The sequence below is a fragment of the Desmodus rotundus genome, chromosome 6 (genome assembly GCF_022682495.2).
Source record: "Desmodus rotundus isolate HL8 chromosome 6, HLdesRot8A.1, whole genome shotgun sequence".
Lineage (NCBI taxonomy): Eukaryota > Metazoa > Chordata > Mammalia > Chiroptera > Phyllostomidae > Desmodus > Desmodus rotundus.
In genome coordinates this window covers 101,693,364-101,763,587 of record NC_071392.1, presented here as the reverse complement: position 1 = coordinate 101,763,587, position 70,224 = coordinate 101,693,364, and the positions used below count along the sequence as shown (strand labels likewise).

Genomic DNA, 70,224 nt, shown 5'->3' with positions numbered 1-70,224 from the left:
CCGTGTCCTCGAGCAAGCCCTCCCACCTCTCTGAGCCTCGGTCCACGCACCTGGAGACGGAGAGGGTTTGACTTCACGGGGTTCCTCGTGAGGATGAGGCACGTGAGTCTACGTCAGCGCTGGGCATGGTGCCTGGAACCCAGTAGGTGCCCGACAAGGGGTGTTGGCAGCCCCTGCCTATGGCCTAGTGGTTAAGCAGGATGGAGTGTCAGGCAGCCCTGGGTCCGGGTCCCAGCCTTGCCTCCCTGGTTTGCTCGGAGGATTAGACCATAGGTGTAAGGTGCCCAGTCTGGTGCCTGGCACATAGTGGGTGCACTGTCAGTGGGAAACATAGTGGGAGCTTTGTGTTTCTGATGACCAGTGTGGGGCCACCCCGACATCCTGAGTGGGAGATGACTCCTTCCCTCCCCTTGTGAGGTGGGGAAGTTTCTACCACTGTCACCTTGAGGAAACTGAGGCTCGGGGAAGTAAAGTCAGCAGTTAGAGGCGGGGGAGTGTCACTGGGTGTGTGCATGCTGAGAGTATGTCTTACTGTGCCCCTCAGGGCCAGCATGCATGCTGAGGGAACAGTGAGTGTTTTTTGAGAGAGGAAGCGGGGGGAGAGAGAGCGAGAGAGAGAGAGAGAAGAGGAGAGAAGAGAAAAAAGAGGAGAGGGGAGGGGAGGGGAGGGGAGGGGAAAGGAGAGGAGAGGAGAGGAGAGGAGAGGAGACATTGATTTGCTGCTCCATTTATTTATGCATTCATTGGTTGCTTCTCGTTTGTGCCCTGAATCAAACCTGCATCCTTGGCCTATCAGGACGACACTCCAACCGACTGAGCTACCTGGTCAGGGCAAAGCAGTGACTCTTGACACAAGCATCTGGGGTCCAGCATTGTGTCCCCAGAGCCCCATCCTGGGCTGGGGACCAGGGAGTGGTTTTGGGGTCTTAGGAAAGGGGGAAGCCCCTACCAGGCCTAACGTGGGCCTTTCTCTTTCTACCCAACCAGCCCCATAGCTCTTTGTGTATTTCTCTTCTCCTTTCTTTTTTTTTGTTACTAGTGGGCACTTTATTAACTGATTTAATCCTCACAATAATCTCATGAGGCAGGTGTTACTATTAACCCTAGTTTATAAATGAGGGAACCGAGGCTCCGAGAGGCCAAGACATTTGCCCAAGGCACACAGCTCCTAAGGCGCGTTGATGCCCCAGAGTCCTCAGGAGCAGCCGGGTGTCCTATTCAACATCCCCATGGCCGGTGCTGCTGCAGGTCTACGCTCCACATAGTAGGTGCTCAGGAAATTCCTGCTCTGTGAATTTATGGGGCTTTAAGTCATCACTGCCATTTGAGCTGGGAGAGCCCTCACCCTTTCAAAGGAAGAGGTCATCTGTCATTTCACAGGAAAGGAAACTGAGGTGCAAGATCACACAGCCAGGAAGGGGGGGTCAGGATTTAAACCTCAAGGGGGAAAGGATTCCACAAATAGGCAGGGCGGTCATCATTAGGGTCCTCAGCCTTTGGATGGTAATGAACCTGCGCAGTGGGCTGGGGAGAGGACCCCTCTCTCGTCCCTCCCGCCAGAGTTCTCCGCTGGTGCGGTTGCCAGCTGTGCCAAGGAAACAGTCCAGGCTTATCCTGCATCAGGCCCTGCCCCATCCGCTCCCCACTCCACCCGCCTCTGACCTCACCTCCCACAACTCTCCCCTTCTTGCTCTCTGCTCCAGCCTCCTCCAGTGCACCAGTTCCTCACCCCAGGGCCTACGTGTGGCTTCCTCTGCTTGGAACATTCTTTCCATGGAGGCTCCATCTCATCCCTCAGCTCTCAGCTCCAATGTCACCTCCTCAGAGAAGCCCTCCCTGAGCATTTGAGATCAAGTCTCCCCTAGTTGTTTCTTATCACGTCACCTTTAAAATACATATTCCCGCTCCCTCGACAGACTTTTCTTATTTGTTATCGCTTACCTCTTCTCGTGGACCGAGCTCTTGCGGGCAGGGACCTTGTCTGTTTTGCTGCCTGCTGTCCTGCCTGGCACATAGAAGGTGTTCAAATAAACATTTATGAAATGAAGGAAGGGAGGAATGAATGGAAGTTGTTCATGAATTTGGGTGCTTAGAGGAGGAATAGAAGGCTGAAGGCCCAGGCTGGGGCCCAAGACCTGCTTTCCCTGGGACCCAAGGGTCCCCTGTGGAGGGACCCCTTCCCTGAGCAGGAGGGTGGGAGTGGGGGGCAGTGGGCAGGGCTGGGCAAGGCCTTCTCCTTTCTTACTGTTTTCCTCCTCCTGGTAATTATGGGCTCAGGCACTCCTCGATGCCTTCCCAGAATAATAGCTGGGCCTGTTATCAGCAGCATCTCTGGGACCTTTTCACAAACAGTCATTAATCAAGTCCCGCCACCACCCTGCCCTCCCTCCTGGTGGAAACTAAGGCACAGAGAGGTGAGGCCACTTTCCCAGCATCACACAGCCTAGGCCGGGAGGATGGGCTGTTTTGCCCTTGACGCTCTGGTGTGGAATGGGGGTTCCTTCCCTGCTCCTCGTGGGGAGAGGCCTTGGAGCCTGCCATGGCTGGGGGGGCCCTGCCCCCAGTTCCTGGCCCCCAGCCTTTCTTGAAGCCCTGGGGGCCTTCCAAGGTGGCCTCTTAATCACTGCTGGTTAATTAAGGAGGTTAAACTACTCTGCGGGGCCCATGTGGGCCTGCCCGGGGAGAAGGTGGCAGGGCCGTCTCACAGAGAGGCCCCTGCCCCCCAGGCCCAGGCAGACATGGCCCCATCTTTGCCCCTGTTGGGGCCCGGGGGTCTCTGGGGGAGGACGCCAAAGAGCCCCATTGTTGGTGTGTGCCCCCTCCCCTTCTTCGGGTGGTGTGTGGGAGGCACTGGCATCACTTAATGAGGCCTCCACAGCTGCCAAGGAGAACTGGAGGAGTTGAAACAGGTTCTGGGTGAGGTGAGTTTCGTGGGCTGGGCAGAATCCATGGCTCTTTGCCATGTGGGCGCTCCCTGGGGCGGTGGGGGGCAGGCGTGGGACCCCCGCCTCCTCACTGTCCTCCCTCTGCCCCTGGGGGTGGGAGCAGATGAAGCTTGGGAGAGGCCAGTGAGGATGACAAAGGATGGTGGTCAGGACTGGAGGCTCACTTCCCAGCCTCCCAGCCCCCCATCCTGCCCCAAGCCTGTGGGAACCACACTAAAGAGAACCAACAGCAGCAGGGTCTGGGGTTCCAGAGACCTTGGTAATCTGAGCTCTGATAGAGACTTGGGCCTTGCCTTCTGGCCTGAGAAATGCGGTGGTTGGAGGTGATGATCCCGGGCTCAAAGCTTTGGTTTAGAATGATGCACCGCAGACAGAGCAACCTGACTTGCTGTGTGACTTGGCAAGTTACTTCCCTCCTCTGGGCCGCTGGAGCTCTGGCTGTACCTGGTGGTGGCGGCGTGGTCCTTCCTGCTGTGCTCCTGTTTCTTCTGAGACTGAGAATGCCTCGTGAGGGGCACCCAGACCCGCTTTCTTGGGGAGCACAAGGCAGGTCTTTGGCATGTCTCTCCTGGCCCTGGGGAAACCAAGGCCTTGGATTTAGGCCAATGAGCCTTGGGAGGAAGCTCCTGGCTGGTGCCCGATACTGTCCGAGGCTGGGCTGTGGGTCCCAGGCCCTGGAGGACCACCCCCTGGCACTGCTGAGCCCCTGGGGTCACTGCGGGGACAGGCTGGGGCGCACCCGGCTCAAGGCAGGGCGCACTGAGTTCTCCCAGCCCCCTGCCCATGGAGCCCTGCTGGCTCTGCCTCCCCCAACTTTTTATTCTAAAAGTCACCTTTTTGAAAGGGTAATCTATGTACAGTGACAGTCCCCCTTTTTTGGTGTGCACTTCTGTGACTTTGGGCAGACTCCCGCAGTTGCATAAGCACCAGCACGATCAAGATAGAGAATATTTCCGTCCCTCTAGAAAGTCCCCTGGTGCGTCTCTGCAGTCAGTCTCTCTCCCCAGCACTGGCAGTTCACAACCACTGGTCTCCCCTGACTTTTTTTTTTTTTTTTTTCAAATTTCAAACTTATAGGAAACCTCACAATGAACTGCTGTAGTCCCTTCAGCCGATCCCCACTGCCGCCACTTGGCCCTGTGTACCTTCTTTGTCTCTCTCTCCGCGTGAGTTTTACTGAACCGTTGGTAAGTTGCAGGCATCCTGACCCTTCACCCTAAATAGCATCTCGGAAGAACAGGAGTGTTCTCCGACACGCTGTGATGCGTTATCACACCGCGGAATCCAGCACTGATTCAGTCCTGTTGCCCAATACACAGTCCGTATCCAAATTACAGAGTTTGAGGTTGCTCCAAAGTGTCCTCGATAGCTGTTTTTTTTTTTTTTTTTTTTTTTTAACACTCTAATCAAGGATGGTTTAAATCAAGCTCCGTTTAAAAAGGAGAGGGAGGGAGGGTGAGAGACAGACTTGGGTTCATTGCTCCATTTCCAACAATGCTAAAAAATGCAAAACAAATGCAAAAAAAAAAATACAAAACATCACCCAGTTTGACGTGAGTGGGCTCCGTAGCCCTAGGGCTGTGGTTCAAATCCCAGCTCTGCCTCTTTCTGGCTGTGAGACCTAGGGCGGGAGACTTTGCCTCTTGGGCCTCAGTTTCCCCATCTGAGAAATGAAGACTATACCAGCCTATCCGCCTCCCCTCGTCGTGGTGAAGATTAAATGAATGAACACATATAGAGTGTACATAGCAGCCCCTCCAATTGTTAACGATTGGATGCCAGCCTTTCCAGACCTTTCTCTCTGTATCCACCCGCATGGGTATACAGGGATAGACAGAAGCAGGTTTGCAGTCGTTCGGATGGAAAATGATATAACAATAAATAAACAAAACAAGAATAAACTCTGTGTTCCCCTACTGGAAACCGCCTATGAATCTACTTTTGCCTACTCCCCGTATATGACCATTATGTAAACAGGGTCACCTCCTTCTTCCCTCAATAATTTATCATAGGCTTTTCCCATATCCAACGCTGTACCACTGCTCCTTCGTTTAAATTTTTAAAAAATTTTTATTGATGTTGCCAATAGTATACACACTGTATACACCGGCAGACAGGCCATACATGCTGCTTCTGTGCCTTGCTAGTTTCATGGTACCGGGGGTCGCAGACACGGCCCTCCTTTTTTGTTAACGTTGCGTGGGCCCTGATTTAACGAGCCAGCTCCTTGTTGACGGACACCGGGGTGCTTGCTGGCTTTCGCCCCTACCCACGGCAACGGACAGCCTTGTGCAAACACCTTTGTGTCCATGGGCAAGGCCGTAGGATATGTTTCTAGAAGTGGAATCGCCAGGTCAGATGCCATGTGCATTCGGAGCTTTTCTCTGCCATCATGTTTAACGGCTGAACAGACCCCAGTGTATTTAACAGTACCCTGTTTGTGGGCACTTAGGTGCTTCCAATTTGTCTTTCCTATAAACAGTGCCACAATGAGCATCTTTGTGTGGCTGCCTTTGTGTGCAGGGCCAGTCATCTTACGGGGAATTCCCAGGAATCCGAGGCCGGATCAACAGGAAGTGTTGAGAAGAGAACATTGAACCAAAGGGGCCAGCATGGCCTCAGGGCCTGCGGGCATGGACGGTGGTTGGAGTGGTTACTGAGAGGCTACTCAGAGTAACAGACTTCTCCGACCCCGCCCTACTGGAGAGCGGTCTGAGACCCAGAGCATCGGCTTGCCTGGGGGGCTGTTAGAGATGTTGAGTCTCCGCTCTGCCCCAGCCCTATGGAACCAGGACCTACATTTGGCTGGCTCCGCCAGTTCGGAGGGGAACTGCCCTGCAACAAACCCCAAGACCTGTTCCTGGAGGAAACTGTTCAGCCGGGGCTCTGGGGCAGACCTGAGGCCAAATCTGGCTTCGCTAGGTGCTGGCTGTGTGACTAGGGGTGACCTAGGTGACTCTCTGTGCCCCAGCTGCCTCATCTTTATAAGAGGGATGAGAGCAGCACTAACCTCATAGGGTGGTTGTGAGAATCAAACACGATCACTCATTGAAAAGTGTTGAGCATGTGTTTGGACATAGTAAGTGCTCGATTAACATTGTTGTTGTTATCGAGGCACATATTGTGTAAGAAGACGGCGAAGTCAGATTTCTCTGACCGCCTTTTGGTCTCGTTTTCTGTCTCAGTCATCCCCACTCACTGCGCCTCTCTCTGCCCCCATCTGCTTCTGTCTGTTCTGTCTGTCTGCGTTGGTCTCTTTCTTGCTGTCTCTCCATGTCTCTCTCTGTTTTTGTCTCTGTGCTGTGGGGCAGCTGTGGAAATGCTAGAAAGCTGGGAAAAATGCAAACTAAAAATTGACAATAACACAAAGGGCAAATCATATCATTACACAAACTCCAAAATAATAACAGCAGAACACTTATGTTTTTAGCCAAATGTGGGGGCCTTTCAGCCTGCTTGGTGGCTTGTGGTGGGGTCCCATTTTTGCCTCTCTTTCTGTCTCTTTGGACCTTGGGCCGGGGTAGGTAAAGAGAGATGATGGAGAACAAAGATTCTGGCCCCGGATGATCACCGAATCCTTTCTCTGCCATATCCTGCCTGCGCAATGCTGGGCAGGCACAGTCAGCTGGTAATCAGTGCTCTTCCAGCTGGTTTCCTGAGCACCTGCGGCCGCAGACCCTGGGATGCACCAGTGAGCAAGATGGACCAAAGCCCCGCCTGGTGGTGCTAGTATCCTGGGGGGTGTGCACGTGGCAGATTGTACAGAGGTAAATGAATAAACACACAGGACAATTTTAGATAGTGCTAAGTTATCTAATGAGTAAAATAGGGTTATATGACAGAAAGAGAGGGGTGGGGCTACTTTACATTGGAGTTAGGGCTCTGGGAAGGCTGCTGTGGCCTGAATTCAGGGGCCAGAATGATGAAAAGGCAGTTCCGGGAGAAGGGCTTTCTGGAAGAGGGAAGAGCAAGTCCCAGGACCCTGAGAGAGGAACACACTTGGGGGTCTTTCACGATTAGAAGCTTTCAGAGAGCGAGACGGTCTTTGCCGAGTGTTTTGAACAAGCTACTTGCCGTCTGAATTCAGCTTCCCCGCTGTAAAATGAGAACAGTAAAGCCCTAGCCCTTGGTGACGAATGAAGATTAAATCCGTGGTGAGCCAGAATCTCTACACTGGAGGGGCTCAGGGAGCGGTTGGGGTTTGGGAGGGTTTGTCTTGAAACTGTGAACACAGCAAGACCACTCTGTGCTTGGACTGTTTCAGGTGGCTTTGAGGGGTGACAATAGAGATTATTTGGGGCTGAAAGTCATGGCCCAATCTCCCCATGGCTCAGTCCCCGATTTCAGGAGTTAATAGCCTACAGCAGTCGGCATAATGCCTGGCACAGAGCAAGCAGAGAGGAATGGGGAGGGCATTCCAGGTGGGAGGAAAGGCGTGGAGATGGGAATGCTCAGGGCGTGTTAGGGGAAGTGTGAGGAGACCAGCTTGGCTGGTACGGAGAGGCGAGGAGGCTGGAAAGACAGGTTGAGGCCCAGGAGGAGAGGTTGCATGGCACGCAAAAGGAGGGTGGGCCTTAGCTTGTGCGCGTTCTGGAGCAGGACAGGCTGCGGGGATGGGTTTTGGTTCTGGTATGGATTTCAATAAAGTATTGTAGAGATTCGAAGATGTTCAAAGGATAATAAAATAACCTTCCATGCAGCCATCACTCAGCTTAAGAAGAAAACACCCCAGTATAAGTGACACCCCTGTATGCCCCTCCCCACTTGTATCTCGCTGAAAAGTTGCTGCAGCCTGGATTTGGTGTTTGCGTTTCCACGCACATCTTTGTCCTTCTGTTGTGTGTTTGATGGAGTATAAAGCGTACAGAGAAGTGATGCACAAACCTTAATTACACAATTTGAAAGCCCATGGGACCAACACCGAGAGCGAGTCAGAGACCATCGCTAGCCTTGGGTCGTACTGTTCTTGAACTTCATGTACATGGAATCATATCACATGTGCTCTTCTGTGTCTGGTGCCGCCGCCCACCATGATGCCCACGAGAGCTCTCCGTGCACCGTGTCGGTGGCCCATTCCTTTTCACAGCTGCGTCGCCCTCCCCTGTTTAACCCGACCGCGCTGTGCTCCATCGCCCTGCCGTCTGTGGAGAGGTACGTTATGTCCAGTTTCCAGGATGTTCAATAGCGCTGCTATAACATTCTCCTACATATTTTTTGGTGGACTTTTAGTGTAGAGAGTGAAATTGCTAGCTGATGGGATATGCGCACATTTAGTTTTTGTAGCTATGGCCAGTTTCCCTGAGGAGTTCTACCACCTGTTTATACTTTGACACACACACACGCGCGCGCAAGCATCCTGGAGGGACGGGGATTTGGGTCACTGCTTTGGTTGTGGGTGTGATTGTACAGATGGCGTCTCTTGTACCTTTGCTCCTACAACTCACTTTCGCCCCTCGAAGCTCTGTTTTGGAGACGGCGTGGCAGCTTGGGTGTACCCATTTATTCTCGATGTCGGGTCTGTGGTGTGAACAGGCCACGGCACCCTCCTCTGAGCTCCTGTGCATAGATGTTGGGCTTATTCCTGTCTGGATTTTCACGATTGTCGGTTATGTGTCGGGCGAGGCCAGTGAGGGCGAGGCAGGCGGCCTGCCGCATCCGTCTGGGTGGGGGATGAAGACCAGGGGCTGCTGGTGCAGATAGATTTGAGGGACGTTCAGGGAACTTGGCTGTGCTGGGGAGGAAGGAGACAAGACTGGGACACTCTCGGGGCCAGAAGCTCAGGGTCGAATCCCTCTTCGCACTTTCTGGCCATGTGACCTTGAGCATGTGACTGCTGCCTAGGTTCTCAGTTTCCTCATCTGTCATTTGGACCACTCACCCTGCCTTGCAAGGTGGTTGTGAGCATTGGGTAAGCAAGACATTCAGTGGACTCGCCAGGGTTTAAATTTATTTATTAGCTGGTTGACTTTAAGGCAAGTTGCCTCGTCTGAGCCTCAGTTTCCTCATCCGTAGAAATGGGGATCATAATGATAATACCTGCCGCCCAGTGATTCTGCGACAATGAAATGAGAGTCTGTATGTGAAGCACTTGGTCAACACTGTAACGGGCAGCGCCTGTTATCACTGCTGGTGGTGTTGGCTCCTCTGTCTTTCCCACCAGCAGGTGGGCGCTGGGAGAGCAGGGCCTGCTTTTCCTCCTGGGGGCCACCAAAACCCACACACCTCCGCTGTGTCCTGGGGGGGTGAACTTGGACAAGCCCAGTCCCCTCTCAGAGCCCCAGTTTTTGCGTATGAAATGGGGTCCATGGCAGCGCCTACCTGAGCAGGCTGTTTCCTGCTGGGCACGTGATCTTGAAGGAGAGCTTTAGAGCGGGTCCGGTGGGGCCCTGTGAGGGGGTGACATTTTCCTAGCCATGTTATGGCTAATGTAATCCAGGGGGCCTCCCAGAGACGGGGAGGGGGTTGGAGCTTCTGGCTGAGCCCCTTTGCAAAGGGGACGTGGGGGCAATGAGAGGAGAGAACTGGGGGGATCCTGGCCCTGCTGACCCCCTGAGGGCAGGTTTCAGCAGCAGGGGTGTCCGAGCCCCTCGCTGCAGGTTGGGAACCCTGAGGCCACAGTGGGAGGGAGGCTGCTGTCCCAGGTTGCTACCTGCCTCTGATGCACGTGTGGCCCTGGGCGCCTGGTGGACCTTCTCTGTGTCTCAGTCTCCTTGGCTCGGATGGTCTCAGGAAGGCCTTGGTCCCTTGTCTGTGGAGTTCCTGGCCCCTGTAGACCCCCTGGCCCGGCCCCCTTGCCCGTGTGGAGGCCGAGGCCAGGGCTCAGGGCCAGGGCCGCGCACCTTGACAACCCGCCCACGATGGGCACAAAGGCCCATTGTTTGGGCCCACGTTGGCGGGGGAAGCGGGCGGGGAGCAGCCGCCTTTCACCCAACCCGCTTGTGGTCGGCGGGGGACTGAGGAGCAATTCACGGAGGCCCCCGCCCCCTGCCTGGGCACCCAGCCAGGCTGCCTCCTGGGCAGGCACCCTCACCAAGCTGGGCCGGCTCCTACCATGAGCTGGGCCTCAGTTTCCCTGTCTGGGAAAAGGGCAGCAGAACAGCTCCAGTGTGGGGGCAGAGCTTGACATTTGGCCCCACTGCCCTAAGATCCTTGGTGTTGTGGTCCTTAGCCTTCCCTGCCGCACAGAAGCCGTCCCTATGCCACCTGAGGGGGCCATGGGTGCCAGGGCTCGGGGCCGGCAGGCCTGGGTTTAAATTTGGAGTGATTTTGGATGAATCTCTTCACTTCCGTGAGCCTTAGTTTCCCCACCTATTAAAGGAGACTTGAAACCCACAATAAAATGAGACAGGTGATGCCACAGGGTGGCATTCATTCATTCTTTCATTCATTCAAAAATAATCCTGGGTGTTAACTCTCAACAGCACCGGTTATAGAATTTTGGGGGTCCAGTGCAAAATCAAATGCTGTCCCCTTGTTCCAAATTAAGGATTTCAATGAGATGCTAGCATTAAATCAGGCATGGGAACTGCTGAGCCCCGCACTGGGTCCGTGTGATGGCCCGGGTGGCACTCCTGTGCAGCCTATCCTGACAGCGTGCCGGGCACTAATCCAGGCATAGGCCACAGCTAATAAAACACAGAAAAGCCTGTCCTCTTGTGGAGGTGACAGTCTGCCAGGGGACCTAGGACTCCTATTCAGAGATTTCCACATAGGTCTTTCTGAAGCCAGGTGCCCCTGGAGGCCTGCATGGTGAGTTGGGACACCCAAACGTCCCTGTGAGGCTCCAGTACCAGTGACCCCATGTTGGGCTGGGCACCCACACTAGTCCTGGCTGGCAGGTACTGAGCTCGGACTCCACTTGCGCTGGTCGGGCAGCCTTAGGAGAAGACAGGGCCATGCGGCTGCCTGCTCTACAGGTGAAGAAACTGAGGTTCAAGCCAGTGAATGGCAGAGGCAGGATTTGCACTGAGGCTGCCTGGCTCCAGAGCCTTAATCTCCCCATCCTGTCCTCCACTAAGGGGCAGCGGAAAGCCAGGTGATATGTGCCTGGGACCAAGGCCCTGCTGGGGTTCGAGCCTGGGAAGGGCATAGGTGTGCTGGTGGCCCGCCAGCTGCCACCTGGGTTGGCCCTGCTGTGTGGCCCTGAGTCACAGCCTTATGTCCTGGGAAGCTGACTGTGCCTCTGGCACCCGTGGGACCTGAGTCACGGCAGAGCACGCCCTGCCACCCTACCTACCTTTCACCTGGGCCTGAGCATAGGCAGGAACTCCAATTTCTGCCGACTTTGGGGGCAAGAGAGAAGTACCTGTTTGCTGTCCAAGAAGCACTTTCATGCCTCCTCTTGAGCCCACACCCATACTTCCAAACTACTCCAGGATGGATTAGCTGGTTGGTGAGTTACTGAGCTCCCTGTCATCGGGAGCATTCAAGGCAGGATAGCCTATCAGGGGGTGCCGAGGACTGTTCCTGCATCAGGTGGGGTCTGGTGCTGAAGGACATGACTTCCAAAGCCCTAAGCTTTACTCATGTGCATATTTTGAATAGCTATTGTGAGCAAATGGTACAAAATCCAAAAATGCAAAAGGAATGGAATACAAAGTAAGTCTCCACTCTCCCCGACCCCAGTCTCTGACTTTCCTTCCCCAGAAACAGCCACCATGAACTGATTTCCTCCCAGAGCTAATATATGTGCCCACAAACAAATACATGTATAAGTTGTTCTTTCCTCCCTGCCTCCTTCCCACACCAATGGGAGCCAATACACTTCCTACCCTGTTCTGCCCCTCGTTTCATTTTTGTTTTTCTTGATAACTTATCTTGGAGACTGTTCCAGGTCAGCACACACAGGGCCGCTTTATTCTTCTTACCTCGTCACGCGGTATTCCTTTTATTTTTGAAAAGGAATCTATAACACATTTGCTGAAAGGGCTTTGAAATTTTCTGAATTTGATTTTTTTTTTTTTTGATCTGTACTATCCTTCACTCGGTGGTGGCCAGAGGACATTTTTGAAGTTTGACGGGAGTTACATGCATTTCCCATGTCTGTGGGGACTTTGGGGGGGTCTGCTTTTGGTTGGAATTGTCCAGGAAACAGAAGAAAGAGAGGGCGTGCATCAGAGAGAAAGAGCACCTTCCACCCACATCTCTCTGTGCCAGGTGCTGGTGATCTAATGGTGAACCCCACAGGCACCAGCTCATCGGCTTGTCGTGTGGCCAGGCTCTGGCAGGAGGTGCCCATGTGCAGTGCCAGGAAACCCAGAGGAGAGGATTTCTGTGTGTGTGTGTGTGTGTGTGTGTGTGAGTGAAAGGGGCCATGCATGGCTCCGCAGAGGAGGAACTATTTAAGTGGGCCCTTAAGGGATGCATAGGTGTTCATATGGAAGGTATGGAGATGGGCCTACCTGGCAGAGGGAACAGCATGAAGACTGTAACTACTTGGTAGATGCAGACAACTACCAGCTTTGATTTACTGAGCACCTACTATGTGCCAGGTACTGTGCTCAGTTATTTTTACAAGTAATTGCTGCATGTAAACTCCCCAATAATTCTAGGTCTGGCCAGGTGTGCTGGGTGCTGCGGCTGCTCCCTAACTGTCAGGGAAGAGCCATGAACAGTAATTAGGGAGCAAGGGAGTAACTAGGGGGCACATACCCTGGCCTATCCCTGCTGGTGGGTTTTGGATGTGGTTGGAGATGCCTCCGGGCCTCAGGGCTCTGCCTCAGATGCAGCTCTGGTTGGCACTTGGGCCCAGACCCTTTGGAAAGAGTGTGAGAGGACCCTAGGCCCAGAGACCTGTCCTTCATGTGTCCTCGTGGGCACTGGGCCTGGGGCTTCTAAATCCCACTGGCCCTGCTGTTCGGGAACATCATTGCCCCATTTTACAAATGAGAAAATAGAGGTTCAGAGAGGTGAAGTGACTTGTCTAAGGCTACACAGCAAGTAAAGGGCAGAGCCAGGGCATGAATGCAGGCCCTGAGTTTGACTCTTAACCTCCCCACACTCCCGCTCCTGTTCAGGAGGGTTTCCCAGTGCATCCCTCAGTGGAAGCTGAAGCTCTCTCTCTCTCACCTGGTCTCAGGAAATGGGCAATGAACCCATTGCCTGGGGAGCTGCAATGCTGGACGCACGATCTGGGAGGACCTGTAGATAGTCTGCACTGTTCCCCCTCCCCCAGCATCAAGGCACAGGGCCCATGTTCTCTCCCTGATTCTCTCAGGAGTGAGAGAAAAATAGTCAGTTCAAATGTCAGGCCTGCTCTGCATCCTGTGGGGAGACTGGTTGAACAGGTCTGGGGGAGGGACGGAGGGAGGAAATTATTAATAATTGAGCAGCAGCCAGCCCTATGCAGGCCTTGAAATTTGTCCACATGTACCTTCGGAGGTGTGGGGTTTGGGGTGCTAATCCTAGGGACTCTGCCCTGGAGTGGGGAGCAGCTCAGGGATCAGCTGGAGCTTCCCAGGGGCCTGTGTGGGTGGGGGAGGTATTGAGGGGGGCAAAGTCAACCTCCCTGAGTTGAGACACATCTTGGCCTCCCTGCCTCCCATCAACCCAGGGAAGGAGGGATCTGTCAAAATCAAGAGGAGGAAGGAAAAAGCTGACTATATGTCTTTAGCAGGCACCTCACTATGTGCTGGATTTAATTCTCACCAGAGCCAGGTGAGGTTGGCATGGTTATCTCCAGTTGACAGTTGGGGAAACTGAGGCACAGAGGGATTAAGTCAGGGTTGAACTCAGGATGTCTGATTTCAACTGGACTGTCTTTGTTGCATCTCCGCACTCTGCTGGGGGTGGGGGGATCCCCACTCCTTAGAAAAGGCTGCCACCCACTCCCCAAACATCAGCACAGCCCCTGGGGCACACCTGGGAGGATGGGGGTTGGTGTGAAGCCTCTTTGGAACTCAGTCTCCTCATCTGTAGAATGGGAGCCAGCGTTTCTTCTTCCAGGGTCAGGGGCAGCCAACAAGGGAGAAGGCACGGAGGTAAAGGGTAGGTTTACCACCTGCCCGTCATCTCTCTCCTCCCTTCCAGCACCAGTCCCCAGGGACTGTCCCTCCACTGCCATCCTTCCTTTCTACCCACCTCCAGCCGGCCCGGCAGGCACGCGCACAGAAAACTCTCCACCAGGTCTTCCTTGACTCCTGGAATGCCTAACTGACCTGGTGCCCCAGCCGGGCTTTGGAAAATTTCACTCTGAAACGTCTTGTGAATGATCAGTTTACACTTTAGCAGGAAAATGGCTTGAAGAGTGGAATTCAAGGCAGAATATAGGGAAGGGATAGTGGGAATTCTGGGAGCCGAAAGCAAACCTCTGGGCTTGGGGTAGCTGCCACCTATGGCAAAGGCACGCCTGGATCACGTGCCACCAAGCCCCAGGACTGGCCTGCCGCGTCTGTGGGGGACCTCCAGGGCATCCCCCTCCTTGGCCTCTCTGATGGGCTGATAAGACCCAGCCCCCGAGGAGGCGGGGCCATAATTACAGGCCTTGGTGGTGGCGGGACAGGCAAGTCATGAGGTGGGGGTGACTCAGAGGATTGCTTCATGAGCAAGGCGGGGGTGGGGGCCGCCCATCTGCCCCTCACCCAGATGGCCTGAGGAGGCCCTGCAGGGCCACTGGGTGCAGCAAAGCCAGGGTCTCAGCCCTGTGTCACTTGGCATCCTTGGGGACAGGCGTTGCATTGGGAGCTGGGACAGGCTGGGTTTTCCCCTTGGTCAGTCCCGGGCATTGGCTTCTTCGAAGTGGGAATCAGCCTTGCAGATTTACTGAACCACGGGGGCAAGGGATCAGGAATCCCAAATTAGCGCTGGAGAGAGACCCTCAGTCTGGTGCCCACTCCAAGAACCAGCAGTTCACCTGACTATTTCCAGGTTGAGGACTGGTGAGCTAGTAGAGTTATAGAATAATTACAGACTTATGAGATCAGCGACTCAGTTACAATTGGTTCCAGAGAATTCATACATTCATGGAGCCAGAGATTTTTAAAACAACCACAGCAGCAGAAGAGTTTGAAAAACTCTTATTTTATTTTTGCAGTAAGAAAAAGTAAGAACATAAAAATACATTCATTTTTCTCGTTCTGCCCAGCCTGAGGGAAAACACACAAAGCACAAAGTCAAGGACTGGTGAGTTGAGGGGTTCGGTGTACTGAGTTTTGAGTTTCTATGGCTTTGAAATGAGTCACAGTAAAAAATGCTGGAAAAAGTAAAACAGAAAATGAGATATATACATGAACTGCAGTCTACTAGACTATCCAACCTGGTAATGTACAAAATTATGATGTTCTAATCTATGCACTCCTAATTCTCTTAGTGTGTTTGCCACATTTTTTTATCGGCGCACTGTGCAGAGCACGTGCCGTGGGCCAGGATCTGGTCTAAGGGCTCTACAAATATTTACTCATTTAATTCCTACAACAACCCTATGAGGTGGGTGCTATTATGATGCTTATTTCACAGATGAGGAAACTGAGGCACGGGTAGGGGGAGTAAGTTGTTCAAATGGTGTGCAATATGTACTTCTCTAGATAGAGTCTGGGACAGAGCAGTGGACAGGACAGACATTGTCCCTGGGGGAACTTGGCAGGGGAGACAAATAATAAACAGAAGAGTAAGCTTGTCGTTAAGTGCAAGGAGGAAAATAAGCTGCTTTGCTGGAGGGCAGGGGGTGAGGCTCCCTCAAAGGACGTGCTATTTGAGCTGAGACCTAAGGGGGAGAAAGAAGGAGGTTCACTGGGCAGAAGGCCTGCCGTTTGCTCCCCATGGTGCCTTCTGCCTGGAGCGCCCTTCCTTTTGCTTCTCTGTGCTGAACTCTTGCTCACTGAACAGGCAGCCAGCTCCTCTACTGGTGGGAAGCAGAAGGGGCGGTGGGGGGGGAGTGGACTGGGGGGCTTCTCAGACCCACAGAGGCACTTGTCCTTCCCTCTTGCCCCCCGCACTGTCTTCTCTTGCCTCCCTATTCCCGGAGCAGACCTTGAGTACAGGAGCCTTTCTTAGAATCAGCCGCAGTAAGTACTCCCTACTGCCAGAGGTGGAGGTCCAGGGAAGTTGAGAGACTTGCCCAAGGACACACAGCTAGACTGTCCAGGGAGGGATCTGCTCTAAGGACTTACGAGGCTCCCTTGGCAGTTGTTTACCTGCCCACCTCCCTGCCCACCTGGGGGCCTCTCAAGGGCAGGTGCCAGGAGCCCAGGTGAGTTCTGTGTCTCAAGTTGCCCAGCTCTGGGCCTGGGCTGCCTGGGGAATTGTGGAATGATTTGACCTGTGCCTGGCTGAGAGTGTGACACTGAGCAAGGGGCTGGGCCAGGGCCCCACGGGTAGCTATACCCCTGGGGAAGGCAAGTGGGGACGTAAGCCTTTGGGCTCCAAGAACCACCTGATACCCGTTCTCACCCTACATGCCTCAGCGAACATTAGGAGCCCACCTGGGACAGGTGGCCTCCATCACCTACCCTTGTACTGGTCCAGACTCTTTACTCCCCAAGCCGGTTCCTGGCACCAACTGGCACCAGCCCAGGCTGCCCGCACACCCAGCTCCCATCTGGGCCCCAGCGGCTCCACCAGGCGGTTGGGACAGGGAGGTGCTGAGGAGGTTCTGGCTTAGACAAGGGGTGGGTCAGGGTGGGGAGGCAGGGCTCAGCTCCCCTCCCCATGTCCCTCTTGCAGAGACACCCGATGGGCTGGAAGGGGCCTGAACACTAGAGTCCCCCTGGGTTCAAGGCCAGCTCTGTCCTTGGAGGCTCCGAGGCCCGGGAATCTCGGTCTTCTCATCTGCGAAACGGAGACCGGAGACCCGTAAGCCTGCCTGCCGCAGGTCTGAAACAATAGCACAGCAAGCTGCTCATGAAAGGCAGGATGTGCTAGCTGCAGGCCAGGCTGCTGCTGAGAGCTTCCGTGATACTAGTTTCATTCACCCGTTCATTTCACCAGGCTGTGCTGAGAACCTGCTGTGTGCCCAGCCCGGGACAGAAAGTTGGGTTCTCATCATGGAGCAAAACAGACACAGTCCCTGCCTTCGGACAGACAGACCGCGAACCAGTAAGGAAACAGCCTCACTTGAGCCCGCAGTAAAGGCTCAGATGGAAATGAGCAGGGAGTGTGATGGAGAGTGACCAGGGACTTCTTTAAACAGGGCGTTCGCAGAGGGCCTTCCTGAGAAGCAGCTGTGGCCTCAAAGAGGGGTGTGGAAGGTGAAGGGAAGAGCGGAGGCAAAGGCCCTGAGGTAGAAACAACCTAGGTGGGTTCAAGGAGCATCCCGGCAGCCTCTGCGGTGGGAACAGAGTGAGCCAGAGGGAGAGGGTGGCGGGAGCGTGGGGTGGGGGGATGCACGTAGTTCTGCAGGGCCTCGGTACAGCGGTGAGGAATTCAAATTTCATTCCAGTGGCGATGATGATAAACAAGGAGCAAAGTTTGTGAGTGACTACAACAAAGTGCAAACTCATGCTGATTCACTTCCCGCCCCGCACTGGGCACTTGGGACCCAGATACCTTAAAGAAAAGTGCCAGCACACCCCTCCCCCGCAGACCTTTTTACATAAAGAAATGCAGAGGTGACAGTTCACTGTGACCTGTTAGATGCAAAGGCAACATGTCAGAGGCCAAGGGGAGTTTGTGGATTGGGAATGTGGCCCTAGTCTCTGGACTTCAGGGCTCACTGGGAGAGTGAGGTGGGCTGGGGAGGGGGCCCAACACTGCCAGCCCTGATTTCGACAGCACCGTGTGGATTGGGGAAGGGCTGGGAGATCAGCTGGTGCAACCCCCTGACTCCCAGATGAGGAACCTGAGGTCCAGACAAGGGGAAGTGAGTGGCCAAAGGTGACAGTATGAGTCACAGGCAGACTCAGGACTTGAACCCAAGCCCCCTAACTTCCAACCCAGACTTTCTGAGAAATGGGTGCCCTGTCACATGCTTCCCCTTTTTTCTTTCCTCCCAGACAAAGTCAGCTGCCCTCGGGGCAAGGGAGGACAGCTGGGGCAGGGGTCCAGGGGTTTGGGGCCCCCTGCCCGCTCTACCACAGGGGTGCCCCTTGGAGTCACGACTGCCATGTTCAACCAGCCAATTATCTGTTGTGGGGGCTTCCAGTCCTGGTGGAGCTCACAGACCACCTCTGCAGGTCTAGATGGAACCCTGCCTGGAGATGGGCCCTGGGGTGCCTCTCAAAGTCATAGGATTGGAGAAGAGGGAAGGAAGAAAGACCCTGAACCCGGAGTTAGTGATGGCTCCTGAGGGTTCAACCCCACGATGGCCTTTTCTGGGTGTCGAGGTGTCTGTAGGGTGAATTCACTGGAGAAGCGCTCCCCTGTCAGACGAAGAGGTCCTTTGGCTTAAGTCACAGTTTTCCCACAGGAACGGTTTTACAAGGGCCCCCTCCCATCGACCCAGTGATGACCGTGCTGTGACCTGGAAACCTGAGGTCTGGAACTCACAGAATGGATGGCAGGACAACAAAGATTCTAATGTCAAAGACACATCAGCCAAGTTCGGAAAAAAGTCATTCCAGGCACTATAGGAGTGGGGAGGGGGGAAGCATTTTGGAAAAAGAGCCTAGTTTTTAAAAATGGAGTGGCTTTTTAGAACAGTTCTGGACTCACAGACAGGTGGAAAAGATAGCACCTTGCACCCAGTCGCCCTGTGATCGCCCCTCACCGTCAGTGCGGTCCTCCCCTGACCGCTCGCGCACCGCTGTTGGTGCGTCGTTCTGCACCAAAGTCCGAGGTGTGTCCAGTGTGCTGTGGTTTTACCTGGTGTCCTCCTCCTGTTCCAGGACCCCACTCAGGACTCCCCATCACGTTTGGTTGTCCTGTCCCCGCAGGCTCCTCTTGGCTGGGGCATTTCCGCAGGCTTTCCCTGTTTTCGGTGACTTTGACAGTTCTGAGGACTGGGAACGCGTTTCAGAGGCTGCTCCTCTATCAGGAATATGTCTGATGTTCTCATGGTTACCCTGGGGCTTTCGGTTTGGGGGAGGAAGCTCTTAGAAGTAAAATGTCATTTTTGGTCTATATCAATGGTATGTACTATCAACATGACTTAACACTGTCGATATTGGCCTTGTCTATGGCCATGCCACCCTGAATGCACCCAATCTCATCTGACGTTGACCTTGAGCACCTGGCTCAGGGAGCTGCTTGTCATGTGTCTCTGCTGTCAAGCTCCGCTCTTTTCCCCTTTCCGTTCTGTCCTGTGTGGAAGGAGGTCACTCCGTGTAGCCCCACCCTAAGGAGCGGAGAGTCGTGCCCCTACGTAAATGGTTTGGGATTCTTCTGCATGGGGAATTTGTCTGTTCTCCCCTTTTTATTTACTCAGTCTTTTACATGTATCAGTAGGGACTTGTGGGTGTTTATCTTATTTATGCTTTGGGTTGTAATTCAATTCTAGTTAATTTTGTTGCTTGAATTGTTCCAACCTTGAGCATGGGGAGAACACGCTCTTTCAGTTGGCTCCCTTGTCCCTTGATGTGCCCGCATCAATGTAGGGCTTTTTCCTCCCTTCCCCTTCTCTCCCTTCTCCTCCCCTCCCTTCGTTTCTTCCTTCCTTCCCCTCTCCCCTCCCCCTGCTCCTCTCCCTCCTCCTCCACCTCCTCTTCTTCCCCTCCTCCTTCTTTTCCTGGCATTCCTTACTTCTGGGACTACGAGATGCTTCAGGCTCATCTTGTCTATTTCCTGCCCCAGTCTGAGAATCATTTACTTCTCCATGGAGCCCTGGTTCCTTCAATGGGAGAATGGTGTTAGAAACCAAGATCTGGGTGTCAGGCATGCTCACTGCGAGTGGGGTGGCATTTCTTTCAGGCCTTCTCAGCTGACAGAACAAAGAAATATTTGTGCGTGTATGTGCAGGTATATATAACAACCCACGTATAAGCCCGTATCTATAAATATATCTATATGTAACCATCTATATCTATACTTAGCCAAACATGAGCTCATGCTGATGTCTCCAGAATCCATTACATTTTATGATGTGATTTGAAATAGTTATGTCTCTATGTTGATAGCCATTATTATCACTACCACTTACTGTTTATTTTGTGTGAAGGACTTTCTAAGTGTTTAACTATATTATCTCCTTTAAGCTGCGTGACGGGCCCAAACCCTGGTTACTCCCCTCAATCCCATTGAACAGATGGGAAAATGGAGGCACAGAGAAGTCACATATCTTGCCCAAAGTCTCCCAGCTAGTGAGTGACGAAGGTTTCAAACCCAGGCTCAATCATGTCAAACAGTAAAAGGCATCTACGTCTTGCACTAAATAGAATTTACACATAGCTAAAATCAAAACAAGCCAATGGAAAACTGCCTTACCATTCACTGGCCGACGTGGCATAGTTCAAAGGCACTTAACTCACAGGGCGTGGTTTGCTTCAAAGCCGGTGCAGTCTTGCTTTGGGTCTCAGACATTCTCTGCTCAAGGCTCCGCTGTCTCTAATGACCAGTAGCTGGCAGAGCTCAGGCATAGCTGGCACCAGTTGGTCCAGCCACCATGCTGGGCCATCCTTACTGTCATTCCTCTCCTCAGCTGTCCCCATGGGAATTTGCAGGGATACAGAGTCTTCTGGGAAACATGTCCCCGGGGGCGCAGATCCCAGGAGGCTGAAGAGGGATGGAAAGGAAGCTGGGGTGGAGGGAGGGGACAGGCAGCCTTGGTGCCCTGACCCCGTGTGCTACTGGTCTCAGTCTGGCCTGACCTGCTGGGCTTCCTCAGCGGGGCGTCTTGGACAGGAGCCCACCCTGACCTGCAGCGTAGCCTGAGGCCAGACCAAGGACCCTCCTGCTTTTTCTCTCCCAAGGCCTCTCCAACTCAGGCTGGCCTCACCTTCCTCAAGCGCCAGCCCAGCCTCATTCTACCTCCTCCAGGAAGTCTTCCCTGCCTGCCCCCAATCAATGGTGTATGTGTTTCTTGAAATCCCAAGCCTAGACTAAGGGTCTCAAACTACAGGCGCTCAGACATACTTTCTTTACCCTGCACAGTGATTTTTAAAAGTTTGATTTGGTAGCCAGCATTGAAGTAAGAGATTTCATGTAAAAAATGCGGATACCCAGTCTCAAGTATAAATGTGGAAAGCCCGACAGCCCTGGCTCACCTCCCACCAGCTGGCCCCGCCTCCGCCTGGCACACAGTAGGTGTTTGGCTGCAGCCGGCAGCAAGAATGGACCAGACATACTCAGCTTTGAGCCTGGGCTTTGGCAGCAGCCAGGCCTAACTTTCAGTGCCAGCTCCGCCCCTTCCTGCCTGTGGGACCTGGGAAAAAGCGTTTCTGCTCTCATAGCCTCAGTTTCCTCATCTAGAAAATGGGCGTGTTTTGAGGAGGAAATGCACTAATACCTGGGCTGCACCTAGGGCAGGACCTGCTCTGACCAGGCACCTGGGGAACCTGGGTAAATATTTCCTTCTCATTCTTGTGTTCCTTCTTTGTCTTCTTGGCTTTGGCACCTTGCATGTGCTGATGACCCCACTGTCCATCTGTGTGTTCCACAAATGCCTACTGTGTGCCAGACACATGTAAGACCCAGTTGCTGGCCCTGGAGAAGTCTTCTTCTTGGTCTCGCTGGGAAGAGAGACATTTCATTCACTTATTTGTTCACAAGTGTTTATCAAACACGTACTGTGTGCTGGGAGTTGTTCAGAACCCAGAGGATGCAGCACTGAGCAAACCAGACAAAAGCCCCCGCCATCAGGGAGCTGGCATTCTGAGCGTGGCAGACGAACTATACAGGGTCAGGTGGCACTCAGGTCTGTGAAGAAGAACTGCAGGCATGATGCGGGGGCTGCTGCTTGGTCGGGAAGGCCTCTCTGTGAGCAAAAAGGGAGCAGGCCTCATGGCTGGCTCCCTGCAGTCAGAACGTCCCACACAGGGGGAACAGCAAGTACAAAGGCCCTGAGGCAGACAGAGGCCTGTAGTGTGTGAGGGGCAGCACAAGGGCCAGTGTGACTGGAGGAGAGTGAGTTATACATTTCCGTAATGTTGGAATTCCTCTCCTCCCTCTCTCCTTCCTCTCCCACCTCTCTTCCTCTCACTATTATTATTATTATTATTTTTTTTTACAATGAGCCTCTTAATATTTGATCCAAATATGCAAATGACAATCTATAAAAATAGGAATAATATCTGGGAAGCCCTTGGCATGTTGTTTAACTGCAGGAGCAGTGATTGCTATTATTATTTCTTTTTCTTATTTCTGGTAGGAATGAATCACTTATTTCTAACATTTCCTAAAGAGGCAACAGACCCTTGTGCCCTTATCCCGCTGTGGAGTGCCTTTCTTCTTTAGTCCCAGCTTCTTTGAGACATGACTGACATGTGACATGTAAATTTAAGGTGTACTGCATGTTGATTTGATACACTTGTATACTGTAAAATGGTTACCCCCACAGCGTTAGCTAACACCTCCAGTGGAGTGCGTGCCTTTCTTCTATCCCACCGTTCTGATGGTGTCTGGAAGGTGGGTGTGTGTGGGGGTGTATTTGTATCTGTGGTAAGGGGAGGCTGCCCTTCCCTTCCGCTTCCCTCCCCTCCCCTCCTCTTTTTCTTCTGCAAACTCTTCAGCAGAAGGAAGCACCCAAATCTGGGAAGTCTTGTTTCAGGGACCATTGAGAATGTGTGAGCTCTCTGGGGTTTGTGATACGGAGAGGCCAGGGGGCAGCTCACTGTCAGAAAGGGGGGTGGTGGCTCCTGGAGTGCTTGAGAATGAGAGTCTTAGAACAGGGCCCCTGGTCCTACCTGCAGTCCTCTCCCTGTCTCCAGAACAGAGCTTCCAGGCTCCTTGGTGTCTCCCCACCTCCCCAGACACGGCCTGGTCCACCCCCTGGTCTCCATTGTGGTCACCTCCCCCTGGAGCTCCCTGCTTCCACCCCGGGCCCCTCAGTACTTCTCCACAGGCAACCAGAGGAGCCCTTAGAACTCAGTCAGACCATGTCGTTCCCCTGCTCAGCGCCCTCCCAGTGTCCTGGCTTGCTCAGAGGTGCTGCGAGGTCCTACAGGGCCTGGCATGATGGGACCCCATCACCGCTCTGAGGGCCTGCCTCCCCTGCTCTGCTCCTGCCGTACCCTCCCCATATACTCAGCCATTTCTCCCCTTCCTCTCATGCAGTCAGCCTGGCTCCCGGCAGCCTTCCCTGCCCAGCCTTTGGGAGTAGGGTCTCCTGAGACACCCACTCGTGGCTCCATCTGTCTCCACCCTCTGAGTCCTTTATCAGGAGAAGCACATCCTCGGGTCTGCTCACTTGAAAACACCCACGTCCCCTCAGGAGGTCAGCCCTAGGAGGGGCTGGGTCTGGGGGCTGTGTCCTCGTGCCGGAGCAGTATTGGCATGCAGTATACAGTAGGTGCTCAATGTGTGCTTGGCAAATGAATGAGCCTAAGTGATTTAAAATCAAACCTGAAGTCCCTGCAAGGTTCTTAAAATTCTGCAAATAAATAGTTCAAGACTTGGAGGCACTGAGATTCAGCAGGCTCTGGAGCCTCCCTGCCACCCAGGCCAGGCTTGTTCGCTTGCTCTCTCTCTCTCTCTCTCTCTCTGCGCCCTTCTGTCTCTGTCTCTCTTCCCTCTCATTCTCTCTCCCCCTATCTTCGTCTCTCTTTCTGTGTGTTTTTATCTCTCTCTGTATCCGTCTCTCTCTTCTATCTGCCTTTTTTCTTCTTCCCTTTCCTCTCCTCTCTTCTCTCACCTTTCTCTGTCCTTCTGTTTATCTCTGTCCTGTCTTCTCTCTCTTCTGTCTCTCTCTGTGTCCCTCCTCTCTGCCATCCCCTCCCTTCGCCTCCGTGGGCAGTGGGCCAGCTCCCTCTGTAGGATACTTTTCTGCCTCCCCCCCCTCCCCGCCCCACCACCATCTGCCCCACCAAGGGGCTCCCTCCAAGTGTGACAAAGTCAGTCCTGCGAGAAGCAAGGAGGGAGCCAGGGAGGCTGGCGCGGGGCACGGAAGTGCTCCGTAACCTTCTCATGGTGTGATAACCTTTCTGCTCTCCAGGCCCTGCTTTCCTCCTCTCTCCAAAGAGAACAACAATTTCTGGGACTTCCTTTATTTCTGTTCCAAATAGGCTTATTATTTTATTGGCTCGTGAGGAAGCTCGGAGAGGTTTCTGGGTGGAGAAACTTCACCAATGCACCCTCCTCAGCAGCAGCAGCAATCCTTGCCAGGAGCTGACCACGTGTGGGGCCAGGCTGGGCGTGTTCTCTGGCTCAGGCCATGTCTGCCCTGGGCTCGGCATGCAAGGGCTCCTTTGACCCAGCCAGGCCTCCTTTTAGAAACTTGAACTCACGAGGCTGCCTCCAGTCTCAGGGTCATGGCATGTGTTGTTCACTCTGTTTAGGATGCTTTTCCTTCTATCCTTGGCCTAGTTAAACGTCTGATTCTGGCTCAAGCACCTCCTCCAGGAAGCCCTCCCTGATGGTACCCCCACAAGTCAGGTCACCTGTTAAACACTATCACTTACCACAGTGTAATTACATTTTATTTTTTGCTCTTAGCCTCCCCACAGGGCTCTCTACCCCGTCATCTGAGCTTAGGTCTCCCCCTAAGCTCAGAGGGAAGTTGGGAGGCCCAGGCCCATGAGTCAGAAAGTTCTTCTTCCCTTCTTGGCACTTTCTCTGGGGAGGTTGGGAGCTGACTTCCTCCAAGGGGGACTAAATTCAGGGGTGCCTTAATGGAGGGGGAGGTGGGCAAGGCCTCTTCCCATCCCCCAGACCAGCCATTCAGCATAAGACAGCATCCCTCCATCTCCATGACAACCCCTCCCTGCCTGAGCTGACATACTCTCCTGGTCCCTCTGCCCAATCTGGAGAAGCCAGTGGAGGCTTCTCCAAACCAACTCTAACCCCCTGTCTGCCTTGCTTCAAACCTTTCCACGGCCCCTACTCCTCTCAGAACAAAGCCAGGCCACCTTGGTAGGGTTGCAGTCCCTCCGTGGCCTGACCTTGCTCCTTTCCTGTCATGCCCCAGCAACACCCAGCAGTTTGCAGCTCCCTGCCCCCAGGATTTCGGCTTGCTCTTCCTCTGTTCTGAACGCTGTTCCCCCAAATGGAGGGAAGCCGCAGAGCTCCGTCCCTCACCTCCTTCAGGTCATTGCCCAAATGTCACCTTCCCCGCAAGGCCTTTCCTGACTGCCCTAGTTAAAGCTTTAACCTCTCCCCACCACCCCTCCTCCCCTTCCCTCTATTATTTGTGCCAGTAACCTTGACACCCAGGAATAGGCCATGTACGTCACCAATTCACCTTGTTTCCAGCCTGTCAACACCCCCCAGAATGCCAGCTCCCCCTGTGCAGGTGCCTTGGTCAGTATGGTTTCCTACTGCATCCCTAGCAAGGAGTGGGCCCAGGGCTGCGTAGCTCCAGTGTCAGACAGGCCTGGCTTGGAGTTCTGTTCAGACACTCCCTGGCTTTCTCTTCTCTGGACCTCAGTTTTCCCATCTGAAAGATGGGAGAGAACTAGGATGAAAGTGAGAGTGAAACAAAACCCTGTGTGTAAAGTGCCTGCATATGTCTAGAAACCAAAGGAAAAGAAAACAAAGGACGAACGTGAAAATTCGTCACTCCTCATTTGAGTAAATGGGCGACTCCGCTCCCGCCTGCCGCACCACGGACTATTATGCAGCTGTTAAAAAGAATGGTGTGCAGCCATCCTGGGAGCCTTGTGTGGTTAATTTTTGTTTGTTTGTTTTATTTTTAAACATTCTCAACTACACAGGTTTTTATTGTTTCCTGGAATTTATTTTTAATTGAAAAACATTCAAGGTAAAATACAGTATATTGGTATTCTACCTTCGTTTCAAAAAGGAGGAATATTCATTTATATTTTTATAGTTTTAAAAATTGAGATGAAACTCCCAAACATAAAAGTAGCCATTTAAAAAAAAAGATTTATTTTTCGAGAGAGGGGAAGGGAAGGAGAAAGAGAGGGAGAGAAACATCGCTGTGACAGAAACATCGATCAGCTGCCTCTCGCACGCCCCCGCACACTGGGGACCGGTCTACAACCCAGGCGTGTGCCCTGACCAGGAACGGTGCGGGCGCCCTTTCGCTTTGCGGGATGATGCCCAACTTAACTGAGTCACACTGGTCAGGGCCAAAGTAGCCATTATAATTAATCATAATTCATTAACCATTTTAAAGCGTATGCTTCAATGACATTTATTGCAGTCACGATGTTGTGCAGCCATCACCTCTGTGTAGTTCCAAAACATTTTCATCACCCCCAGAAGAGACCCTGTACCCATTAAATAAGTCACCCCTCATCCCTGCCTCCCCTTTGCCCCTGGCAACCACTTATCTGCTTTCTGTCTCCATGGGTTTCTCTCTTCTGGACATTTCATATCAGTGGCATCATATAACACATGACCTTTTGTGTTGCGTTTCTTTCGACGAGCATAATATTTTGGAAGTTCATCCGGGTTGTAGCCTGTGTCAGCGCGTCACTCCTTCTGATAAACAAATAACGTCCTATTGTGTGAACAGACCGCGTTATGTGTATCCATTCGTCTGTTGATGGAAACCGAGGTGGTTTTGAGCTCTTGGCGATTGTGAATGCTGCTCTGCACTTTCGAGAACAAGTTCTTGTTTCGTGTGTTTACGCTTAAGTGAAGGAGCAAGATGCTGAAAATGGTGTGCAGTGTGATCCTGATTTGTAAGAGAAATGGCAGATAAAGGAACCCCTTGTCCAGGCGTAGTCTGTACAGGATTTTCATGGTTACAGAAAAATGGGTAAGAGCCCATTCTCCGCTGTCAACATGGAGCTGAGAAGACTTTCACAGAAAAGGAAAAGCGGGGGGGGGGGGGGGGGGGGGCGGGAAATAAAGGCCAGACGCCAAATCAAAACAGTGCACACAAAATGATTTAACTCAGGCATGTGTGACAAGTTACAGATTGAATCATTGTGGATGTAGATGGGAAAAAAAAACCCCAAACCAAACAAACGCCCCCAAACTATCCACGGGCACGGAGGGCTGGACAGGGGCCTGCTCAGAGGGAAAAACTGAGGCTGGAAGAGAAGAGGGACTGCCTGGGAGTGAGCGTTCCCCAGAATGCCCCCTACCCTGCCCCATCGTGAGGTCCCTCTGGGCTCCTCTGCAGGGATCCCCCATGTGGTTTTCATTTCCTGCAGGGAGGTGTGAGCCAAGGGGAAAGGTGGGAAGGGGCCCAAGAAGAGGAAGAAGTGGGCAAGTGTGGCTGAAGGCTGGGTGCTGGACCCTGTCATTTGTGCTGACCTCAGGACCCTCTCCCTGGATTCCCCATGGGTTGAGCCTCCTGCCGCTGTCTCCTTCTTCCTTTAGGAAATATGTCAACCTCCCAGAACATCAAGGGAGGTAGCCTTGTGAGCTCCAGGGCCCCATCACCCGCCTCTGCCAGGTCTTCAAATTTTGTCCTAGCAGTCAGGGTCTGGCAGGAAACACACCTCTCTCGCATGGGGTACTGCAGGGGCCTTGTGGAGAGCTTAATAAAGGGACTCTTTTAAAGGCGTGGGCAGGGCTAAGGGAACCAATGAGGAAGGGTGCAGAGTGGGCTGTTATCAGCGGGGAGCTGATGTTTGCAGGGATGGGGTGCGTGGAGCGGGGCCTGGCAGAAGCTGAGCCCTGTGGAAGGGGCTGCACCAGCCTGGGGGGAACAGCAGGGAGGGAGCTGTCCTGCCCTCTTCCTGCTCCCTTGACCCCCCCCCCCCTGCCCCCACTGCACTCCATTCCAGGAAGCTCTTAGGAAGCTGAGAGCGGGCTGGTGGCCTCCACACAGGGCAGCTTCCTAGGCACAGAGTAGGGCAGGGGAGGTAGAGATTTGGAGGGAGCAGAAGAGGGCGCGACACCCATTTACACCCATCTGGAGCAGCAGGGGAGCATCTACGGTGGCCCCCTGGTGTTCTTCTGTTTTCAGTTCTGGCCCCAGGGACACGGTAGCATGGCGGGGCAGTGGTGCGTGCCCTTGTGGGCTGTGTGCCTGCTGGTAAGCTTTGCCATTTTCTGGCTCTGGTTTTAAAGCACCTGTTTATTCAGCACTTACTACCTGCTAGACGTTTCACACAGCTGATGGCCTGAATCTTCGCCCTACCTGGCTTTATAGTTCAGGAAAGCAAGACCCAGAGAGGAGCAAGGCTTTGGGCAAAAGAGGAGCCAGAGCAGTTCAAGGACTTGAACCTTGAACAGTTGTGAGAGAAATCTGAGCCCTTGGCCTTGATGCCCTCTGCCCTGTGGTTTGGATTTCCTCCCATCTTTCCAATGTGGAGTTCCCAGGAGGACCTCCTGCGGATGGGACAGTAACTTTCCCAAAAGGCCCCTGATGCCCGGTTCCAGCTGAGGACCCACTCCTTGTCAGCGGTGCTGATTCAGCCTGACCCAGGCTCTGGCACTTCCACCGGTATCATCTTGGGCGGTGGTTTGACTCCCCAGGCCTCGGTTCCTCGGTCTGGAAAATGGGCACAGTGGGAGCCCCTGCACGCAGTGAAGTCGCAAGGGTTTGATGAGATAATCTGCAGGAAGCGTATGTACAGGAGGCTGACCTGCTGGGTTTCTGGTTTCCCTGGAGTTGCCTCCTGGGGGCCGGATCCCCAGCTGGAGGGAGGGTGAAGCCAGCTTTGGGGGCCCTGGGGGGCCCAGCCCCAGGACAATGCAGAGCATTGAGTTCATGCCAGCCCCGGTCTGAGGGTGGAAAAGGAGGAGAGTGATCTGGGCAGGACTCAGACAAAGACCTGGGGGCCCTGCTGGGGGAGGGGCGTCAGGTTACCCCCCACAGGCCGCAGCGACTCCCCCAGCAGCACAGCTCATGGGGGTGTTTTTCTTTCCCCAAACATAGTCAAACACGCAATCAGGGCCCCTTGCTGAGGCCTTCACAGGCGGCTTTCATTACAGGAAGAACCGCAGGTATGGGGGTTCACAGGCCTGATGGGCGTGTCGCTGTGATAGTAACAATGATTGGAGTAATAGTAACACCCAGCGGGCAGGAGCGTTTCCAGCAGGCAAGCAGTGTGTTTCCCTTGGCCTTTAAGCAGTTTGTAGCATTGCCACCCCATCCCCCACCCGCTACCTCTTTCTCCACATGGTGAGAAGTAGGATGGGGGTGGTGGTGGTGGGCAGGGACACTTCAGAGGCCTGCACACCTACTTCTGCCTAGGAGAAAAGTGCTGTAGTTATACCCATTTTGCAGATGAGGAAACCGAGGCTCTGAGAGGCAAAATGGCCTACCCACGGCTGGGCTGGACAGGCTGTGTCTGAGCAGGAGATACCTGAGGGAAGGTCCTGGCCTCTCAGGCTTGCGCCCTGCGGGATGAGTAGGAGACATCCCCCCAGCTGTCCCTTCCCTGTCAGTGTCCCTGGACAGTCCCCTGGCCTCTGTGTAGCCAGCCCAGGCACCCCAAATGCTGCCTCTTCCGCTTGCCTGCTTGCCCGGGAGTCTCTGGCGCCTTCACAATAGGATTCTCTGTCTCTGCAACTGGTTTTCATTCAAGCCCTTTGTGCTGAAAATAAAAAAATGAAAACTTGGCTCCATCCCTCCCTTTTGCTTCCTGGTGAGAGAGGAGGATCCCAGTCTCTTCTCTCCCTCACTTGGGGCCCAGAGATGTTCACAGCCTGCCTGAGGTCACACAGGAGGGTCGGAGCCAGGACTCTGGCCTTGGACTCCTCACCCAATGCTCTGCTCACATCCCACCCCCACCCTGATGATGTCAGGGCCAGCTGCCCCCTCCCCACCCCTGCATTTGCTCTCCCTAGCGCTGTCCTTTAAGCTTGGGGGGAGCAGAGGAAGTGGGACTAACGTTCCCTAAAGCTTACTGTATGCTGGGCACTCTGCCATCCCCAAACTCACTGCAGCATCCTCACTGCAGCTCTGTGAGGTCCTGTGACTCCATGTAACAAATGAGGAGACTGAGGCTCAGGGACAACTGCCTAAGGTCACACAGCTGGGAAGTGGCAGAACTGGGATTCGAACTCTTGCCCAGATGTGGGTTGATGCCACATCTGGCACCCTCTGAAGAGGCCTGTAGGGACACCTGAGCTCTAGAGGTGGTGGGGGCTCTTGGAGGGAAGTAGGAGCCTGGGCAGGGCTGAAAGCCTGGAATGGGACCAGACAGGGACAATGGGCCCTTAGAGACAGCGGTGGCCCTGGGTGAGGCATGAGCTGGAGCCAGGGGCCGCAGGGCGAGGGGGCAGGTGGGCCTGGGAAATTTAGTGCTCCCTCCCCCTCTTCCAGTTCCCGGGTCAGGACCTTGGGGATACTCCAGGCGCCTCCACTCCAAACCTGGCAGACCCAGGGCCCTGGCCGGAGGCAGGGCCAGCCCTGTGCAATAATAATGGCTAATAACTGTACTTCCTGCTGATTGAGCAGGAACCAGCCAGGCCCTGCACTGAGGGCCTTCCTGGGCGCTCACAGCCCACCTAGGAGGCAGGACTGTGATTAATGCCCTTTTCACAGATGTGCAAAGTGAGGCCCAGAGAACTCCCTGGCACTTGCCTAAGGCCACATAGGCACAAAGAACTTTGGAAAGTGTGGCCTCCAGAGACTGAGCTGCCTGTCCCAGGAGGCATGCAAGCAGAAGTGGAGGGACCTCCATGGGGTCAGAGAGGGGACACAGTGGGGAGCTAGTGCCCACCGAGGGTGCTTTTTGGAACATGGGGCCAGGGGAGACAGGAGCTGGGGATTGGATGAAGCCTCCTGGGCTGTGGGGATTTAACAAGTTAACGGATGCCCAGGCTTGGGATGTGCCTGGTATACAGTCGATGCCTAGCGAACGAGAGCCCCCTTCATGGAGCGCCTACTGCTGGCAGAAATACTAACTCCCGCTTATGGAGCTGGCACCCAGGCCCTAGGGCTGGATGATTTTGAGTGTTCCTGACCTCTCAGCCATTGGCTGAGTGCTCGTGGATCCTTGACCCTCGTGATGCCGGCTGTTCTTATTTCCATTGGCTGAGGAAGTCGAGGCTGTGTGCGCTGGGCAAGTCGGTCTTTGCTCTGTGGGCTTGGGCAGCTGGTGACCCCCTGGGCCTCTCTGCAGCCTTAGGTGCCTTTGCCCTTCTAGGCGAGGCTGTAAGCGTCTGCAGAGTGACATTCCTTTTTTCTCCCTGCAGCTTGCTGTGCCCAGTGAGATTCTCCAAGACCCCCTTTCAGCCTTCTCATCCTTCCCCATTCTGCCTTCTCCCCTGTCTCAGGGTTTATTCCTGTTTTCTTCTTGTCCCGAGGAGGCCATCTCCCATCTCCGAAACAGTAAAGACATTTAATTAACTCTTAGAACAAGGAGTCCAGATGTAGGGCTGCTGTAGGATTGGTTAGCTGGGTTCACATTTCTTTGCCTCGCGGGCTCCAGGGGCTGCTTTGGCACCAGACAGCGTGCCGCACGTGACCACATCCTAACCAGGAAGGGAAGGGGGTGGGCAGCAAAGGGACCTTTCTCCTCCAGATCTCACTATCTTATCAGGCAGGAAAATAGTTCCCAAACGTCCCGGAGACTTCCCCTGGTGTCGTGTGTGGCAGTGGGAGAGCCACACGGCCACCTTCAAACTGGAAAGGAATTCTCGTGGCTGACTTAGACTAGTCGGGGCTTAGCCTCTCTGGCTGCCCCAAAGAAATGGGCTCTGAAGGCGATGAATGGGGACACGGCTGGGCTGGCCACTGGTTCCAGGCCCACAGACATCCCACCTCCAGATCGCACGGATGGGCCTGGATTTGTTGGGCCTCCTCCAGCTTGTCCTCTTGACCTCGTTCAGGGGCCATTCTCCCCTCCTGGAGCACCCTTTTCCCAGACCTCCAGATGCTAGCTCTCTGATCCTCCTTCCCCCTCCCTGCTGCCCTCCCCAGGCCTCACAAATGGCCCTTGAGGTGGGTGGAGCCTTCTCCTGCCTTCATCTGACCTCACTCCCCTCCCCCAGCTCAGCCACAGGGTGTCCTCAGCAGAGGCAGGAGGGGCTGCCTAGTTTCTGTCTGTGTCCCTTTGTGCCCCACAAGTCATACGCCTGCCTAAGCCCAGCCTCTTCCTCCTCCCGGGTCTCCCTCTTGCTCCATTGCTCAAATCATTGTCATGGGTGTCATTTAATGCCACCACTCGCCACCTCCCGCCCATGTCCATCCCTGCTCAGAAAATGGCCTCGGAGCCCAGAGTCGTTCTCGACTCCACTCTCTGTGACCCCACATCCAATCCATCAGCCAATCCTCTGCTGGAGCTCAGCCTTCTGACTCTATCCTGAATCCCACCTGTCCCCCTCTCCCCTGCCATCACCTGGGCCCTCCTGCTCATGCCCCTCCCTGCTGCCACCCTCCCCACCTGGCTGGAGGGACCCTGTCAGAACCTCAGCCAGTTCATGCCACTGCCTCGCTCAAAGCCCTCTTGTGGCTCCCACCTTCCTGCCTGAAAGGCCAGCCCTCCCTACCCCACCGGCCTTGTTGGATTGGCCTCTACACCCTCTGCCTCCTCTCCTCTCCCCTCCTCTCCTCCCTCTCTGGCCACCTTGACTTTCACTTCTCCGTAAATAAAACACCAAGCTCCCTTCCATCCCCTATCCTCTGCCCTGCTGTCCCTCAGCCTGGAACACTGTTCTTCGGGATCTTCCCATGACTCGCTCCCTCTCCTCACTCAGGCCTGTGCTCCTCAGAGATACCTCCCCGCCCCCACAGCAGCCCCTCCATAGCTTTCTGTCCTGACCCTGATCTATTTTTCCACTGAGCACTTGTCCTCCTCTCTCTCTGTCCATTTGTTCAGTGTCTCGTGCCCACCCTGACCCCACCTTGAGTTGAGCTCCAGCAAGTGGAGGGACTGTATCTTATTCAGCACACAGTAGGCTCACAAAACCCTGTGCCTGGGGACAGTCTCAGCAGCTCCTCCCTGGGATGCAACTGATGGGGACTGATGGGTCCCTCCTATTCTAGGGACACTGCCTGGACCTCAAAGGAGAGGTCGGAGGAGGGTCCCGGCTGTGGGAGAGCCAACGACACTGGAGCGGGACCCTCGTCACCAGAGTCTGGGAGGGTGACACTGGGCAGGAGTGGAAGCCAGGAATTTTCAGTTCACCCTCGGTGCTGTCTTTGGGAACATTGTGTCCGATGGTTTTTATTTGTTTTCTCTTTAATGAGCCTTGGTACTCATTGTTCAGCAGGACACCCAGTGTGGTGGCCCACATCACCCAAGGCAAGCTCCAAGGCTGGCCTGTATGGTGGAAATCAACCACAGTCAAGTTCCCCTTTGGGGTTTCCACAGGAAGGACCGAGGCGGATGTTGGGTCTCCATAAATTCAGCCCGCCTATCCCCCCAGCGTCAGGTCCCACCCAGGGAGGGGCCTGGCTTGTGTTTTGGAGGGGGAGCATAGTGTGGGGACAGGGCTGCATTTGAGCAGATGCTAATTATGGGGAAAAGTGTGCCCACATCTCCCCCTCCTGGCATACTCACCAGGCCATTGGCTCTTCTCCTTAGGCTGTCTTTATTTGTTGCTGAGTGTGTTCAGTTGAAGCACCTAAGTTCTGACAATCCTGCGTATAACATAGATAAGAGGGGAGGGCTGTTCTGGTCGATGGTGGGAATGGGGGCCTCCTGGTGTTGACCTCTTTGCCTCTTCTCCAGGGTGACCATCCTTAGAACACCAGCTCAGGGGAACCCAGGCTGAACGCCCACAGTTGAGGTCTGTCCCTTTGATTTTCATTCGGGAAAGTAAAGCCCTGAGAGGTGAGGGAGGGAGTGCTTCGGGGACCAGGAGTGGGGTGCCCGAAGCTGCCACCTGGAGGAGGGGGTCTGGGCAGGACAGGGGTGGGGCGTGACGCAGAGCCAGAGCAGGATGTGGGAGAGAGCGCCTGCTGCTCCATTCATTCTGCATTTCCCATTCACTCACTCAACAAATACTAATGAAGCCCCTACTCTGTGCCAGCCTCTGGGGAGACAGTGATCCTGGCCCACAAGGAGCTTCGTGCGGGAGACAGACAAGAACCTAGTCACCCTCAGAAATGCCCATTTGTGACTGAGTGGTCCAGGGTGGCTTCTGTAACAGGGCCAGGGGATCGACTTGGTTGGGGAGGTTAGGAAGGCTTCCCGGAAGAAGCTAAGTTGAGAACTGAGCAGAGGCTGAGTAGATGAGAAGGGAGGGAACAAATGTTGCAGCAAGTGGGCACCGCACGTGCAAAGGCCATGTGGTGGGACAGAGCACAGTGGGTAGGTGATGCTGAAAGACTACGTGGCTGGAGCTGCGAGGTGAGGGGTGAGCAGGGAGCAAGGAAAGCTGAGGACTGGGCTGGGCAGGCTTCCCGGGGAGAGCAGCCTGGTCCAGTGCTGAGGCCAGAGGGGAGCTTGGGGGGCGCGAGTAAGGAGATAGGGTCACAAGGCACCTCTGCCTTCCCACCTGACTTAGTATCTTTCATGAAAGAGCCAGGGGTTGAGCCCACTTGTCAGAGGAGGAAACTGAGTCTCTGAACCTTCCCATGGGCCAGTCCACTTCCTCCTGAGAAAAGAGGAACGAGGAACTGACACCCCATGGTCAGCTGGGAAGAGTCTGGGCTGGGAATGGGGAGGGTGGGGCCCTTGGGGGCCCGCGCCCGGGATGGGCAGGGGCCCTGCTTCCGTTTAACCACAGCCCTGTGACATGCCCCAAAAGGGAAGCACAGGCCGCCTGTCCTCATCCCCTGGACCCTAGGGAGGGGGCTAGGGATGTCTGGGGAGGGCAGGAACCTGGGGAGGCCTCACTCTCTCCCACAGGATGTGAGACTGGGTTCTTAGAGAACTCTGGGGTTAGCTGAACCCAGCTGGGTGACCTTGGTCAAGCACCATCACCTTGGCTTTCTCCTCTCAGGATTATCACACAGGGGCCCCCACTGATTGGCTGGCTGGAGATTGTTGGCCGAATGAGCCAAAGCTGTTTCTCTTCCTGACAGCAGTAGCCAGTTAGATAAAGAACCCATGTGTTTGACATTCAACAAATATTTATTGAGCACCTACTGTGTTCCAGGCATTTTTCTGTGTTGTGGAGACAGCCGTGAACACAGCAGACACAAGTGCCTGCAGACGCCCCACGGCTATGCTTGGTCTGTGGCAGACATCACTAATCAATCATCTTGCCCACTGCAATCAGAATTCTCCCCAGCCCTGTATACCAGCTGAGGTATGTGAGGAACTAAGCTGTCATTCCCGGGGTGGGACAGTGAATGTGGGGCACTCAGAAGATCCTGGTGAGAACTCCCCAGGTGATTTAAGCTGTTTCCTCTCACTATCTTTCAACAAATACCTGTTGAGCCCCTACTGTGTGCCAAGTGCTGGGGACATAGCAGTGACCAGGGTGGACACAGTGCTTGTCCTCATGGAGCTGGTGTTTTGGTGAGGGAAACAAATAAGTAGATGCTTCCAGACACAGATATGAGCTACAGAGACATAAGCAGAGGGGTGCAGTGGAGGGCGGCAGGGGGTGTCTGGGGTGGCCCTGGGGACAGGGAGCTCTGGGGGAAGGCAGCAGTTATTGAGACTTGGCTAACGAGATGCAGCCACCGAGGGAGAGTACAGGGGAACCATGTTGTAGGTGGGAGGAACAGCATGAGCAAAGGCCTGGAGGTGGGAATCAGGTTGGCTGATTTAAGAAACAGGAAGAAGCTGGTGTTCCTGGGGAGCCCTGAGTGATGGGGCAAGAGGTAGGCGGTGGTGTTGGAGGGGCAGAGGCAGATGTCCAGGGCTGGAGGCCAGGGTCAGGCGTCTGGATTTTATCCTAAAGGTGACAGACAGTCCTGGAAGGTTGAAGCTGGAGAGTAACTTGGTTGGGGTTACATTTTTGATCCTTCCAGCTGCCACATGGAAAGAGCGTGTTGGGGACAAGGGTGAGGCAGCAAGCCAGGTTGGAAGCAACCATAGATGTCCAGGGGAGGGATGATGGAGGCTTGGACCAGGCTGATGACAGTGAATATAGGAATCAGTAGCTGGGGAGGGTGGGAGGCCCGAGGCTGTGCATTCGGTTTCATTTGTCCTTTTACACAATCTACCAGGGGCTGCAGGCTCTGGACTTTCCCTGGCACTGCTGGTGCAGCCCACAGCATGATGGCGATCTGGCCTTCATCCTCCTGGCCCCTCCCGCCCTCTCCCTGAAGCTCAGCCCTTCCCCCTGACCCCCCGCAGCAGGCCCAGCCCCAGTTTCTCTGTTACTGTCCCCCCCTAGCCCAGGCTTTGCCTGTGGTTCCCCAATATGCTGCTGTTCCAGTGCCCCCACCCTCCAGCCCTTTTGGCTCTTCACTTTGCAACCTCACTGGGCAGATGCTTGCTTGCCTTCCTCAGATCAGGTTTGTCTCCAAGGGAGGGCCCCGAGGGTCCCCGCTGGCAGGGGCAGGTATGTTCCTGGGTCTCTGATTATAGAGACGCACCCAAAGGTAGCTTGCCAGCGGGCAGCCTCTTTCATGGGAGAGTTTTCCTGTGACCCAGCCTATTGCTGGGATGGAGCAGGCCAACATCCTCTCCTACTCACTCAGGCCTCAGGTGCTCGGATTGGCAATGGCTGGAGAGCTGTGTCGAGCAGGGTTCTGAGGCTGCCTCTGGGTTCCTAGGAAGGAGAATTGTAATCGATTAGTAAGGCCTGTGGTGGGTCCAGGATTAGGGATACAGGTCATGTGGCCTCATCTTTGTGTCCCCAGCATGCAGTAGACCCTCAGCCTGCCCTCTCCCATGGTGCCCTAAATATTTCGGTATAATAGATGTTGCTTGAAAACACCCTATAGCCTTGGTTTCCTCATCTGTGCAATGGGGATGATTACAGCAATGCCCCCAAAGGGCCGGAAGGCTTGGAGGGGAGGCTACCTTGCTCCCCAGCAGCAACTGGAAACCAGCCCTGAGAGCCAGGCCGTCCAAAGTCACACAGCTGGAAGGTAGCAGAGCTTGGATTTGAACTCAGGGCCCCTGAATCAGAAAGGGCAGGCAGAACAATTGGGCTGAGGAGGGGAAGGAGCTGCTCAATCTCCCTGTGACCCTAGACCCCACTTCTCCTTTCTGCCCAGTCACTTGGTGCACAGGAAGCCTGGCTGGGGCCTCCCTTGCCCATTCTGTCTGTAGCCGGGTGGACATGGGGTCCTGGCGTCACCCGCCACCACCCCGGGCCTCCTCCTTCCTGTCTTGTGCAAGATGAGGTGTCCCCTGCGTGGAATGGGCAGGCTGCTCTGGCGGATGGGCGGGTGGGTGGATGGGTGGATGGGGGCCTCTCAGGCGGGGTCACTGCCCGCACTTACCACTAGCAGGCCTGGCCTAGGCCTCCACCCCTTCCTCCTCCTCCTCTGTTTCCCCAGAGTTCAGGCATCCTTGAGCAAGAAGCTGGGGGACCCAGGAAACTGGGGAGGTACCTAGTCAACATCTTGTCCCAAAGGGGCAGGCCTAGGCTCTGGCCATTATGCAGAGGTCCCTAAACAGTGGTAGCTCTAACCATGATGGCACCTGTGTATTGACTGACTGCTATGTGCCAGGCACTATTTCATTTAAACCCATTTGTACAAGCGCCTCCTATGTGCCATGTGCCATTCTAAACCCTTTATACCTCGTGTCCCACTGAATACCCAAAAAGCTTGTGGGGTATAGCAATTAAAACATATTTAATTTTAAAAAACTTTTAAAATGATTCCTTTCTTCAGATGAGGAAACCGAGGCTCTGAGAGGTGGAGGAACTTGCTCAAGGTCACGCAGGCCAGGCAGCTCAGCCGCATCCCACTGAAGGTCACTGTGTGTGTCCTGGGGCCAGCACTGTTCTGGAAACGGGGGGCCCAGAAGGATGGTGCATTCAGCACTCTCCGGCCGGGCAGCCCCTGGCATGTGGGTCGCCCCTCTGTGCCTCAGTTTTCCCATCTGTACCAGCTCTGCTTTCTCAGGCTTATGTTTTGGGGTCAGAAGGTGTGTCTCCTTCTGCTGGAATGCCACCCTCACCCAGGTGGGGAGTTGTGCCTGTTTTGTTCACTGCTGGGCCCCCGGCACAGTGCCGGTACAGAGCAGGTGCCCCATGAACACTTGTGAGTGAGCGACTGCATGAGTGAATGAATGCTGCTTTGGCATTGAAGGGGCTGAGACCCAGAGAAGGTCCCAGCGGACTCACAGTCCAGTGCTGCTTCTCCCGATTCACCCTGGTCTCCCGAGCAGCTTGTTGCCAGTGCAGTCGCAGAAGTGTGCCAAGTTTGGGGTTCTGGGTGTGAATTGCAGCTCGTGCATGTCTTGGCTTGTGCCATGGGGCTGTAGGCAGGTCAGCTTCCCCATCTACCAGACTGGTCACATGGAGGTCCGGTGGCACAGGGTGAGGTGCCAGCGGGACGGGGTGGCATGTGGTGAGGGCTGGGCACACGATAGGTGCTGAGTAAACGCAAGTGGGGGCTGGCTGTGGGGGAGGCTCAGGCTTGTGGTCCCCTCCCCCTCTGCTCCGGGCCTGTAATTATCACTTACCCTGGTCAGTGGGCCCGAGAAATTCCATGTGTGGGCAGAGCTGCGGCCAGGGTACCCATCCAGCCCCCAGAGGGTCCCATGGACACTGTCTGGTGGGCCTCATGGCCAACATTCCAGGCACGTTTCCCAGCCCTGGGGCAGCCACAGGCCCGCATAGGTGGGGGTGAGGGGGGTCATAAGCTTCTGGCTGGACAAACCAGTCAGCTTCCCAGGCTGGGCTGCCTGGCCACCAACTTCCTGCTGGGCCCCCTGAGGCCCAGAGGGGCCTCCAAGTCCTTCCTTCTGCTTCTACTACCGTCATCACTGCTCATCCACAGTGGCACAGAAGCCTCCATCCAGGACCTCCAGAAATGTCCTCTGTACACTCAGCCAGAGGGGTCCTTTAGGACCTCGGCCCAGCCCACACCCCTCCCTTGCTGAGTCGGATCGCCAGGGTTCTGAGAATCCATCCTCCAGTTCTCTCCTCAGCTCACAAGGCCCTGCATCATCTGACCTCCTTCCCCACCCCCTCCCCTTCACTCGCTTTTCCAGCCGGGCTGGCCTCTTCCCGTCTCTGAAACAGCCATGCTCATTCTGCCTCCGGGCATTTGCACTGGCTGTTCCTTCCGTCTGACACACTCTTCCCTCAGGTGTCCTGAGGGCCCCCTCCCTCCCTTCTTTAGGTGTCACCTGCATGTGAGCCTTCTCTGACCCCCTCACCTCCACCCCTGCTCAGGACTGCATGTTCTCTTCCCTGCTTCGTGTTCCCTGGGGTGCTCGGCACCTTCTGGCACACCATAGATCTGACTTATCCACAAGGGCAGGGATCGATCTTTGTCTGTTTTGTTCTCTGTTGCATTCCCTGTGCCCAGAACATAATAGGTGCTCAATAAACATCTGTTGACCGACTGAATGAACAACTCTTATGAGTTGTTCACAGATAAGGACACCGAGGTCCCTTGGGGTAGGTGACCAGTCTGGGACTGAGCCAGGAGAGGAATCTGGGCTCATCAGATCCTGGTGCTGGCATTTCAGAAGCTACTTCCGGAGAGTAACAGATGGGACTGAGGCCCTGTTGACTTTGCTCCCCCACCAGTCCTGGGTCGGGCAGTCCCAGGGCTGGCCCAGGAGTCCAACCTGCCTGCCCGGGGAATTCCAGGCTCCCACCCAGGTCTCGAGCTTTCTATTTTGAGCCTCCTAGTCCCGAGGACTGTGTGTTCCCAGCAGGCAGTGAGGGCCCGAGGCTGATCCTGGGTGTGGCCTCACCCTATCTGGGGCCTCGTGGTGGTGGGAGCCAGGACCGGGGGCCCTGTCGTGGACCCAAGGACCCAGATCCCTGTCTTTAACCTGTTTGGTGGCTGTGGAGGCCTCTGGTGCAAGTCTCACTTCCTGTCTGCCTGCCCCCCTTGCAGCCCCTGCCTTGCAAGGGCAGTCTTGACTCATTTCATCTTGGATTATACCCTTCCGTTTGTCCCCAGGGTTTCAGGACTCATTTAAATTCTGGCTCTGTCCTGTTACAGCTGTGTGGTCTTGGACAAGTTACTTCACCTCTCTGAGTGTATTTCCTCACCTGAAAAGGGGGGACAGGAAGAGCACCTGTGTCCCGGGGTCCCGGAGGAGATTCGGCGTGAAGAGGTTGATGAATGTGCCCTGCCCTCAGTGCCCGATTTGCTTTCCCCACTGCTTGGCGCCCCTCTGGGTACACCTGTGTGAGTTTGCCTGGGGGATGCTTGTCTGTCTCCCCCGTAGAACATCAGCCCCACCGAGGCAGGGACTTTCACCTGCCTTGTTTACTGCTGTGTCCCTTGTGCCCAGCACAGCGCCTGGCACACCGTAGGTACTTGGTCAGTGTTTGTTGGAAGAGTGAATAAATACATAAGGACCCCTCGAGGAAACAGGTCCTGAATGCAGAACACATGTTCTCACCTCCTTCCCTGGCGCAGACAGGAGAGCACAAGGGTGCCTGTTGGTGCCACAACCCTCTGCTCCCCCTTGTGCACCAGCTGACGAGGCCGTCTGAGTTAGCATCCCCTGCATCCCCTTGGTGTCGCAGATGGGGAGGAGGAAGCTCAGAGAGGGACAGCCCCCCCATCTAATGTGTGATGTCACAGAGCAGGCAGCACCTGGGCCAGGGTCCCATGCCAGGACTGTGTGGGACGTGGACCATTCTTTCCTTGCAGGGGGCCCGTGGTGACGAGAGCGTGGTGGGGCCTGTGAAGATGTCCCACAGAGGGAGGAAAGAGAGGAGATGCATCACTCCTCTTGAGTTCCACCTCTCTGTGTGTCTCTGTTTCTCTCTTTGTCTTCCTGGATCCCTCTGTCTCCATCTTTTTCCTGTCTCCCCCTCCCCACTGCACAAGACACGGTGCAGGCAGCAGACCCCTGGCTCAGGGGTTGGAGCTGAGGCTGCAGGAAGGGGGATTGGCACTGGGGACTGAGTTCAGTCTGGAGCCGGGCCCTGTAGCCAGGTCCTGGGTGGGCTCCAGGGTGCTGGCCTCAGTCTCCACAGTGTGGGGACAGCCTTGGGGCCCTGGGCAGTTTAGAGAGAGCCTCAGGCCTGGTTTCAGAAGACCCGGGTTCCAGTCTCAGCTTTGTCACATCCCAGCCCATGACCTTGAGCACTTAGTCTTGGTGTCTGTAAAATGGGACCATGACAGCCCTGTCTCGCATCGTGATGCCTGGCTCCCTGGAGCCCCGTGTGTTCCAAAACAAGGAAAGCATTTGATAAATTGCTATAGTGTTTTCTTTTTAGCAGGTGGGAGAAGTGAAACTCAGAATCCTTTCACTAATTCATTATTATTGAGTACCTACTATGTCCCAAGTGCTTTGATTGGCATTCATTATCCCACAGGTTGGCAAACTATGCCCCTCTGGCCAAATCTGACCCATAGCCTATTTTGTAAGTAAAGTTTTATTGGCACACACCTTGTCCAATTCACTTACATATCCTCTGTAAGTGCCTTCACCCTGCGACGGCAGTGTGCAGTAATCGTGAGAGAGACCATAAGGCCACAAGGTGAAAATATTCACTATCAGGCCCTTTACAGAAAAAGTGCCAACCCCTGGATAACCCATCACAACCAGGAGGATGGGCAATCATGACCCTGGTTCTACACATTAGAATCTCAAGTCTCCGCCCCAGGTTGGGTCCCGGTGAACACTCTCTGGGTCTCAATCCTCCCCTCCTGCCCCTTAGGGATCTGCCCAACCCTTGTTCCTGTCCTTCATGGATGCTGAGTGGGTAAGTCAAACCCTGCAATGGAAAGAAACCTGTCTGACGGGCAAGGAGATCTGAGTTTGAATCTTGCCTCGGCTCCTCCCTTGCTGGTGACCTTGGGTGAGAAGTCTGGCACATAGTGGGTGCTTAATCAACAAGTGCAGACAGCGGCCGCTGGGTGATGTGGCTGTGGTAAATGTTGGCATGTGAGGGGGAGAGCACTTTGGGCATCAGAGAGGTTTCTAGAGCTCCATGTCAGTGTTGGGGGTTCTTGTTGTCCCCCAAACCTGACCCAAAGTCTTAGTCCCTCTCCCTGGTTCTCGGCCTCAGCCTGGTCCTTGGTGGCCACCCCCACTGCTCCCAAGGTCCTTTCCCAGCCTTCCTCCTGCTGGCCTTGGGAGGCTCCAGGTTTGCCCTCAGCCCTTTTCCAGCAGTCCCAGAATCACCAATAGGCAATCCTCACTGCCTGGAGGAGGCAACGTGGGTGGCTCAGGAACCTCTGGCTTCTCCCAGCCCCCGTGCCCGGTATGGTGATCTGGGGCTGCTGAGAATGGAGGTGGCACTTCTCTGCAGGACTCACCTGCAGCATCTCTGTTAGAGCAGCCTTCCGGAATTAATCAACCCACTAATTTAGCTCCCCAGTGCTGGGTGACACTGTGGGCCCCTTCCTTCACTCTCAGCTCTGCAAATGGAGCTCTGGTGGGACCTTCCCCTTCAGGAAGCCGTGAGGATGAAATGAGTCAATGAGAGGAAGCCCTTGGCATGGGCCTCATCATGGTGGGCATGTGATACATGGGTTCATGGTTTCATTCGAGGGTCCCCTGAGGCACCCCTAGAGCCAGCCTGCTGCTGGATGAGGGGCAATAGGGCGACAAGTTGCCAAAGACACAGTTATTGTCCTCATCTAAACACCGGTGACTTCCAGATGCATCTCTCCAACCTGGACACCTCCCCTGACTCCAGACTAGAGTCTCCAGTCACCCCTTCCCATTATCACTGGGGCAACAAACAGGGGCCACAAACTCAGCAGGCCCACAGCCCAACTCTTGGTCTTCCCCCGAGCCTGTCCCTGTCTCCATGCATGACTCCTCCATCCTCTAGGCGCTCCCCCAAACCCTGGGGCCTTCTCAACCCTTTGTTCTCACCTGCCCCCGCTCTGATTGCTCACCACATCAGTGCGCTCCACCTTTGACCTGTGGCCAGAATCCGCCTGCGTCTTTCCACCTCCACTGCCCGTGGTCCGTGCGTCACCTGCCTGGGGACCTCACCCCTACAGTTTGTTCTCCGTGCACAGCCAGAGGGATCCCCTTAGAACCCAAGTCAGATCCTGTTTCCTTCCAACTCAGAGCCCTCCCAGGACTCCCACCCTGGTCAGAGTAAAAGCCAACGTCCTCCCAGTGGCCCCCAGGGCTTTGTGCGATGCCCCCAGGGCTTTGTGCGATGCCCCGTCCTTCAGCAAACCCTCCACCTCTCTGATGACCTCATCTCCTCCCACCTTCCCCTAGCTGACTCCCTTCCCTCTCCACGGCCTCATTGCTGTTCCTCTAAGAAACCATGGCTCTTCCTACCTCAGGGCCTCTCCCTGTCAGAGGGAACATGCTGTTCCCTCTGCCCAGATTCCTCAACCACATATTCACCTGACTCCCTACCTCACCCCCTTCAGGTCTCAGTTCAGATGTCACCCCTCAAAGCAGCCTTTTCTGAGCCCCCCCGCCCCCCTACTTTATTTTTCCTTTATGGGTCAGGGAGATGGCGCAGGGGAAAGGCACTCCTAAGAAAGGGACAGCATGTGCAGAGGCCTGGAAATGTGAACAGTGGGAGGCATGTAGAGTGGTCGATGGGTGGGATCGGCAACGGCAGCAGGGCAGGGTGAGAGGCCCGGGCGCTGAGCTCCAGGATAAAGCATCCTTCAGGCAGGAGGAAGAAGATTGCTGGGCTAACAGGCTGAGGCCGCCCTGGCTCCGTCCTTCCCTGGCTGCGTGACCTCAGGAAGAAGTCATGCCTCACTCTGGGCCCAAGAATCCTCAACTGCTGTTGGAGACCACCTTAGTGGACTCATTACTTAACAAATGGAAGAACTGAGGCTGCAGAATTGCTTCTATGATCTGTTTAAAGGTCAACCCAGGGATAGGAGTAAGCCGGGGGCAGCTGACAGTCGCTCACACCTTGGCCTGAACGAGCTCCCTGGGTTCCTGGTCACCCAGTGACTCCTAGACCCTGCAGGGTCTGGGAGGCAGGGCAAGGGCAGACGAGGCTCCCTGCAGGGCTCCAGGTTGCACAACCACAGCATCACTGCCTGCGACCAGGGCAGGTGACACATGCTCTCTGGAAGTCACCCCAGGGGCCATGCAGCCTTGTTGCGCACACTCCCCACTTCCCGCACAGCCTGACTAGCTCTCGGCCCTGGGCGCTGCCATTTCCTGGCTGTATGACTCTGACCAAGTGACTTCTCCTCTCTGAGCCTCAATTTTCTCTTCTGTGAGGGGAGATGAAAGCTGCACCCACCCCGCTAGCTTTTGGAAGGACTCGGTTTTGGAAGGTTTACTCTGCCCCTGCCACACTCCTCTTCTTGCTCTTCCTCAAACATGCCAGGCATGCTCCTACCTCAGGGCCTTTGCACTCGCTGTTTGCTCTGCCTGGAATACCTTTCCCAAACATGGCTTGCTCTCACTCCTCCTTCAGGTCTCTGCTCAAACGTTGCAGCTCAGTGAGGCCTTCGATAATCCCTCACATTCCCTTTCTTGCTTACTTTGTCTCTGGAGCTCTTACCACTTTTCTCTGCATCCTGGTTATTTCTTATTTGTCTGTCTACTCCAAAAATGGAGACGGCAGCTCCATTTTGTCTCTTGGTCATCGTTACGTTCCCAGCCTCCAACATGGCCCTGGCACAAGAAGGTGCTCGGTAAAGACTTGTAGAATGAATGAATGAAAGAAATAATGAATGAATGAATAGTGCTTAGTTAGCATCAGGCCCTGCAATCAATACCCAGTGAAATGAATGACGTTACTCTGGCAGCTGCTTTCCAGCGCCCCTTCCCTCCTGGCCCTCTCCTTCTCTCTTTAGCCTGGCCTCCTGCTTTCTCTGCCAGGCCCAGATCCCAGGCCCAGCTCCCTGCTGCCCACACAGCCCTGTCCCTGGGTCCTGGGTTCTGGGTCAGGGTGACCTCTGGGGAATTGCAGGCCTGTGGGGCGGGCACCCTCAGGCTCTGCTTCTGGCTCCTCTTCTGTCCCTGGGGCAGGCAGAGGCTGTTGGGAAACAAGCAGAGTAACGCTCTCTATGTAGCTCCATGGGTCAGACCCACTGAGCTTCTGGGCCTTTCTTCTGTACTGCCTGATGTGACCCAGTTATTGCACTAATGGGGATAGTGAGACTAGAGAGGGGCAGCTGTGGTGGGTGCCTGGGGCTCCTGAAACTTCTAGGGCACTGGCTTCTTTGCTGCTCCTGGAATAGGGCTGGGGCTCAGGTGACTGTTTCCAGGTGGGAAGGCTGAACCTCATACAGGCTCAGATATGAATCTCATCCTCCCGTTTCCCAGCTGTATGACCTGAGGCTTGTTGCCCAGTCCCACCGAGCCTCGGTTTCCTCGTCTATAGAAAGGCACGCCAGTGAAGCCCTGGCTCACGGGGGTGTTTGGGAGGACCAGACCAGCCATTCCACCAGCATCTGGGGTCTGCAGCCCCTCCCTGGGCCCCGACAGCTCCGGGCCTGGCTCCGACGCCTCATTGTCGGGGTAACTGACAGGCCCAGGAGACCGCTGCCGCCCCGGTGTTTGTTCCCTTCCCTGACTTTTCCCCTCCTCATCCTGGCCTGCCTTCTCCAGAACCAGCTTGTTTTTGTTTTCTGTTTTTACGGCTCCATAAATGAGTCACGGGCCTGATTTGATTTAATTTCGTTGTAATTGTTATCTTTTCAAGCTTGTTTTTTTCCACTCGGTTACTCACGAGACCACAAAACCTAAACAGGACGGGGCCTTCTCCGGCCCGCTGCCTGACACTCACGGCCCGACCTCCTGGTGATCCGGGGCTCAGGGCCAGGGTCTGTAGGACCAAGGTGGGGTGCATGGGGCTTCAGGGGGGCGGGGGGCGGTGCTTCGTGCCCTGAGCAGGACTGTGTGTCCTGAGTCCAGGATGGAGCCCTGTTCTGCTTGCTGTGTTGCCCTGGGAGAGCTGTTTATGCTCTCTGGGCCCGATACCCTCGTCAGTGTCCTCCTTGGCAAGCGTTAGAACAAGGAGTCAAAAGCTCAGACATCTTGGGGCCAGGAGGCAACGTGATGAGTGAGGTGGGCTGGGTGGTGACTGTGGAGAACGGGAGGGAACAGGCCCTTCCCAGGGGATGGCCGCCTCTTAGTGGGCGCACGGCCCAGATCCTCCCAAGTATCAGAAGAAGCCAGAAAGCCGAGGTCGTATGTGAGAAGTCCTAATTTTTAAACGTTGTCCAACGAGTCAAATTAAAACAACAAACAAAATTCAACTCTGTGGACACCTCTGGTTTAGAAGGTTCTAGAAAAGCTGGCCACAGTGCAGACTGAAGAATTTTGCAGAGAAAACTCTCTGTGATTATGTCGAGTTGGTCGAATGCCACGAGAAGGACATTATTGTGCTGTTACACAGTGTCGTTTAAGTATATTTAAATATATCAACACTCCACTTTGTTCATCCTAAGCAGTTGTGTAATTGTGTGATAAATGTGTTAGGTCAAAGAGAAAATCAATTTATTTTTACTTTTTTCCCCCCTCCCTCACTTCTCAAGACAGGGTCCCAGTCAAGTTTCTCAAAGGTTAATCTTTATTCCGAAGTTTTGGCCCTGGTTCTCAGTGAATTCACTCTATGTGGCTTTTTCCTAGGCCAAATCATCCACTTTTATTTTCTGAGCTCCCACCGGAGGTCTTCAGAAGTCACTTCCCTGCCACCCCAGGTTCAGCTCTTGTTCTGTGAGGGGTCCCAGAGCCTTCCAAGCAGGGGCCCGTCACCCACCACCAGCACCACCTGTGGCCTCAGCCTTCTACCCCCTACCCCCACCTCTGGCCCGCCCTCACCTCCCTTTCTCTCGTGTCCTCTGGTCTTTCTTCCTCCAAACCAGGGCCTGAGTGACCATTTCAAAGATCTTCAGCCTGGAAGGGAAGCTCGGCAGACACTTAAGACCACGGCGTCCTGGATCTGTAGATTCAGGACAGAGGAATCACCAGCTCTCAGTGGACTAGGCCTCTGCACGTCTAACGTTCTGACGCAGGAGGCCTGCCAGACCAGGTCACACACTCGCTCGGTTAACATATTGAGCACCTGCTCTGTACCCAGACTGGGGAGGCAGCAGTGAACAACAGGGACAAACTCCCGGCCTTCGTGGCACTTATGTGCCAACAGGGGAGACAGTGAGAAAACAAATGAGTGAAAGATGGAGTCGGTCTGGTAGTGAAACCAACGGCCAAAGGAAGTGAGGAGTGTGGGGGATAGTGCAATACAGGCTGTGACAGAGGGGACAGGAGGCCAGGGAAAAGTACAGGGGCTGGCCCTGAAGATGTCCGAGGCAGGGTGTCCCGATTCTGGGAAGAGCAGATGGAAACACCCTGAGGTGGGGAAAATCTTGCATTGTTGGGGGAAGATAAGGAGAGCAATCTGGTTGAGTAAGCAGGGGGAGGGTGGGGAGGGACAGGTCACCCAGGGTCCTGTGGCCTGCAGGAGAAGGAGTCTGGATTTTGTTGGAAGTGATGTGGGAGCCCCTGACTTTTGAGCACAGGCAAGACAGGGTCTGACTTAGGATCAGAGATAGAGTTTCTCCACCTTGGCCTTATCGACCCTTAGACCGTCCTGTACATCGGAGGAGATTGAGCAGCATCTCTGGCCTCTCCCCGCTGGATGCCAGTAGCAAGCTGCCACGCCGTGGCCGACAGCATGGGAAGAGTCCTATAGCGAGGAGCTGAGATCTCTTCTCAACAGCCAGTGAGAACCCCAGGCCTGCTGACAGCCATATGAGGAAGCCCAGAGAGGGGTCTTCTCCCAGGAGAGCTTTGAGATGACTGTGGCCCCAGTTGATACCTTAATTTTGAACTTGTGAGAGACCTTGAGCCAGAGATACCGAGCTAGACCATTCCCAGATTCCTAACCCACAGAAACCATGAGAAAATAAATGTTTGTTGTTTTTAGCTGCTAAGTTTGGGGGTCATTTGCTGTGCAGCAATACGCAATGAACACACACACACACAAAGTAGTTGTGACGACTAAAAATATTTCCAAATATGTCCTGGGGTGCAAAGTCACCTCCAGTTGGCAACTACGGATCTAGTAGGCTCCCTGTGGCCGTGTGGGGGGAAGACTGCAGGGATTCCAGAACTGGAGAAGGGGCGGAGGTGAGAGGAGCGGTTGGATTCTGGGTTGATTTTGAAGGTGAACGCAGCAGGATTTGGCTGGGTTGAATCTGCAGAGAGGGTCAGGGAGGGGGAGGAAGAGATGCAAGTGGAGGATGAGTCCAGGGTTTTGGCCCAGCAAGGATGGGTGAAGGTGCTGCCTTCTACTGAAAGGGACAGCTGGTTTGGGGGACCACTCAGGAGGCTTCTCCTTCCTGACTATAATTCAGTAGCTCTGGGGCAGGGTGCAGAGCCTGGTGTGGTCACAACCTGGGTCCAGGCAATGCTGAGTTTTTCGAACTGTGCTTCAAAGAATTTAAAGGTCCACAGAGGATGTACCTTGGCTGCAAAGATGGTGGTAAGGATGGGGACAGGTAGGCAGGGGTCCCTCACTTTAGCCCGATCAGGAGGTTCCACCTAAGGTGTTTCAGGAAGGTGTTCTGAGACGGAAGGAAGCCCCAGCACCTGCGCTCCAGGGTAAGGATTGCACACTCAGGTGGCCCCAGGACAAGCCAACTGGGACCCCTGGTGACGCAGCTGGTGAGAGGAGCAGGCCCATCTAACAGGTGTGCACTATTCACATTCAGCCCAGCGTCACTGCGCAGGAAGGCCCCAACTTCTGGGTTTTCATAACATGTAATCTGGATGAATTTTTAACTGTTGGGGCAAATCTATAAATATACAGGCCTGTATTGGTTTGAGGGCCATGAGTGTGACCCCTCTGTCCCACTCCAGCCCTCTCCTTCTGCAGATGAGGAGGGTCCCCAGGAGTCCTGGGTCCAGATGGGGTGGGGGCACCATGAGGGAGGTGGCTCTTGGACTCAGCTCTGAAGAAGGGCCAGATTCTGTCAAAAACGAGGAGAGAGCTGTTGCAGGAGGTGGGGTGGGGTGAGCAAGGGTGTGGAGGTGAGAAGGTGCAGGGGGTTGGAAGAGATGGCACCAGGGAGGAGAAAGACACATGGTAAATGGGGGCAGGGGAGGGGTGCTGAGGGAGAAACACAGAGACTGGGCCCAATGAAGAGCTGGCACAATCACAAAAGGATTTTAATGATATCAGTAATTTCACTTCTGAAATTGTTTGGCAATCTGCAGCTCATTTTATTTTACCACTGACTTGGGCTTCTTGGCAATTCCCATGTACACCAGGGAGTGTTTGCCCAACAAAGAACATTCTCGTTTGCAGATTATTTTCGAATGACGTGAAAGTTTTCATAAATACTAAATCGGAAATTTAATACTGAATTGTGCAGTTTAAGTGGATTAATGAAAGATCTATTAATTTCAATTTAGCAGGTTTTTAGTTTTTTGGAGACAATGCAATTTCCCCCCCCAAATCTACCTTGCAAATTTTCCACCTCAGAGCAGCCAAAATGTGAGGTGACGTGTGCAAAAATAGCTGATGTGAAATGACAGAAAAAGGTAAGTGAGGTTTAGAGGGAGTCCGGAGAGTCACTTTCAGGGGGGAGATCAGGGCAGGCACCCTGGAGGAAGTGGTTTTTGACTCCGAGTGGCAAAGGATGGGTGAATTATAGACCAGACAGATGGGTTAGAGTAAGCGGGGGCATGCCAGGAGGAGGGTCCTGTGCGTGCGTAAGAGTGAAGGTGGGAAGAGTGATGTCTCCAAGTTTGGACCAAGGGGGCTTGGGCTGGGGTTGGTTTTAATGGAGGGCATGGGTGGAACCAAAGAGGAAAGAGGAGGCCTTTCAGAGAAAGGCACAGCGAGGACTGAGCGTGGGAGTGTGAAGAAAAATGGGCCCCTGGCCTCCCCTTTTCAAATTTCTCATGAGTGTGGAAAGATGGCAAAGAATGTGCATGGCTCGTCCTCCTGTCCGTGACCCATGGGCCCTTCCCCTCGTCTCAGCGGAAACAATCTGGGTGAAATCTGAGGACAAGTTACTGGGTTGAGTGCCTACAGAAAGCCCAGCCCTACATAGAGGGCTTCTGGGGTGTCAGCTCATTCGCTCTGCTCATCAATTGTGTAAGGGATGTGTTATGATGCCCATTTTACAGGGGACACGGAGGCCCAGAGAGGTGAACTGACGTGCTGAGCTCACGCAGGAAGTGGCAGAATGTGGGTGGAACCTGGACCTGCCCAGGCCAGAAGTCTCTGCTCAACCTGCTGCTGTGCGATGGCACCCACATGCCCCACCAGGGCTGCCTTCCTGAGGCCTGAGTACCATAACCATCCCCGTTTGTCAGGAGGGGATGGAGGCTCTGAGAAGTTGCCTTACTTGCATGAGGTCATACAGCTGGAAGGGGTGAAGCCAAGGTTCAAATCCCAGGTCCAGCTGACCCTGGAGCCCATTCTTCCTTGCACCAGATGGCACCTGCCTTCGCAAGCTTCTGTTTCCTCATCTGGACGGTGGTGGTGAGGCCAGTGCCCGCCCGATGGGGCCCATGTGAGGATCAGAGGTGGTGCCTAGCAGCTGTCCCACTCTGTGCCTGGCACTTGGTGCTTTAACAATGATGGCTGTGATTATTTGTACGAAGGTGGCTGCATGTTAAATGAGTGAATCAACATAAACCACTTAGAACAGTGCCTAAGTTGCACTTATTTTGCCTGAGGACACATAGTAGGTGCTCAAGAAATGTTAGAAGGTACTGTTTTTACAGGACTAACCATGGGACAGCCCGATACCCTTCTAATCTGTTGTCCTTCCCAGAAGTGCCTTCCCAGTGGTTTCTCCCTTAATTCAATACCCAACCCGAGAGTCCAGGTGAGGATTTGGGGTGAGGAGGGTGCAGCCTCCTGCCCGTCAGTCAGTGGTGCTGAGAGCACCGGACAGTGAGCCCAGGGTTCTGGGTTTGAGCCCTGACCCTTGTGTGATCTCTGCCCTCGCTGCCCCTCATTTTCCCCTTCTGTCTCCAGAGCCTGAGTCAGGCTGAGCTAGGAGGTGCTAGCCCCTCACAGGGATGCGGGCAGTTCCTGTGTCCACTTTGGCCACCAGTTTCCATGTCCTGCCTCCCGAGCTGCAGGCCCGCCCGGCTCAGCTGTGACGACCAACCAGCCAATCTGTTTACTGAACTGGCTCACCCCTTCCGGGAACTCAGCCCAAGCTTCCCAGAACTCGGGTATTAATGACCCGAAGCCACATGACAGAGCATGACACAGCACTTTTGGGCACAAGGCAGGGCCCAGAGGGGCGCGTGGGGGGCCTTGACCCAGCCCCCCAGCCTGGCTGGCCAGTGAGTCACCCCTGCCTCCTGCAGCTTCCTGATCCTGGCCACTCTGCTGCCCTCCCCCATCCCCAGGGCCACCTAGGGTCCCTGGACCTTTGCCCCAGTGACCTAGAAGAGGCCCTCCGGGGAAAGATGGGGAAAGTGAGGTCCAAAGGACTGGAATAACTAACAGTGAGCACTTACTAGGTACTTAGTGATGAGAGGCGCTGGGTGATACCTTATCCTAGTCTTGTAACAACCTTAGAAAGTAGCTCAGGCCAGATGAGAAACTGAGGCTCAGAGGGGATCGAGGGCATGCGGCAGTGAATCCAAGCATCAGTATTTGACCTCAGATGACCTCCTTTCATTCCCTCAACCACCTGACGAGGGAGGGGCCCTGTGGTCTATTTCACAGCTGGGGAAACTGAGGTACAGAGGAACCAGGTACCCTGCCTGAGGTCTCAGCACTAGTTTGCTTCCAGGACCTGAGCGCTGAACCAGCATGGGGTACGTAGCTAGCGCTCACATAACACCTGTGGACTGAGGAGCACATCGTGCAGGCTTTGGTGTCAGGCAGAACCTGGTTCAAATCCGCACTGCGCCTTTTCCTGACTACTTGGCCTGGAGCACCTGCAGGCCACTGTGCCTCAGAGTTCTTGCTGGGGAATGACAATGCTGACCCTCCAGAGCAGCGGGGAGGGCTGCGTGTATGCTGTTTGGGCGGGCAGCGCTGTGAGCATCGACTGGCAGAGGCCTCTGAAGCCCCGTCCGGTCAGCCTCTGGGCTGCGCACCTGCCTCCTTTACCCTTCGCTGCCCAAGGGCAAAGTGAGGGCGGTGGTTTTTATGGGGCTGGGAACCAGACAGGCTCTGGGGCTCAGAGAGGCTCCTGCCAGCAGCGGGAGTGGGGCCTCCTTGTTCTCAGCCCCTGAACTTCCAGTGGGGGGCTGGGCATGGGCAGGGGCGGGAAGGACTTTGATGATCTTCCCTTCGTTCCAGAGTCACGGCTCAGACTCATGAATAGATGGGATAATTTCAGCCGGGGAGAAACACCATGACAGGAGCAGGGATGTCTGGGTGCTTCATGAGTCAGAGAGGGCTTCTCAGAGGAGGTGACGTGGAGAGACATCTGAAGGAGGAGAAGCAACAAATGGGCTCTGGGGCAAGGGCTTCCCTGAATCAGGAACAGCAGGAGCAAAGGCCCTGGGATGGATTTATGCTTGTAATGTTCCAGAAAAACACAAGAAAGCCAGGTGCCTGGAGGGGAGTGAGGGAGGGGAAAGTGGGAGCAGAAGATGATGTTGGAAGGTGGCAGGGGTCAGATCATGGAGGGGCTGGTGGCCCGAGGGCTACTGATAGGATTTGATTAGGAGGGGGGACGCTGTGGCCCAACTGATGGGCAGCACTCCTTCACTTATTGTGACATTCACATTGTCTACCCATTGGCAGATGAGCTGACAATGGTCCAGGCCAAGTTCATCCAGAAGGTCAGTGGCAGGGTGGGGATAAAACCACACTGGTTGGACAGACAGTTCAGCACAACTGCTCCTACACAGAGGGAAGTACGAACATGCGCTGAGGAGTCGATGGCCCATGGGTCAGCATAGTTTCCTGGCAGAGGAGGTGCCCTCTACGTGAGGCTGGGTCAGACATGCTCGAGGAGCGCTCCTGGTAGAGGGAGCAGCATGTAGGGAGGCCCTGAAGTGAGTGAGAGTGAGGTACGTTTGGGAAGTTCATCACTGCTCAGGAGTTAGGAGATGGGAGAGAGGTGATGGGCGGGATGTCAGGATCCCAGTCCCAGGAGGCCTTGAAGCCACAGGGAGGAGCTAGAATTTCATTCTGAAGACCTACTGTGTGCCACCTGGGGCTGGACCCCAGGGGACCAAGACTGGCACATGTTCGCCGTGGCCTGGGGCAAGTCACTTTACCTCTCCGAGCCTTGGTTTCCTCATCTGCAAATACCATCTGGAAAGACGCTGTGACAACTCAGTGAGATCATTCTCTCATTCAATCATGTATTCATTCACTGTATTTTGAGCTAGTCACTAGACTGGGGACTGGGGACACAGCAGTGACCACATGCTCTGCTCTGTGGAGATGTGGAGTAGCGAGCAGTTAGTGGAGCCAGATTGGCCCACCACTTGTCGACGGGGGGACTGTGGGCGAGTTGCTTTACCTCTCTGAGCCTTATCTGTAAAATGGAATAATGATAGCACTCACCTCACAGGGCTGTTGTAAGGACCTATAAGCTAATACATGGCATGTGACTAGCATGGAGTCTGGTATACAGTAAGTGCTCAATAAGTGTTCTCCATGTCTGTGCTCAAATGGAGGAAATAGATGAAAGCAATCAGGGGACAGGTGTGTGGATGAGATGATGTCTGAAGTTGGAAGTGACAGTGCCAGCTCTTGGCACCAAGTGGGCATACAGTAGGTACTCAAGTGTTTCTCCTTTCTCTGCTGAGCCCAGCGTGGACTGTGATAGGGGCCTGAGGTTTGGGACTCTGTGTGGATGGGAGGCCATCTTTGCTGACCCAGAATCCCAGGGCTGAGCTTGGGGTGGGGAGGGCAGAGACATGTGCCCCAACCCTCTAGCTTCCATGCATCCTGCACCCCATCCCCAGTATGGTTCACAGCCTGGGTGGCTGGGGCAGGCCAGGGCCTGCCCTGTGGGTCCCCAGTAAAGACACTCATTACACAGGTGTCTGGCAGTGCAGGGGGAGGGGAGGGCCCCAGGGGCCGCACTCAGATGGCACCCTGCCAGTTCACCCCGGGTCCTTCCTCATCCTTTATGAGTCTGGTGCCCAGGGCAGGCAGGCAGGCAGGCAGGGGGAGAGGAGCTGGCACTGGGCCAGCTGGCACCTGGTGAAAGGAGGGAAAGTTGAGAAGTGTGGGTGCCAACGGCTGATGGGAGAGCTGGGGTGCTGAGGCAGCGGCAGCGGCGGTGGGGGGTGTGGTGCACATGTACAGGTATGCACAGGGGTACAGTGAGCATGTGGACTGGTCTCGGTGTCTCTCCAGCCTGTCTCTGTGGAGGTGAGGGGTTTGTGTGCATGGAGAGTTGATGGAGCCCAGAGTGGGCTCAGAATCTTCAACATCCATTTTAACTTGTTCATTTAACCTACACTAGTGTGTGGGCGCCAGGCTGTGCCCAGCCTGGGCCTGGTGACGGCAGACCCAAAGTTGGGCTGGTCCTAGGTTCTGCCATCAAAGTCTCCAAATTCAGAGACAGGCAGCTGCCCAACCAGAGGGACGATACATCCCAGTGAAGCCTTTGGTGGAGGAGAATGAGTTGGATGAGAGAGAGGAACAGGATGGGGCCAGGGAGAGCCTCTCTGAAAAGGTGATCTTGGAGCTGAGGCCCGAAGGATGAGCCACTATGGCAAGATCTGGAGGAAGAGAGCTCTGGTCAGGAACAGCAAGTGCAAAGGCCCTGAGGCAGCCAAGTGTTTGGTTGCAGAGCATCAGGGAGGCCCTGGGTAGAAGAGTGAATGAGGAGGAGGGTAGGAAGCAGGTCACAAATGGGCGGGGCCAGGCTGCACGGGCCAGGTGAGGAGTGTGGATCTTATTCTGAGTACAATGAGAAGCTTAGCACATGGTAGGCACACCCCTCGGGGTGAATGGGTTTGCGGAGAGGGGGGGACAGTCCCACCGGGTGTGGGAACGATCGGCTTTCAGAACTACAGACAGGAACGTGGGCTGCTCAATTTGTGTTTGAACCTATTCTCTTGGGTTCAAACCCCCTGGAACCTGGAGCCTGTTATTAAGCCGGCTGCACCCTGGGGCGCCTGCCTTTATCCCCAGACAGGGCCTGGCCCGCCTGCCCTGAGGTCGACCCTGGCCCCCCAGATGAGAGTGGATGGGTGGGACGGGTGAACCCAGGCGCCCGCCTCGGCCCTCACCAGGTGCCTTGGCAGGGCTGAATCTACTTCTAAGTGTGGAAAGGAGGCTGTGGAGTAGTGAGGTCTCATTTGTAGACCGGGACACTGAAGCCCAGAGAAGGAAAAGGTTCCACATCCTGGGGCCTCCTGGCAGGGAGCTGGTCACAGCACCCAAGAAGTCTGTCAGAACTCATCCCTCCCTCCACTTCCTCCCCTGTCCTCTCAGCTCCTCTCATTGTGACTGTAGCCGGGGAAGTAGCTGGTGCCTGGGCGGGCCAGGGGGAAGAGCTGGGGCCAATTTGGGAGCCTCTCTTCATTGGGCCCTACAGGAGGAGCTGCCCAGCCGCTGTGCTAGCGGGCTACCCGTCACTGGAGCCATGCAAGCAGTCCCAGGTAGCAGTCCCCCCTCTGCTTCCCGGGTTGCAGAGGGGTTTGGACGAGTGAGGCACAAGCTCCCTTTAAGCTCTCCGATGGCACAGGACCTTGGCCTAATTCGTCCCTGTTCAAGCCTCAGTTTCCCAACCTCAAAAAAAGGTCAGTCTTGATGATGAAGCTGCCCTGCTTCCTGCCCTTTCTTGGCTGCCCAGTCCTTACGCGACAGCTCAAGTGTGTCCCTTGGCCCAGCCGTCCTGTGGCCCTGGCCCCTGGTCCCTCCCTGTCTCTGATGAAGTCACTTGGACTTCCTAAACGTTGTTCAGCTCACTGCCACTTTTCGCTTCGGGGCATTTGTGGACACTGTGACCATTGAATGTCAAGCGCTTCCCATAGTTTAAATCTCCACCCACCCTATGAGATAAATGCTATTATGGGATCCATTTCTAGATGAGGAAACTGAACCTCAGAGAGGTCGAGCCTTTTACCCAAAGCCACACAGCCCACAAGCAGAGGAGTCAGGATTTGAACTCAGCCATCCACAGCTTAACACCACTCACTTTTCTTCTTAGGTAGTTTGTTTTCATCTTTAAAACTTTGCTCAATAGTCTCTTTCTCCAGGAAGCCTTCCCTGACTACCCTCCCAAGTCTTCTCCTATGCCCTTCCGGAGTTTCCCCATTGCTGCACGGATCAGCATGTCAAAAATTGTGCTCATTTTTCTTAACAGCTCTACTACGGTCAAACAGACACAGAGTCATTGGCGCATAGTTTAGTGTGCACTTCCATGAGTTTTGACATATGTCTGTGAAGCCACCAGCAGCCCAACCAAGACAGTAAACACCTCCATCACCTCCTAAGGTTTCCCTGTGTCCTTCTGTCATCGCCCTTCCTGCCCCCGCCTCCACACTCCCACACTCAGGGACCGCCCCCAGCTTTCTGTTGCTGTAGACTAGTTTGCATTCTCTAGAATTCTCTGTCAGTGGAACCACACAGCATGTTCTTCTTGGCTGGGCTTCTTTCCCTCGGCATAATGATTCTGCGATTCATCCCTGTTATTGTGACCGTCTTTTGAGGTATCTCCCCCACCCCCGTGCCCCTCCCCCCGCCCCGCCATCAGACTGGGAGCTCCAGGGGGCCAGGACTTTGTCTTATTATCTCTGTGTCCCCAGCACCCAACACAGGGCTGGGCACACAAGAGGTGCCTAATTAGTGTTGAGCGACTCACTGGGAGGAGGGTAAGGACGTGTCCACATGGGGGAAGAGCAGGCACAGTTGTGTGGCCGAGAGGAGCCCAAAGACTGATGGAAAAAACAGCCCTTGGAATGATCTGGAGGCCTCGTGGCCCCATCAGATAAGCACATCCGTTCATCCCTGTGGCTGCCTCCGTGGAGCGAAGATCTGCATTGCACAAGGGCTGGGCTCGGGCCTGGGAGGCACTTAGTGGCCCCTTGATCTGGCGTGGGCCTCTGGCTCCGTGTTCTAGAACTGCACAGCCCACACCTCCCGGCAAGCTGCACGGCTTGGGCACAGGCCGTGGCCAAGGGCGGGCAGGTGGGCGGTGGGAAGGGGAAGTCACCTCCCAGTCCTCCCCAAACCAGTCGGACTCCTTTGCAGAAGTTTCTGGAAGCACAGAGCTGAGTAAAGGAGATCGGGAGGCCCTGAGAAGGAGGATGAGGAGGGAGGAATCATTTAATTATCAAATATTATAGGGAATTTCCAGTTCATGCCCCATCGGGCTGGGCAGGGATGCCGTGGGGATTACTCAGGCAGTTTCCAGGTACCAGCCTCAGCCGAGAAGGCTCAGCGAGGCCCAGAGGCCTCCTGGTCTCCAACGCCAGCTGAAAACTCACCTAGCTGCGTGAGAGGCCGACAGAGCTACAGCCTGAGACAGAACCTGCAACAAAAGCAGAGTGTAAGCTCCAGCTTCCTGCATCGGACCTGCCGAGATGGTCTTATTGCCCATTTCTCAGACTGAAAAACTGAGGCTGGGGTCACGGTGAGGGGGTTGGTCACTGGGGAATGGGGACAGCTGAAGAATCAGGGTTTATTTTGGAGTGACTCTTTCAACAGTAACCACATTCTTTTGGTAAAATCATATTGAACACCTACTGTGTGCCAGGTGTTGTGCTCAGCTCTGCAGATTTAAAAAAAATGTCCTGGGCATATATTATGTGTCACGTCTCACCTCCTGATGGAAACATTTTTGAGGGCAAAGACTGTTTTGTAGAACTTTGTTTTCTTCTTTGGGGAAGCAAGGAGTTTGGACCAGACTAGCATTTTCCAAACGGAGTTCTGAAGGGAGCAGGTTCCAGGGATGTTATCAGAAGGAATGTTCTATGGTCCCGGGAGTGTGGGAATTACTGTATTTAACAGCGTTACCGTTTGTTGCAGGATTTCTCAGTGTGTTCAATGTCTTAACAAACACGTGTTCTGTGAGTCAGCACTGCGATATCTAAGTGAATTTGCTCTCTGTTTTCTTGTCTTTCCTGCCCACTGTTGTCCTGTGTTTCTGAACCCTGGTTTGGATGTTACCTCCTCCAGGGAGCCTTCTCTGAATCCCCAGATGGGCCTGAATCCACTCCTGTGAAGGCATCTGCCTGGAGCTCCTTTGACCTCTCTCTTCGTATTTCCTCCCTTGGGTTGTAACGATCTGTTCCTGTCCCTAGACTGTGAGCTTCTCAAGGGAGGGGCCCGCTGTGAGTGAGTGCATGGATGGATTGATGGAAGAGTGGGTGAACGGGTGGATGGAGGCATGAGTGAATACGTGCAAGGGAGTGAATCCCTTCCTGGCGTGGTAGTTTATCTAGTTTTTGCAGTTTTAAAGCAGTGCACCATTATCTCCCCCAAATTGCACATCCACATTGATTGTAAGTGGGTGATGGTCATCGAAACTTGAGCCACCTGCAGACCCTGGGTGAGGAGTCCAGCGCCTGAGGACAGTTAGTTCCTGTCTATTCCCGAAGCCCTGACGTTGGAGAGGAACCCAGGCCTGGGGGGACAAAGGCAGCCGAGATGGGGACAGAGGGCACCCCAGTGGAGGAGATGCGGTGTCCGATTGCTCATGGTGCAGCATCGCTTTGATTTTTCTGTGTGTCTGTGAGAAGACAAAGCTGTCTCTCACAGTGGTCAGTGTCTAGAGTGGTGGCGGTGGCCTCCTAGTCTCCGGATCGCTGCTGCAGTGGCTGTGTTCTCAAAGCCGACAGTCCCCCACTGTCCTGACTGGCTGAGGCTGTAGCTTCCCCAACTGGCCATGGCTCTCTGGAGCCCTTCCAGTCCTCACAGTGACTCTGTGAGCGCCCAGGTCCCAGCATTTCATCCTTTCCTGTGTAAAACACTTGGAGGGGCTTCTGTTTCCTGCAGCTGTCGCCTGACTCACACACAGAGGGCCGGAGGACCCCGGGGGCACACCAACCAGACTTAGGGGGTCAGGGAAGGTTCATGAAGCCCATGACAAGGAAGTCGAGTCCTGGAGGGCATCCATGCAGTGGTCAGCCCAGAGATAGGGGTGGGGGAGGGGAGAACACTCTAGCAAAGGCATGCCTGTACAAAGGCCCTGGAGTGAGAGAGAACATAGTGTATTGGAGAAGGGAGAGCAGTTCAGGCTGGCTAGAATGTGCAGGGCGCAGGGGGAGGGCACTGGACCACGCAGGGAATGGAAGGCTGGCCAGAGTTTTTGGACCTCCTTCTAAAGGTGATGGGGAGCTACAGGAACTAGGAAATGTCACCCAGCTGCTGCGGGATGCTGTATTTGGGGGTACAGGAAAGCTAATGCAGGCTAGCCTGTGAGGATGCAAGTGTTGTCATCTGGGAAAGAGGTGTGAGGCCAGCGGATTTGAAGGAGATTGCAGACGGCTCTCTCTGGCCTTGGTGACCAGTTGGGTTGAGAGTATGGAGGGGGTAGAGGAGGTGGAGGATATGGAGGGGGACACCTGATGGATGATGCTCAGGCTTCTGGCTTTGGCCGTGGGCCAGATGGTGGAGCCTTCTATGAGAAGGGAAATGGAGGCAGAGGAGCAGTTTAGGGGGAGCCACTGAGCTCACTGCAGGTGCTTTGACCTGGAGGATGCCTGGGGGCCATCCGGGAGGAGGTATCTGGGGGACATGCAGACATACGGTCAGGAAAATGAGCTGCTACGGCCAAGACAGACAGATCAGCTGTGGACTGGTGGGTGGGGGTGACGTTGGGGAAAGGGGGATTCCCAGGGAGGGGGTGCAATCGGAGACAAACCCTATCTGTTCACTTCTCAGTACCCAGAACCTGGCCTAGGGCCTGGCTGCTGTTGAGGAAACCAGGAGGAGGCACTGGGCCCAAGCCTTGGGCAATGGGCTGGGTTCTAGCAGCAACAGATGGGGTGAGGCCCCCATGGTCAAGCGTGTGGGACCAGCCCCACCGTGTGCCTGCTGTAGGGCCCTGGGCCAGTCGTTTTCCCTCCCTGAGCCTCAGTTTCCTCATCTGAAAACTGATCATAAGGGACATGATACTATTCAAAGGGGATCTTGTGGAAGCTTGTTGCTTGGAGCATGTAGGGTGGGGCAGGCATACGAACAGGCTGCCGAGCACAGGGCTTTGGGGGATGACCTGGGAAACAGACTGGGTCACCTCCTTCCTGGGTTTACAGGGACACGGCAGACAGGACAGAGAAATTAGGATCTGCCTGGCAAACGTATCCACAGCTGTGTCCCATGTGGGAAAGGAGACATTGGTCCCCGCCCAGGCCCCCTCCACCCCACTGCCAGCTGGAGCAGCGGTGTTGGGAGCTGGGTAGAGAGGCCCATGCCTTGGGGTGGAGGAGGGGGACCAGATGACAGGAACCTTCTCCACAGTCCCTGGGAGGCACTGGCTCTGGATGCTGGCCCCCATCCTGACCTCTGGAGCCTGACTCAGGACCCAGCCCTCAGTGGCCTTTGTTTGGCCCACACAGACTTTTTTTAATGAATGGAGCCACCGTTTCAGAATCTGTAGATATTACGTGAAAACCTGTGTCATCTGAAGACCTGATGGCACACTGTCCCCATTCCTCAGAGGCCAGAGCCGGCCTTAGACAGGGCATATACTCCAGTCCCTACCGCTCCCTCTCGTCTCTCCAACACTGAGGCCAGGGAATGATGACGATTTCCCCTCTGACCCTGGCCTACTTCATTTATTTAAAATTCCTGCCTGGTCCTCGGTGGCATTGAGTTTTCAACCCTGGAGACTTTGACCAGGGCCCTGGTCCAACCCCGAGCGCCCTACTCTCTGCCTTGTGTGAACCCCTCAGGGTCACTGTTTACCTCTCCTTTTTGTCCCACAGGGCCCAGAACCACGCCCTTGGGGTGGGGGGGGATGGACTGAGACTTGGCTGGGTTGGACCCGTGGGAGGCAGACCCACATCTGCTCTGAGATGTGTCAGCTGGGCCTGGTCACACTCTGCACAGCTCATCCCTGAGGCATGTGGGACCAGGGTGGTGGGTGGGGCCCAGCCCGGAGATAGGGCGTTCGTCAAGGCTGCACGCAGCAGGCTTGCTCTTTCAGCAGCAGGCACATTTGCTGAAAAGAGGAAGGAGAAGGGGTGAGAGACAGAATTGCTTTAGCAGAAAATGCCCCAAACACAGGGGTGGAAAGACCGGAATTCATGCCCTTAGTTGCTGTGTGACCTTGGACAAGATACTTTACCTCTCTGAGCCACCAGCTTAAGGTGGAGTCAAGGAGAGGTCCCAGCAGTGGAAATGTGACTGCTGTGGGGCCTGAACCCCAGAGGAGCAGCCTGGAATAGAGAAAAAAGAAGGATCACAGGCTGAGGCCAGATCAACCTGGCACTTGGGGCTGGGTGACCCTAGTAGGTCATGTCTCTATCTGGACCTTGGAGTGCTGTCATAAGCTCTGTTCCAGTGAAGCCTTCATCAAATTATTCTGGGGAAGAAAAGAATGTATTCATCCCATAAATATTTATTGAGCACTTCCTGCCTGTCAGGCACGGGAGGCACAGTGGGACACGAGACAGTCTAAGATCTCTGCCCCCATGGAGCTCACACTTTTGTGGGGTGAGAGATAATAAACACGATACGTGAGCTGTGCATAATATTCAAAAGGATCAGTGCTACGGGGAGAAATAAAGCAGGGAAAGGAGGTGGGATTTAAACAGGTTGGTTGGGGACAGCCTCGCCAAGTCCGGGACATTTGAGCAACAACCGAGAGGAGATGAGGGAGGGGGCGTCTGGAGGGAGGGTCTTCCAGGCCGTGGGAACAGTCAGTGCAAAGGCCCTGAGGTGGGTGCAGCAAGGAGGAGGCCTGTGTGGCTAGAGCATAGGGAGGGAGGAAGGGAGGGAGGGAGGCCGAGGGAGGAGGTGAGGCAGGGAGGAGATGGGGGCAGACATGAAGGGCCTGAAGGATGTTGGCTTTTTCTCTGCGAGAGGTGGGAACCATGGAGGGTTCTAAGCAGAGGGGGGTCATGGTCTGACCTGGGTTTCCACAGGATCCCTCTGGCTGCAAGTGGGTAATGGACTGCAGAGGTCAGGATGGAAGCAGGAAAACACCGTGGAGGTGATTATGATCATGGGCAGCCCTGGCATCTCCAACTTGGTCTCCCTTGAGTTACCTAAGCACCTACTGTGTGTCTAGTCCTGGGCAAAGACAGAGGCCAGATGGCCTGGGTTCAAATCCTAACTCACTTAGTAGCTGTGCTATCTGGGCAAGTTACTTAACCCCTCTGGGCCTCAGTTTCCTCATCTGTGAAATGGGGAGAATGATAGTATTTACTTCCTGAGGTGATTAGTGAAGCCAGTGAGATGATGGGAATATATGAGGGAGGACCCAAAGAACCCAGAACTTATTTATTAAAGAATTGTATATTTATTCTTACACGTTTAAACTTCAGTCACCTTCAATGTATTCTCCATTTGATGCAATACACCTATCGAGACTTTTTTCCACTGCTCAAAGCAGATTTTGAACTCATCAATTTCTGCTGTTTTTTGTTTCACCTCTTCCACATCAACAAAACATTTCCCTTTGAGGACTGTTTTCATTCAAGGAAACAAAAAAATCTCACTCGGGGTGAGATTGGGTGAACAGGGAGGGTGGGGCACAGGGGTCATGCTGTTTTTGGTCAAAAACCACTGAACGCTCAGTGCAGTGTAGGCAGGTGTGCTCGTAAATCACCCATCATGAAATGGGCAAACGCATTGAAAAAGTCTTCAAAAACAATTCACTGAAGCAGAACACAGCCTCTCACAACAACGCCAGCTGGTTCACTGAAACAGATGGGCTCCTAGAACACTCTACCTAGTGGGGGGCAAGCCTGTACTGCAAGGGCCTGCTGTCCAGAAAATAATTCCGAGGCTTTTTGGGTCCCCCCTCGTATACTCAGCATATGGAATAAGCACCTTATTAATGCCAGCTATAATCACTCCTGCTGTTTACCAGCTGTGTGGCTCAGGTGTCACTTACCTGTCTGTGCCTGAGTTTCCTCCCCTGTGAGACGGGGAAATAACCCTGCTAATATCTGTGAATGGTGCCTGGAGCAGTGTATGCACTCAGTGATTTCAAATGCAGAACTTTTTAATTTAGTAAGTTATCGCTGATCTTTGAATAGTCCCTGCAACACCCTTTTGTTATCCCTTTAGTCCAAAAAATATTCGTTTGATTCCATTGAACTTAAATGAGATGAGGAAGAAAATTCCCAGCCCCGGGACATCCACTGGAACCCAACAGCGCAAAAAGAGGTACACGCACTTCTAAGGGAAAGCTGAGGGAGGTCAAGGTGATCGTATCAACCTTTCAGGTAATTATGGCTGCGCAGCTGTGTGACCTTGGGCACGTCCTTTCCGTTTTTGGATCCCCAGTCTCTTCTTCTCTGTGGTGGATATGATAGCTTCCTACTTTTCCTGTCTAGCTCATAGGATTATGGTTTGGCTCCAACCCATCACAGCTATGATTTATTAAATGCCTCCCGTGTGCAAAATAGTGTCTGTTATCTGCCCCTTCCTGCCTACCCATGCCCTTCCAAGAGAGAAAGCCGGTGCAGCGGATTTCTCAGGAGAGGACAGTGAGGCCGAGGAGGTGGTTGGGGATGCAGGCCCAAGGGAGGGAAGGAAGTGGGGGGCAGGGGCAGGCTGGACTGACGCAGCTGTGATGTCAGAGCCAGGCCACAGGCGGTGGCCAGCCCAGCGCTAATGCTGTGCTCTCCACTGGCCTGGCCCTGAGCCTGGGGGTGGGGGGGTGGCACGGGGGGAGTGGTGGCACTGCCCCCCTTAACCCCTTCCCGGTCTCCTTTTCCCAGACAGCCATCCCCCGGGCCTGGCCTTGCCCACAAGATTCCCAGATTTCACAACTGGGGCTGGCGCTGAATCATGTACAGTAAGTCCGGGGAGAAGCTCCTGGCTGCCCGGCGTCCCAGCCCAGGACAGCCGCCAAGCCTGCCCTGCCCTCCCTCCCGACGGGCTGGGCAGCTGCCAGGGAGCCAGGGATCATCCCTCCCAGCTGCTGACCAGCCAGGGTAGTCAGGCCGGATGCACAGCCTCTCTGGCCTGCTCCAGGAATCGAGGGCTTGGGGTTGTCTCTGTGGCACCTTGGAGCTCTGGAGGGCGGGGAGTGGAGGTCACTAGTGACCTGGAGAAAGTCCTCTTACCTCTCTAGGCTACAGTTTCCTCATTTGGACAAAGAAGATACTCACAGGACTGACCTCATGGGGTCACACTGAGGATTAAGTGAGGTGACCTGTGCACAACCACGCCCCACAGCGTCCCCGTGGTGATGCCCCCTCCCCCCATCCTGACGACACTCTAGGATCCTGGAGAAATGTTTCAGTCCTTTGGGTGACATTTCCCCTGGAACGTCCACCCCTTCCCTCCTGATACAAATTGCTGCTATCTTTTAAAAACCTCTTCATTCCATCAGCAAACACTTACTGAGCCCCACTGTGTCCTGGGCGCTCCACCAGGCCCTGCAGATACCCCTGTGACCAGGACAGAAAAGAGGAAACCCACCCTGTGCGCTCACGGAGTGTTATTGCGGTTGAGGGAATCGGGAGTTTGAATGGGTGCAGCGAGTGATCAGGGCTCTGAAGGACAGAACGCAGAGGGAGTGATGTGGAGAGGCTGGGAGGGCTCCTCTAAGGAGAGGGTATGTGCCCCGAGACCCAAGAACAGAGGGACATGGGGGTGCCAAGGTATGGGGGCACTGTGGTTCAGGCTGAGGGAACCGCGGGTACAAAGGCCGGGTGATGGGAACCTGGATGTGTTTGAGGATCTGCTGGTCAGTGTGGCTGGAGCAGAGGAAGTGAGGGGAGAGGAGGATACCAGGTGAGCTTGGCAGGGTGGGCACGGGGCCCAGCCCTGGACCAGCTCCCTAAACCCCAGGCTCCTCCAGAAAGTGGCGCCGCCCAGTGACCGACCTAGGCCTGTCCTCCCCTCACTGGGGACCCCAGGCCTGGGAGCTGCCTGGTCCCCCAGATCTCTGGGGAGGGCCATGCCCCTGTGCTGAGGTTGCGGCAGGGATTCCAGTTCCCTCCCTGGGATGGGGCTGCAGACCAGAGGGCTTTGGGCCAGGGCCAGGCGAGGGCCTGGGTCACATCCCAGTGTGCCTCTTACCCACTCAGGGCTGTAGCACCTGCATCGCAGAGCCTCAGTGTCCCCACCTGGCAGATGGCATGGTGCCACCTCCCAGAGAGATTCAAAGGAAGAAGAGGGGCTGCCTCCTCTCCCCCACCCCCCAGTCTGGGCTGACCCCTGGGAGAAGTGAAACATCCAGGGGTCACGGGGACCATGCTGTATGGCCACAGCTAGGCCAAGAGCTGGGACCCAGCAGCCACAGGGGAGGACAGAGGGAAAGAGTCGGCTTCTGGGGGTAGGAGACAGCTGGAGCTCAGTTTAGAGTTACAGGAGGGGGCCAACATGAGGCCTGATCAATATCCCCATAGACATTTTAAAAAATAATCTATTTCTAGAAAAGTCCTTCACCGTTCCTTATCAGGTCATGGAGGCCAGCGTGGCTGTGGCCTGATGTGTCACTTTTGTACTTAAACTGAGGCAGCTGGGGAAATGAAATGGTGGAAATGCGCAGGGCCTGCATATGTGGGAGAGATGCCCACGGTCTCTGTGAGGTAGGCCAGCTTCTTGCCCCCGTTGTGCAGATGAGGAAACTGAGGCCTAAGAGAGGAGGAACGTTGCCCAGGTCTCCCTGCTAGGGGAGTGGCAGAGATGGGATTTGAACCCCAGCCTGTGTGGCTTAGACTATTCACAGCCCCAGTGACATCTGGTGCTGGAGGTCTTGGGGCCAGGAGGGTGGTCAAAGCCAGATGTTTAGGGCCCCCTACACATCTGGAAATGAACTGGACTGGGATTGACTAGAACCAGGTGTGACCCCTCTGCATCCTCCCCCAGGCTGGGAATAATTACCTGCCCAGGTTAATAGCGCCCACTTCCCACCACCTTTCATCAAGGTTCCCGGAATTGCCAGGCAGTAATTAATCCTCACAGCACCCTCTGAAGTTGGCATTGGAGGCAGACATGTTATTAAACCCATTCTTTTACAGGTGGGTAAACTGAGGCAGTGTGCATTGTGGTCTGGGAGCCTGTTGTACCCTCAGGACTTAGCAGCTCAATCGGTCTCACTTTCTTCCCACAGGAAGCAGAGGGCTGGCCCCCAGATACCCCTGACCCTGCGGGCTGAGCAAGGGCAAGAGACCTGGCAGGCCCTGGGCATCCCAGGTGCTGCCCTCTTATCTCAGATGCGCAGGAGCATGGGCTTGGGGCGGATGGAAGGGGCTGGGCTCCAGCTCTGCTTCGTGACCCTGTACAAGTCACTGCTGTTCTCCAGGCTCCTTGGTAACACAGGGATGATCACGCCCACCTTGTGGGTTAGTCCTGAGCAAAAAGCACAGAGCCTGCCTCCATCCATCTCTTTTCCCTTCTTTCTCTCCAGCCACCAGGGCAGGGATTTCTGTTTATTTTATTCCCAGGGTATTTATTCCCAGAGCTCAGCTCAGGGTCAGGCACACGGTAGGTGCTTAAGAAATGATTGCTTTCTCCAGCTCTTTCCTTGGGGGCTCCACAGTCAGCTACCAACTGGCTGTGTGATCCTAGGAACAGCTTTCCCCCACTGGGCACCATGCTCTTGAAGGACTCAGGTAGCCTTGAAATTCCCAGGACCTTAGCCTTGCATCTCCCAGGTAATGGAGGTTGAGAGCAAGGATGGGGGTGAAGGCAAAGCAGACACCCTCTTTTGTGCTGTTCTGGCCTCTTCCCCATTGCCTCTGGTTCATAGACTCACTCCAAGCAGATTCCCCCAACCAGCCACCCCCTCCCTTGGCACGTCTGTCAGTGCCCTTGGGGGAAAGAATTTGGAAAGGGGAGGAAGAGAAAGAAAAGAAAGCAGGGTATAAGGAGACGGTTCCCACACCTGTGTAAATAATTTGTCATCTTGAAACTTGTCAAATATGCTCACCTTTAATGCCCGGTTCTTGGGCTTGTTTTCCTTGGCAAGGCCCCCACGGGAGTGGAATTTCGACCAAAGGCAGCCCAATTGTCATCTTCTAAGCGTGTTCCCAGGCCAGGGGCTGGCCATGGCTCTGGCTGGTGCTCCGTTTCCATCCCCTGAAGTACCGGAACCCGCCTCAGATTTAGGGAGCATCACCAGCTCTGGAAGCTGTCTCAGAATTCTAGAATGTTGGGCTCTGGCTGGAGTGGCTCAGTGGATTGAGCACCAGCCTTCAAACCAAAAGGTCACCAGTTATATTCCCAGTCAGGGCTCGTGCCTGGGTTGTAGGCCAGGTCCCTAGTTGGGAGCTGTGTGAGAGGCAACCAATCAATGAATCAATGTATCTCTCAAACATCGATGTTTCTGTCCCTCTCTTTCTCTCTCCCTCCCACTCTCTCTAAAAATAAATAAATAAAGTCTTTAAAAAAAAAAGGAGAATTCTAGAATATTGGAATTCCAGAATTCATTCCATTTTCCAGAGGAGGACCATGAGGCCATAGAAGGGAGGCGGTTGGCTTCAGGTCACACACATGCAGGGGTGCGCTAGAGTTTGCCAGGAGGATGTCGGAAGTTTATGAACTGCTCAATATCCAGCTTCCATCTTGGGGTAACAGCACCCTAATTTCCTCCTGGAGAATCTCTTGTTCCCTCAGCCTAGCCCGTGAGGTTCGGGTGGGATGTCCCAGGACCCTGTCTGCTGGGCTGGGCCCATGACCAGGTCTGGCTCTAGTGACCGGCCCAGGGACGGGCCCGTGCCTCAGCCTGCCCAGTGGAACTTGGTCCTGGGACCTTGGTGGCTGGGATGATTCGTAAAGGAGATGCAATGTTTCCACTGCATGGAGAGTGGGCAAGCAAAAGCCGGACACATCAGGGGACATTACAGGGAGAAGCTACTCGAGAGGAAGCGCCAAAGAGCTGGACAGGGCTTGAACCCCTGGATCCAACCATACCTGAAAGTAGGAGGCAGCTTGGGCTGGTTTTCTATCACTTGCACACAGTAGGTGCTGACCAACCCAGGACCTGGAGGAGGGAGGGAAGAGATTCCAGGCAGAGAAAACAGTATGTGTGTGTAGCGCCCCCAGGCAGCAACGCCGGCCACTTCACCTGCTAGGGGCACCCCCCGCCCCCCGACTTCTGTCCCTAGATCAGTTTCACTGGTTTTTGTACCTCTATCTGGTCTGTTTTCTGTTCCTATAAATTCGCCTGCTCCACAGCATCATCGTCTGGTTGGAGTCCCCCAGTGCGCTGCCTTTTGATTTTGGCTTTGTTTCACTCGGCGTGATGCTTTTGCGCCACAGCGGTTACGCCGTGTGTTATCGCTGCACTGCTCCTGGTTGCGGCCGAGTAGTATTCCACTGGACAGATGTACCACAGCTTGCTTACCCACTCCCTGCTTGAGGGCTGTTTGGGCTGCTTCCAGCTTTTAGTGAATATAAGCAAAGCTGTGATAAACATGTGCAAATGGGTTTTTGGTGCGAACATAAATTTTTATTTATCTTGGGGAAATTTCAAGGAGTAGGATTGCTGGGTCATATGGTAAATGCATATTTGCCTTAACCAGAAACTGCTGAACTGTTTCCAAAGTGTCTGGACGGACCATTTTGCATTCCCACCAGTAATGTGTGAGTTTCAGTTGCTTCCTGTCTTTGTCAGCACTTGGTATTGTGAGGTGTTTTGTTTGTTTTGTTTTGTTTTTCACATTTTAGCCATTCTAGTAGGTGTATACCGTATGTCATTGTAGTGTTAATTTGCAGTCCCCTAATGAATGATGATGTTGAGCTTCTTTTTATGCGCTTGTTTGCCATCTCTGTATTTTCTTTGGTGTAGTGTCTGTTCAAGCTTTCTGTCCGTTTAAAACACTGAATCGTTTTCTTGTTAACGGGTCCAGAGAGTTCTCTATATATTCTGGATACAAGTCAGCCTTTTCTCAGAGATGCGTTTTGCAAATATTTTCTCCTAGTCTGTGGCTGCCTTTTTTTGTTCCCTTAATGGATAGACTTTGATAGTATTGCTTTGTTTTTATCGTGATGATTTTTCTGGTGATGTTTGATTTGTGGCAAGTGTTCTTTGCTCTTTGCTTTTGAATCGAGGGATGATATCTAATGTTTCCTTTTAAAATAAATTTGTTTAAATAAAAAGGTAAGCTGACTTGGAGAAAAATGTTAAGTAATAGAATAGGAAAGCAGACAGCACAAACATCACAGAGGCAATTACTTGACTCACCAGTGTGGGCAGCTTTGATGGACTAAATAGTCGATGGACAAATATTGATTGAGCACCCACTATGTGTCAGGCTCTGTCTCAGGTGCTGGGACACAGTGACGAGCAAGAGGAACAGTTGCTGCCCTTTGGTGGTGGTTTCTTTCTAGTGAGCTCCTCTCCATCCTTTAAAAGCCAACTTGAATGATCCTTCCTCCATCCAGCCGTCCCTGGAACACTTGCCATACCGTATGCTTTTTGCTTCTGTGAGGGTCTTTCTGGGATATGTCTGGCAGCCTCTGATCGGGTTACACAGAGCCTGGTGCATAGGTTCTTAATAAATGGTACCTTACAAAGTAGATGCTATTATGAGATCATGAGATGCCAAAGCCGAGTTTGCTGATTTCGTTGGTTGAAAACAGCCAGGTCCACCCTGTTGTAGTGGCCCAAAGTCCCTCCCCACTACCGTTTGGACTGGCCCCATGCAAACCAAGGTCATCCTCCTCGGCCTTCTCTCCCACTAACAAAGACACCAAGAGAAAAGGCCTCCCAAACCCAGTGTCTTTTGCTCCCCGCTTTGCTCCCCTTCCAGTGCCCCAGGACGCCTCCCCTCTCTAAGTGACTCACTGAGCCCACCAGCATTTACCAGGCATCTCTTTGCTCTTACTTGGCCCTGATGTCGGCTTCACCTGGCCTCCCACCACCCTTCTTCCTGCCCCTGCTCCACTCTGCACACCGGCCTGCTTCTGGGCCTCCAGCACGCCAAGCTCGTTCCCACCCCCGGGCCTTTGCACTTGCTGTCCCCTCTCTCTGGAACCCTCTTTCTCTAGCTCTTTGCATGACTGGCTCCTTCTTCACTCTCAGTGCTGAGCCTAAATGACCCCTCTTCTGAGGCCCTCCCAGGCCATTCTATCGCATGCTCCTTCTACTTTTCATCCCATCATTCTATTTATTTTCTTTGTAGTACCAATGACTCTCATTTCAGAGTTTATTTGTATATTTACTTATTTCTTATCTGTACAAAAATCAGTAGCATGAAGGATGTAGGATTTGGGTGTGGCCTTCTCTGTGCCCCCAGTGTCTGGCACAGTGCCCAGCACATAGTAGGTACTCAGTAAACATTTGTTGCATGACTGAGTGAATGAATGAGTGCGTGAACTCTCCCTTCCCCACATGCACTCAAAGCAGAGTTGTCAGCCATGTGTCGGACTAATGGCCCTCTGAGCTCCTTCAGTGTGGGACCATGTCTTCCTTTTGGCTCCCATCCCACCCCTGTGTGCAGCCCGGTGCTGAGGGCTGCCCCCTGGGTCCCCCAGGCTCGTGTCATGCCAGCTGCCCAGCCTGGCAGCTGTCCCA

At 54.3% G+C, this 70,224-nt stretch overlaps 1 long non-coding RNA gene across 2 annotated transcripts; it reads left to right on the top strand.

The window, feature by feature from the left end:
• The first annotated feature begins 11,206 nt into the window (after nucleotides 1-11,206).
• Nucleotides 11,207-50,334, top strand: LOC123479672 (uncharacterized). Of its 2 annotated transcripts, none has more exons than XR_006655363.2 (3): nucleotides 11,207-11,337; nucleotides 34,827-34,979; nucleotides 49,814-50,334. It is a non-coding gene; the product is annotated as an uncharacterized lncRNA (long non-coding RNA). The 2 variants fall into 2 exon arrangements; XR_006655364.2 differs by lacking the exon at nucleotides 11,207-11,337 and adding an exon at nucleotides 33,410-33,512.
• The last annotated feature ends 19,890 nt before the right edge of the window (nucleotides 50,335-70,224 follow it).